This window comes from Chrysemys picta, chromosome 20 (assembly GCF_011386835.1).
Source record: "Chrysemys picta bellii isolate R12L10 chromosome 20, ASM1138683v2, whole genome shotgun sequence".
Taxonomy (NCBI): domain Eukaryota; kingdom Metazoa; phylum Chordata; order Testudines; family Emydidae; genus Chrysemys; species Chrysemys picta.
In genome coordinates, this window is record NC_088810.1 from 12675999 (window position 1) to 12736946 (window position 60948).

At 48.0% G+C, this 60948-nt stretch overlaps 2 protein-coding genes and 1 long non-coding RNA gene across 7 annotated transcripts; 1 reads left to right on the top strand and 2 right to left on the bottom strand.

The window, feature by feature from the left end:
• Nucleotides 1-2819: 2819 nt before the first annotated feature.
• On the bottom strand, nucleotides 2820-3634 carry LOC101951716 (dual specificity protein phosphatase 23-like). Its single transcript, XM_042853940.1, has 2 exons — nucleotides 3503-3634; nucleotides 2820-3305 (listed from the first exon to the last, which is right to left on the bottom strand). Exons 1-2 carry the CDS (start codon nucleotides 3632-3634, stop codon nucleotides 2820-2822), a joined length of 618 nt encoding a protein of 205 aa, XP_042709874.1.
• A 28-nt stretch (nucleotides 3635-3662) lies between these two features.
• LOC101941125 (uncharacterized) lies at nucleotides 3663-57816 on the top strand. Of its 5 annotated transcripts, XR_010594110.1 has the most exons (8): nucleotides 4426-4620; nucleotides 8658-8779; nucleotides 10595-10696; nucleotides 16848-28332; nucleotides 40599-40670; nucleotides 42214-42365; nucleotides 50563-50664; nucleotides 54332-55941. XR_010594110.1 is itself a non-coding variant. In XM_065574405.1 (3 exons), the coding sequence occupies exon 1, from the start codon at nucleotides 38410-38412 to the stop codon at nucleotides 39667-39669; it is 1260 nt and encodes a 419-aa protein (XP_065430477.1). In that variant the 5' UTR covers nucleotides 37938-38409; the 3' UTR covers nucleotides 39670-40670; nucleotides 42214-42365; nucleotides 50563-50828. The 5 variants fall into 5 exon arrangements, 1 of the variants encoding a protein (XP_065430477.1); XR_010594109.1 differs by lacking the exon at nucleotides 8658-8779 and having other exon boundaries at nucleotides 4427-5879; nucleotides 54332-55940; XR_010594108.1 differs by lacking the exon at nucleotides 8658-8779 and having other exon boundaries at nucleotides 4427-4620; nucleotides 54332-55939.
• LOC135976811 (uncharacterized) lies at nucleotides 39841-44906 on the bottom strand. The gene is made up of 2 exons (XR_010594112.1): nucleotides 43246-44906; nucleotides 39841-40457 (listed from the first exon to the last, which is right to left on the bottom strand). It is a non-coding gene; the product is annotated as an uncharacterized LOC135976811 (long non-coding RNA).
• Nucleotides 57817-60948: the final 3132 nt, after the last annotated feature.

Consider the following 60948-nt stretch of genomic DNA (forward strand, 5'->3'; position numbering starts at 1 on the left):
TGGGACTGCCACCTGATGTGCTTTGACTACCTCTGAGCCTGTTTTCCCTGCCAGCTTAGGACTTCAGTGCCCTGCCTGGTTTGAGCCAGACATGCTAGCCTGCTACAAACGCAGACCTAGGTCTGAACTATGTCCCCTAAAAGCTGCAGGCTTAACTGAAAACAGCTTAACAAGTGTTCCTGTCTCCAACACCCAGGTACCCAGCTCCCAAACCCTGTATAAAGCTTATACAGGGTAAACTCATAAATTGTTTGCCCTCTATGACACTGATAGAGAGGTATGCACAGCTGTTTGTCTCTCCCCCCCCCCCCCCCGGTATTAATACATACTCTGGGTTAATTAAGTAAAAAGTGATTTTATTAAATACAAAAAGTAGGATTTAATTGGTTCCAAGTAATAACAGACAGAACAAAGTGAATTACCAAGCAAAATAAAATAAAACACGCAAGTCTAAACCTAATACAGTAAGAAAACTGAATACAGATAAAATCTCACTCTCAGAGATGTTTCAATAAGCTTCTATCACAAACTGGATGCCTTCCTAGTCTGGGCACAATTCTTTCCCCTGGTACAGCCCTTCTTCCAGCTCAGGTGGTAGCTAGGGGATTTCTCATTACTGCAGCCCCCTTTGTTCTGTTCCACCCCCTTATATAGCTTTGTACAAGGTGGGAATCCTTTGTCCCTCTCTGGGTTCCCACCCCTCCTTCTAAATGGAAAAGCACCAGGTAAAGATGGATCACATGTCACTGTAAGACTCCAAGCCCTTATTCCTCTCAGCCTGACTCACAGGAAGGCCTGCAAGCAAACAGGGCCATCCACAGTCAATTGTCCTGGTTGATGGGAGCCATCAAGATTCCAAACCACCATTAATGGCCCACACTTTGCATAATTAAAATAGGCCCTCAGTTATATTTCATATTTCTAGTTTCAGATACAAGAGTGATACATTTATACAAATAGGATGACCACACTCAGTAGATTATAAGCTTTGTAACAATACCTTACAAGAGACCTTTTGCATGAAGCATATTCCAGTTACTTTATATTCACACTCATTAGCATATTTTCATAAAATCATATAAAGTGAAATGTCACAATGGGACTGTCCCTTTAAAAATGGGACATCTGGTCACCCTACCCTGCACTGTCTTGGAGCAGTGGTGTCTGCTGTCCGTGCACATGGTGCCTGGAGCCTGCTGCGCTAGTTGTGCCCTGTCCAAAGAGGTGCTGCAAGGGAAGTGAAGTGGGAGCATAGGAAGGTAGATGGTCAGTGGTCAGTCTCCTGAGGTCTGTATTTTTTTTTCAACGCCAGCTTCTTTTATTCAGGGCGGGGGGCGGACACGTTTGCAGCAACTCAGAAGAATAAACCCCTCAACACCTCCAGCCTCATCTACAGCCCTTGGCTGGACAGGCTCCAGCCCAAACACCCTGCAGGCATGCATAGCCTCCCTGAAGGGCAAAGCCCCACTCCGTCTAGGGGCCTGGCTCTCCCAAGGCAAGGATCATAGGGGACTGGAGGAGACGCTGCCCTACGGGGCTCCCCCTTCCATGTAGCTGCCCCTTGCCCCTTCCCGATTCAGAGCTCATCCTCTCTGCGTCGAGTAAAGGGGGCTGGGGCAACCCCTGCCCAGTGCAGGCAGATGCTGCCAAGAATGGGGTCTGGCCCCAGTCTCTGAGCCCATCCCCTGCTCCCCTCAGCAGCCAGGCATTCCCTGCTGATAGGAGTTGGGAAGGTCCCCTCCATGGGTCCAGAAACACCCAGCCACAGGCCTAGTAAGGGCCTCCTGCAGGTGCCTATGTAGCTAGGGTTACCATATGTCCGTTTTTTCCCGAACATGTCCGTTTTTTTGGTAATCAAACCCCCGTCCGGGGGGAATTGCCAAAAAGCTGAACATGTCCGTGAAAAATACCGGCCGGGCACTTCCTCCCGGGCTCCAGCTGCTGTGCTCCTCCCCTGACTCTTCAGCTCTGTTTAAGAGCCGAGCTGCCTGAGCGCTCTGGCTTCCGGCAGCCCCCTTGCCTCCGGACCCTGCGCCGCCGGCCAGGCACTTCCCCTCCCAGGCTCCAGCTGCTCTGCTCTGGCGGCGCAGGGTCCGGAGGCAAGGGGGCTGCCCGAAGCCGGTAGCGCTCGGGCAGCTCGGCTCTTAAACAGAGCCGAAGAGTCAGGGGAGGAGCACAGCAGCTGGCCCGGGAGGGGAAGTGCCCGGGGGGAGGAGGGATAGCTCAGTGGTTTGAGCATTGGCCTGCTAAACCCAGGGTTGTGAGTTCAATCCTTGAGGGGGCCACTTAGGGATCTAGGGCAAAATCAGTACTTGGTCCTGCTAGTGAAGGCAGGGGGCTGGACTCGATGACCTTTCAAGGTCCCTTCCAGTTCTAGGAGATGGGATGGGCTGCCCGAAGCCCGAGCGCTACCAGCTTCATGGTTTGCCGGGCAGCCTCCAGACCCTGCGCCCCCGGCTGGGCGCTTCCCCTCCCGGGCTCCAGCTGCGCTGGGGAAGCACCGGCCGGGGGCGCAGGGTCTGGGGGCTGCCCGGCAAACCATGAAGCCAGTAGCGCTGGGGCAGCCCTTTTCGCATGGCTGGGAGGGAGGAGGGGGAGTTAGGGCGGGAACTTTGGGGAAGGGGCGGGGAATGGGCGGAGTTGGGGTGGGGAAGGGGCGGCGTTGGGGCGGGGCTGGGGGTGGGAAAGGGGCAGGGGCAGGGCCCCGTGGAGTGTCCTCTTTTTTTATTTTTTAAATATGGTAACCCTACTGTGTAGCTGAGCAGTCCTCTCCCTCTGCCCCCCCCCACGCAGGGAGAGGGGGGCGCCACCGGCTGTGGCTATTTGATGTGGTGGTGGAACTGGATCACGGCTTTCTCCTGGTCATGCGTCTCGATGGGTCCGGGCCGGATTCTCTGGATCTCATGGATGGCGTCGACCCCAGTGAGTCTCTGGGCCTTCACCAAGTAACAGGCCAGCATGGTTCCTGTCCTGCCAAATCCCATCATGCAGTGCACCAGCACGGCCTCGCCCTTGGTGCTGGCATCCTCCACGATCTGCAGGAAGTGCTTGATCTGCTCCAGCAATGGGGCACAGAAGTCCTGGATGCGGAGGCGATGGAGCTTGATGCCAGGGCAGGTGTTGTGGTAGGGTGGGCTGCGCTTGGTCAGCGACACCAGGTGCCGAATGCCATGCTCATGCATGTACTGGTAGTGTGTGGGCTGCTGTGGCATGGCCAGTCCTGCCAGCTTGCCGGGCACCACCCAGGAGAAGTTTGGAGGGACGGCTGATGCCACCGGTGCTGAAGCCGGCCAGGCTGGTGCATACTGTGCACGCGTTATCCGCAGCCCGCTGGCAGGAGTGCAGGGAGCCCTGGCTGCGTGGTGCCTGGGCCTGGCCAGAGCTGGGGCCGCGGGGGCCTCAGTCCGTCCCCGGCTGCCACCAACGTGTGGCCTGGGGCTGTGCGGTGGGAGCTGCGGGTTTCTGGCTCCCAGGAGCCGGAGGAGGCGTCAGGGGTTCTTACATGTGTCTTTGTGACAATGTTGTCAGTTGGAGGGAGCTTCTTCTGACTGAGATTATTGTTTGGCGTGGCCACCAGTGTTTGTGGGGGTCTTCCTTGCACCCCATTCAGGTTGCTGGTTTCTGTGAATTCCATTCCTAGACCTTGTCTACACTGGCAGCGACATGTAGAATATGTGTAGCTACCTGCCACAGTGAAAAGCAGGTTGTGTCTACACTCACAGCAGTGTGTAGCTACATGCGGCAATGACAGGCTCCAGCAGGAAGGAGGCAATGGGGAAAGGCTCCACTGGCGGGGAGGCAGTGGACACTATGCTGTTAAAAATACATTTGTGTGTATTTACATTATTACGAAAAATATGGGATTTGTATAAACACACCCACCCCCTCCCTCTGAAATGGGTTGGGCTTGTTTTGAAAGGCAGTGCCATTTTTTTTTGCATCTGACGAAGTGGGTATTCACCCACGAAAGCTTATGCTCCAATATGTCTGTTAGTCCATAAGGTGCCACAGGACTCTGTTGCTTTTTGTGTGTGTGAGACTAGGCCACATTCTAGCTGTGGGAAGGCAGTGAGGACATTATGCTGCTAAAAAAGCAGTGTGGACCTGGGAGAATAGTTTTAGAACTCTGTTACTTTAGGCTCTGTGGGGAAATGACCAAAAGCAAGGATTTGGAATAGAAAATTAGTTGAAAATAGCATGAGAATAAGCTAGACAATTCAGCCTTGTCCTCTGCACTGAACTGGTATAAGTTTGGGGAGGACCAGAGGGTATTTAAACTTAAGGTTTAAGGTATTTAAACTTCATTTAAATATAAAATTGAACAAAACCCGGAAGCCACTAGGACGCCTTCTGAATCTAAGTACGCTGTCCAAGCCCTCCCCCTCCCCCCAGCACACAGAAAAGTCAGTCCCTTTGTGCCTGTTAGGTTTAGTTTCAGTTTCCTTTATGTTTGTTGGAGAGAGGAGAAAGGAGTCAAAGGACAGTACCAGTCTGCAGGGAAGAAGGACCACATGCCCCGGGAGCGAGTGCGTGGGGCCAGAGTCTAGAAGGAGAACTGAGGAATGACTTGGTTATTTTAGCGGTTTGTGATTTTTAATGTGATGGAATGAAAACTGGAAGGTGAGGTTCTTGTGTGAAGTTGCAATTGAATGCACAGTCTGCATTTCCTTTGTGCAATGACATTTTGGAAGGAGAATTCCAGGGGCATTTTGAACAAAAACGTGTTTTAAGGAAAGGAGCATTTACTGGAGGTGTCTAATAGTGAAGAAAGTGAGACACTAAGAGGTTTCGTTATTCATGTTCCCTGTCGTTTTTTTTTCTTTCGTTTTCTCCTTAGTTCTGCATTTTAAACCTTATTTTTCTCTGAATTTCCCATTCCTTTTCCTGGCACTTTGCTTTGGGAAAATCTGTTTTTTCTGTTTAACTTGTAAAAAATGTATAATCAGTAATTGAATTTCTGCAGCTACGTTTTGCATGTCTGTCTGTGTTCTATGTTCACATGTGTGTTTGACATGCATGATGCTGCTGTGATTTGTCAGAGAGGAGACTGGTTTGTTGACGCAGAGCAGGTCCATGAGACCAAGGGCAGATCAGATCAGATCTTCTAGGACCAGGGAGCAAGGTGAATTTAAGGGGCTGGTTTAGATTCTCTTTGTTAGAGCTGGCCAGAAAACAGAATTTCTGTCCTGTGGAAAATTGAAAGGTTTTGGAAGTATTTCATCCCAATTCAGGACAAAGAATAGAATCTCACAATATTTTTTGTGGGAGAGAAATTGAAAAAATAATCTGTTTTTGAAGAATGAAAATGGATTTTTTGTCTTGCTGGCAAAGTGACAGAATGACCATATCCTGCAATATCCTGAACAAACTTTATGGAATTCACATAAACTCAATTGAATTAAGTTAAACCTTTTTGAATTAGGGTTAATACCTTTCAGGTACATTGTGGGTGTGTTGTTGTGGCATTGTATGTACCTTCTCTGGTAGGGAAGGTGGCTGTTAATGAACCTTCTCCATTATCAGCTTTGGAAGCTGGCCCTTCTCCAGAGAGAGACGCATATACTGGTTCAAACTGGGTTCTCCAGAGACCAACAGACAAAGAAAAGATTGTTGAATAAAGAGACAGAGTTTAAAATGACTCTGGGCCTTCTTCCTGATCCAGCAAATGGACAGGACACCTGGTCCACAGAGGGTCCCAATCCTTAGTGTAGGATCAGGGGAACTTGGCCTACTGACGCCTCATAAGACAGACCGGAAAGAAAAGACAGCTTGTTCTGAGCTGAAGTGCTGATAAACTTGTAGCCACAAGGTAGCCTCTGTGATGAGGGTATTGAAAGACTGCTCCTGCGACAGCCCCTGTTAGAGGTCTCCGATCTCCGGTAAGCTTATTAGCATTAGGTTATTTTATTGTTTTTAATGTTTTCTCTGTAATGCTCTTTACCTTAAGAAGAAAGTAGGCTGGCTTAGAAAGAGCTGTGTGGTGACTTATATCTATACCAATTAAATCTGTTATCAGTCTCTGAAGAGAAAGCAAGCAGGTCTGCTGAGGCAGCCTGTGTGTGCTGGGACGTACACAGTAAATGCAAGAAACTGTGAAGCCTGGGAAAAAAACTGGTCAGAAGGCAACAGCTGGCGATCTGGAAATCTGACAGTGAATGCCCTTGTTACTCCTGGGGGAATTCTGTGCCACTGCACACATGCAGAATTTATGTCCCCTACAGATTTCTTTGCATCCCTACAGAAAAATGACTTCTGATGGGGAAACAAAAGGAAGCTGCAAAAGTGGCCACCCACCCCTCTCAAGCAGTGCTGGTGCATCATCTTGGGCACCCAGAGCAGCCGGTGGTGAGGTAAAACACTGCGGGAGGGGGAGGCCAGGGCTGAGGATGCCCTGGCTGGTTGCTCCAACCCTTCGCTGGGCTCAGCTGCTAGTCCTGGCTGGGCTGGGGCAGGGGAGGATGGGACTTCCTCTTCCCCTGAAGGATCGTCTGGGGCTGGGTCAGATCCACCCCCAGAAACCTCCCCTGGCTTCAGGAAGCTCCGCACTCCTGTCCCCCCATTTCCTGCCCCTATCGCTCCTCAGCCATGGGGGGGAGGAATCACTGTACAGGGAGCTGCTCCCCAATGCCAAACCCCCATTCATCTGGACCCCCCGTACCCAACACTTCTGCCGAGCCTCACTCCCCCACACCCAGAACATCCCCACCGAGCCACCTGCATCCAAACACACAGCCTGCCGAGCCTCACCCTCCGCACCCAACTCCCCCCCACCAAGCCCTACCCCCTCTTCATCTGGACCCCCGTTAAGCCTTTCCCCCCTGCATCCAGACAAACCCCTACACCCAAACAACCCCCTACTGGGCTCCCACACTCAAAACCCCACCCTGATGAGCCCCACCCCCCTGCACCTGGACCACCCTGATGTGCCCTCCGCACCCAGCCCCTCCTGCTAAGCCCTGACCACCATCACCTGGATCCCCCTGCAGTCTCCCATTCCCCCTGCACCTGGAACCTCCCCAACAAGGCCAGAATCCTCCAGCACCCAGACCCACCACCAAGCCACCCACACCTAGATTGCCCCACACAGAATTCTCTCACCCCACTCCTGGATCCCCCCACATTAAGCCCCTCAACACTTGGATCCTGTTAGGTTGAGCTAGCATACCTGTACCTACACGTGCATGCAAGACTCTGTGCCTCTTGCTCACTATACTGGTGTGCCTGGCGCAGAGGGTCAGGGCCCCTGGGTGTTTCTGTGATAGGCTGGGCCCTTGTGCTGTGTCAGGGTTGAGTGCAGCCTCACTGCTGAGTCCATGGCCTGGGGGTGTGTGGGCTGTACGGTGATCTCCCAACTGTGTGCAGCCAGTGGCCTGTGCTCCCCACTGCTACGCTGGAGCTTCCACATTTATTTATTGACAAATAAAATATGCAGAATTTTAAAATATTGTGTGCAGAATTTTTAATTTTTTGGTGCAGAATTCCCTCAGGAGTACCTTGCTGAACCACTCAGGGAAATACAGATGCAGTTGCCCTGAACTGTGCCTGGAAATTGACAATAGCCTTCCAAGTGGACTGCCAGATGCTGAGCTCTCCACCTTCCTCCCTCTCAACCTCCCACCCAGCCCAGCTGTGGCTCCCCAGCTGCCTGGAAGGCTCCTGTCAATTTCACTTTCTCCCTGCCGTGGGGCAGCCAGGGTTTGGCCATTCCAATTTTCTTGATGAAAAACCTTTTTTTTTCTTTCAACAAAATTGAAATTTTCCTCCAGAAAATTTTGATGTTGTGAAAAGACCATTTTCATTTGGAAAATCATTCTGATGGACAATTCCCAGCCAGCTCTGATCTGTATGGGCTGCCTGTCCAGCTAGCCAGTCTCCTGTAGTGTGTCTGAGAAAGGGTTGGGAGGATGGCAGGCAGGATGGTATGGGCTGGGGAACAGGATTCCTTCTCTGCCCCTCTATGAAGGTGTTGGGGGGCAGGCAGGCTAGGTGGTCACCCTCAAAGGCGATAGGAGTGGGAATGCCCAATCTCCCCCCACAAGAAACTCCATGGGTGAGTTCTTAGAGATGGGAGGTGTTATTGGTGAGGGGATATGAACAAAATGAGGGATGGATCACAGGGACAGGCGGGTGTATGACATGATGACTGGATGTTTGTGTTGAGAGAATGGGCTTCATTTGCTATGAGGCAAGAGGGGCAGTTGCCCCCCCCGACCTTGGTTTGCCCCCACTACTTTTCCTGGGTCTATATGCTCTATGCCCCCTCCCAACTTCTCAAAGATATAATCACTTGTCTTGTTTTGTACGCGGACACACCTTTGTCCCCTCCAGAACAGTTCTGAAATGACATCGCTGTAGCACTTCCCTACGCCAAGGGGAGAACATAGGTACTCCACCTCCGTGAGAGGCAGTAGTTATGTTGATGGGAGAACATAGCTCCCTTGACACAGCGCTGTCTGCACAGGGGGTTAGGTCAGTATAATTACGTTGCTCAGGGGGGTGGATGTTATACCGATGTCAGTTTATAGTTGAGACCTGGTGTTAGGGGGGGAAAAACGGCCTTGCTTTCTTTGAGCCCCATAAACCAACAAAAAAGGGCATGAGTCCAATTTTTATAATCCTTTGAAGATCGTTTTTGAATATCATATAACTGCTTACAGGTATATGAATGGTACAGATTGAAAAGGATTATGCAGAGTGGTACAAGAGGGGATGGAGAACCGAGGGATTACACCAAGCAAAGAAACATTTAGGCTTAATTTCAGGAGAAGTCTATTCAATTGTGAGTAATTTTCTAGTGGAAGCGCTGGGAACCCCTCACAAATTAGTCTGGAGAGAGCACAGCGAGGGACAAGTCTGCTTTGCATCTCTAGCTTCTGAGATTTTTAGAAGAGGCTTTAATTATATGAAGGCAGGAGGTGTTAAGAATCTGTGGCCACCGCATGCCACTCATGACGTGGGCTGGAGATCCTCTCCTTCCCTGTCTGCCTGGTTCATCCCTCAGCCCTCAAAAGGTCTCCTTGTCCAATCTCACTGTATTCTTCAGAAATATGAATGAAAACCCCAAGGAACTGTCTGCATTTCTCAGGTGGCCAGGACACAGGACTCTAGTAAATAGATACATAAGAGATAGCTGTCAATAGCTCTATGTTCAGAGCAATAATCAGCAGTCTTGTGCAATTTCTGTTCCAATATGAACTTGGCTGAGTTCCCAGCTCTACAGCATGCAGCCTTGTAGGGCCCCACCACCTGAAACATGGAGCTGATTTTGTCCAAAGGTGTGTAGAGCTGAGATAAAGATTTCAGAAGGGGTGAATTTTACTAGCAGCATTGAATGAGTATAATCTGGCCCCTTCTTACTCCACATCACTACCCTGTGCAGCCTTTACACTGCATCCTCTACTAACTTCCTCGGCTGAAAGATAGTGCAGACCTCTGACTGCTCTTAACACTCATTTCCCCTGCCTCCCATGTTTACAATCAAAAATTGCTAGACCTTCCCTTTCATCCCTCTTCACTTGTGCACAGCTTTCCCTAACTATCCCCACACCTTGCTCGATTCTGACCTTGCACCATCCCCAACACCCTATGACCCACTCCACTTCCTGAGCCTGCAGTGTCCTCGTTAACCCTAACATACCAAGGCGTCACACCTCCATGTCCTGATCCTTTTCTGATTTTTCTCCTCATCTTTTCCCATTGGGTTGATCTCCATGCTTCCAGATCAGCTTGCACCTGCTGGCCTTATACTGATGGTGCTTATCTCCATGCTTTGCCCCAGGTTCTGATTCTATACATAGACTTTTGTTAACTCCATAAACTCCTCAATACATCACAGAGGATTACAAGGGTGTGTGTCTCATGAGCAATGACAGAGGGAAAGTAAAAGTCCCTTCTCTATTGATTATGTTGTTCATGCACACCACTGTGCTTTGTTGGACAAACATCAGGGATAGGGTGTGGGGGGGGGGCAGGGGGAAGGATGTTTACATCATTGACTTGTACAATATGAAAAATGCCAGACATTGGATAGGTTTCCAGTGTTGCTGTATCTGTGTTGGCCCCAGGATATTAGAGAAATAAGGTGGGTGAGGTCATATTATTGATTGAACCATCTTTTATTTTTCTATAGCTCTTGACCATGGTGTTATAACCTGTTCATATGTGTATATGTGCCATATATGCCCTTTACTGAATCACTTGTGTTTGTGTGACTGAGTCACACTAGAAGCAGGAGGATACTGATATGTGATAGAAATTCCCATTGATCTCAGGTAAAGGTCTGTATTTTGGGAAAGTTTTATAGCTGCAAGCGTGCATAGCAGAAGACTGCAGGGTATATGTCTGTAGCCATTCAATATAAGATTCTACTCAAGGGTCTAGTTTTTAGGAAAAAACAGAACATCGGCTATGACCACTTGAATCTATTAAAAATAGATCTATTGAATCTATTAAAATCTTTTTTTGCTCAAGAAGTGGTGTTAACTGATGTCCCCACAGGATAGTACCTTGGATAACTATATTTTTTCTACCTAAAATTCCTCTTGTAATAACAATTGTTGTTTTTCATTTTTACTTCCTGAAATTTTATGGGAAGTTGGAATTCTACAAGACTTGGCCATGGATGCAGATACAGAACTCTTGGAAAAGATTAGTCTGAACGAATCTGCCTCCGAGATGGGGGAGGAAAAAGAAAAAGGTCAGTAATTCCAAAGGGGCTGTAATCTCCAGAGACTTTTCCTACTGAAGAGCCACAGACCAGTGACTAGCAAAGGGACACCATTTGAGATGAAACTAATAGGACAAGAAAGAGATCTTGGAGTCATTGTGGATAGTTCTCTGAAAACATCCACTGAATGTGCAGTGGCAGTCAAAAAAGCAAATAGAATGTTGGGAATCATTAAGAAAGGGATAGATAATAAGACTCAAAATATCATATTGCCTCTATATAAATCCATGGTATGCCCACATCTCGAATACTACGTGCAGATATGGTCTCCCCATCTCAAACAAGATATATTGGAATTGGAAAAGGTTCAGAAAAGGGCAAAAAAAATGATATGGGGGTATGGAACAGAAACCTGTATGAGGAGAGATTAATAAAACTGGGACTTTTCATATTGGAAAAGAGACAACTAAGGGGGGATATGACCAAGGTCTATAAAATCATGACTGGTGTGGAGAAAGTAAACAAGGAAGTGTTATTTACTCCTTCCCATAACACAAGAACTAGGGGTCACCAAATGAAATTAATAGGCAGCAGGTTTAAAACAAACAAAAGGAAGTATTTCTTCACACAACACACAGTTAACCTGTGGGACTCTTTGCCAGAAGTTGTTGTGAAGTTCAAGACTATAACAGGGTTCAAAAAAGAACTAGATACGTTCACGGAGGATAGGTCCATCAATGGCTATTAGCCAGGATGGGCAGGGATGGTGCCCCCCGCCTCTGTTTGCCAGAAGCTGGGAATGGGCGACGGGATGGATCACCTGTTCTGTTCATTCCCTCTGAGGTACCTGGCATTGGCCACTTTCAGAAGACAGGATACTGGGCTAGATGGACCTTTGGTCTGACCCAGTATGGCCGTTCTTATGTTATTATGTTCTGACGTAAAATTTGGTGTTTCTGGGGTGTGGTGGACAGAAACACGAACCCAGGAACCAATCCCTGTAGCAAACCTCGTTGCCTACTCTGTCCCCATATCTACTCTGGCGACACCATCAGAGGACCCAACCACATCAGCCACACCATCAAGTGCTCATTCACCTGCACATCCACTAATGTTATATATGCCATCATGTGCCAGCAATGCCCCTCTGCCATGTACATTGGCCAAACCGGACAGTCCCTCCGCAAAAGAATAAATGGACACAAATCGGACATCAGGAATGGTAACATACATAAGCCAGTAAGTGAACACTTCCGTCTCCCTGGTCATTCTATTACAGATTTAAAAGTCACTATCATTGAACAAAAAAACTTCAGAAACAGACTTCAAAGAGAAACAACAGAACTAAAATTCATTTGCAAATTTAACACCATTAATCTGGGCTTGAATAGGGACTGGGAGTGGCTGGCTCATTACAGAAGCAGCTTTTCCTCTCCTGGAATTGACACCTCCTCATCTATTATTGGGAGTGGACAACATCCACCCTGATTGAATTGGCCCTGTCAACACTGGTTCTCCACTTGCGAAGTAACTCCCTGCTCTCCAAAAAACAAACAAACAAACAAAAAACCACAGGAGTACTTGTGGCACCTTAGAGACTAATGCCTGCATCTGTAACTTTCACTCTATGCATCTGAAGAAGTGAGGTTTTTACCCATGAAAGCTTATGCCCAAGTAAATCTGTTAGTCTTTAAGGTGCCACCAGACTCCTTGTTGTTTTTGTAGTTACAGTCTAACACGGCTACCCCCGATACATGTACAAATTCACTTTCTTATTCAACAGATCATTTCCTCCCTGTGTGTGTGTCAGATCAGGCTTCCCATATGTGTCAGTTTGATCATACACACAAAAACACGCCCTGTGTGCATCATAAGATTGGCTCACGTGTATGTATCAGGGCTTGTCTATACAAACTCTTAGTTCACAGCAAACTGGGGTATAAATCTACTCCACGCATTAACTGGTTGTGTGGAACCTGCTGCTGGACATTAACAATTCCATATTGTGTTTTCATCTACCCTGCTTTGAAACAGGAGTAGATCAAAGCACACCACTGAACAGTTAGTGCCCATCAGCAGAGTCCTCACGGGCACTTAATGTGTGGCAGGCTAGTGTGGGGTAGATTCACACCCCAGTTTGCTGTGAATGAAGTGTATAGATAAGCCCTGGCTCCCATGTGTGTATCAGTCTGGTGACCACCCATTTGTGTCAGAGTCAAATTCCCTGCACCCCTCTGTATGTGTCAGAATCAGACTGGCTCAGTTTCTGAAGTAACTTTCACATCTTTGTACTTCTCTATAAACAACAGAGCCAAAATAGCTATGGGAGAGTGAGCTGGATTCATTTCTAGGCCATGCAATGTCAAAAGAATTGTTAACTAAGAGTTAGACTATGCCCTTAGGCACAGCCCTGAGCTAGGTGTGGGGCACAGCCTGGGGAGGCATTCTGCTTCAGAGACACTCCCTGCTTCCTCTCTGCTCCATGGGAGTAGCAATTTACTGCTGGCTTATATCAGCAGCAAATTATGACTAATAGACTCATGGACTTTAAGGCCAGAAGGAACCATCATGATCATCTAGTCTGACCTTCTGCACATTGCAGGTCCCAGAACCTCGTCCATCCCCTGCTGTAATAGGCCCCTAGCCTCTGGCTGAGTTACTGAAATCCTCAAATCATGAGTTGAAGACTTCAAGTTACAGAGCATCCACCTTTTATTCCAGTTTAAATCTGCAAGTGACCCATGGCCCATGTTGCAGAGGAAAACGGAAACCTACCAAGGTCTCTGCCAATTTCACCTGGGGGAAAATTCCTTTCCGGCTCTTAAGTGTGGTGATCAGTTGGACCCTGAGAATGTTGGCAAGACCCTCCAGACAGACACCTGGGAAAGAATTCTCTGTAGTAACTCAGTCGTAGAGTGCCACATGCCATTGTAGGCAGTCCCATCACACCATCCACTCCATAAACTTATCAAGCACAGTACTGAAGCCAGTTAGGTTTTTTGCCCCCCACTGCTCCCCTTGGAACGCTATTCCAGAACTTCATTCATTTCATGTTTAGATATCTTCATCTAATTTCAGGTCTAAACTTGTTGATTGCCAGTTTATATCCCTTTGTTCTTGTGTCAACATTGGCACTTAAATAACTCCTCTCCCTCCCTCTGACATAGTTATAGAGAGCAAGCATATCTCCCTCAGCCTTCTTTTGGTTAGGCTAAACAAGACAAGCTCTTTGAGTCTCCCCTCATAAGGTAGGTTTTCCATTCTTCTTATCATCCTAGTAGCCCATCGCTACACCTGTTCCAGTTTGAATTCATTTTTCTTAAACATGGGAGACCAGAATTGCATATGGTATTCCAGGTGAGGTCTCGCAAATACCTTGAACAATGGTAACTAACATTTCCCTATCTTTACTGGAAGTGCCTCACCTAATGCATCGTAGGACTGCATTAGCCTTTTTCACAGCTGCATCACATTAGCAGCTCATAGTCATCCTGTGATCAATCAATACACCCAGGTCTTTCTCCTCCTCTATTGCTTCCAGCTAAGAAGTCCCCAGTGTAGAGAAATTTTTTTGTAGTTAGTCCCTAACTGCATGGCCTCACACTTTGCACTCTTAAATGTCATCCCATTTCTATTACTCCAGTTTTCAAGGTAGTCCATATCGGCAGTACCTTCCAACTTTGTTTCATCCACAGATTTTATTAGCACACTCCCACTTTTTGTGTCAAGGTCATTAATTAAAATATTAAATAAGATTGGTCCCAAAACCAATCCCGGAGGAAATCCCCTAGTAATCTCCCTCCAACCTGACAGTTCACCTTTTAGTATGACCTGTTGTAGACTCCCCTTTAGACAGTTCCTTATCTACTTTTCAATTCTCATGTTAATCCCCATCCTCTCCAATTTATCTAATAATTTCCCATGTGGGACTGTATCAAATGCCTTATTGAAATCCAGGTAGATTAGATCTACTGCATTTCTTTTGTCCAAAAAAATCAGTTATCTTCTCAAAGGAAGAGATCAGGATGGTCTGGAACAATTTACCTTTTGTAAAACCATTTTGTATTTTATCCCAGTTACAGTTCACCTCTGTGTCCTTAAGTACTTATTCTTTCCGAATTTATTCCAAGACCTTGCATACAATTGAGGTCAAACTAACAGGCCTGTAGTTTCCCGGATCACTTTTCCCCCTTTCTTAACAGTAGGTACTATATTAGAAATTCTCTAGTCTTGGAATCACTTTTTCCTCTTTCATAAAAATAGGGACTATTTTAGCAGTTGTCTACTCATAGGGTATGTCCCCCAAGTTTACAGATACATTAAAAAATCCCTTGCTGTTGAACTTGCAATTTCATGTGCCAGTTCCTGTAATATTTTTGGATGTAGATTAGCCAGGACCTCCAGTTTGCTCCAATTAAGTTGTTTGAATTTGATTTCCACCTCGGATGTGCTATTTCCACTTCCATATCCTCATTTCCATTAGCCTCCCTGCTACTAACACTAAGCCCCTCATTACCCTTATTAAAAACTGAGGCAAAGTATCCATTTAGTTGTTGGGTCATGTCTAGATTATCTTCAATCTCCACCCCATCCTCAGTGCTTAGCGGTCCCTCTTCTTCTTTCCTTTTTGTCTTTTCATTTATGTGGCTATAGAATCTTTTACTGTGGGTTTTAATTTCCTTTGCATGGTCCAACTCTGCTTGGTTTTGGGCAGTTCTCACTTTCCCCCTACACTTTCTGACCTCCTATGCTAGCTCAGGGTGTGGAGCGAGTGGAGCCAAGTCTGTTCCCCTCCCTGCTCACTCCCCACGATCTGCTCGCTTGCATTAGGGGAAAGGCTCAAAGTAAACATGCCCAAGGATTCTAGGTAGCCTGTGCAGGGGCAGTAGGGGGGTTCTTTCAGAGGGATTTGGGCACCTAACTCCCTAGGCACCTTTGAAAATCCCAATCTAAATTCCACCTACAGACTCTATATTACTGATGAGCATGAGCATGCCCGAAAGAACCCAGCTTGATCTCAGGTCCCAGGTTGAATTTACAGGGCAGGCAACTGGAAAAAAACACCTTTTTCTTCTGTGACCATCAATTAACTGAGACAATAAAGAGGGAAGCCCACAGTGCCATTTTACAGTGATTTTTCTGACTCTCACCACACTTCTAAATCAGTTTAATCAGTATTCTATACACATCATACAGAATGTAACACTTTGCAAATGTTGGAAAACTGATGTGTGGCATTCAGGTGATACCAGGGCTATCAACAATCTATGGTTACAAGAGCAGTAGGAAGTCAGGCCAGAATTTAGTGCAATAAATCTGTTTGGGCATGATCAAAAGCTCACTGAAGTCAGTGGGAACCTTTCCATTCACTTCAGTGGGCCTTTGTATATCTTGTATTGTATTGATCAGGTCCTTTGTATATCTTGTATTGTATTGTTCCTTATAAATAAAATAGCATGAAGACATGCAGCTAGTGTGCCCTATATGTACAGTGTGGTTTCATTATACAAGGGTAGGTGCTTAAGTCCTAAAGAGTTTGTTAAAATATCATTTTAGTGTCTCAAATACCTATAATACTAAATAGTGGTTTTCTATCTTTGTTCAGTGTGCTAATGGAACAGCAGTGTCTCTCTGTGTATTAAGTAAATCTTCAGATTGTAAGGACGCAATATAAAAAAATAGGTGCTTTCCCCTGTAAAGTGAATATTTCTTAAGGATTGGAACTAGGGTCCATTTTTAAGCAGAGAACAGGGGTGAAATCAATAGGAATCTTTCCAGTGACTTTATGGGGACAGGATTTCATGACAGAAGAGTATGTGGGAAGAGAAATGAGGATATCAGTAGGTGTGTAGTCCACCAGCCTTCCATTAGATTTTGTGCAGTACATCACTCTGTCTGGTGCTCATAGAGAAAGCGGTAATAGGAACCTTTTGGAAACTGAGATTTTCCATATAAGCTTGGATGATTAGTGTAATTTGTGAAAGGTTACCACCAAAGTAACCAGCAACCCTACCAAAATACTGATCATTTCTATACCAGCAAATCTTCTGACCACAGTAGGAAATTCATCCCTGCATTGATTACCCAACTAAACAGAGAACACACACAGAGAGAGAGAGAGAGAGAGAGAGACTGGAAATGTGAAATTCCACTCATATGCTTTACATTTTTTTCATTTTAGACTTGGGAAACAACAGCAACCATGCTGCACCATCCCTGATCTCCAGCCTCCAGGAAGGGGCCTCTGCACTGAATACTTACACAGCAGAGGAGGAGAAGAGCAAAACACCTCCAGAGAACAAGGGCCAGATCATTTTTGATGACCACATACACCTGAAATGGGTTGAGTGGGAAGGGTCAGTTCCAAGGGGGGCAGTTTCCATCTGGAATGAGGAGGCATCTCGCACAGACTATGTCTGTGCAGAGGCAGGATGTTCTGTTGGGTTTTTCAATGAAAGTAAAGGTCCATATTGTTACTATTCCAATGCTGATCAAGAACATCGCACCTCAAACTTCAGAATGTTGGTAAATGAGGATAACGTTGAAGTGCTAGAGTGGAAGGAAGGATCATTTGGTTCTGTTCCACCAAAGTCAGTTCCAAGCTATCCAGGAGTTAATGTTTTTGTTGGTAGGAATCGTTATGGCTTAGGGAAAGTAGTCCCTAGGTTTGAAGCTTTCTTCTTACCTCAGAATGGCAAAGAGAAGTGTTACAAAGAATACGAAGTTCTGACTGTTAACACATCCAAGAAATAGCAAAAGTTCAGTATTTAATAAATAAGGCAAAATTTTCTTACCAATCAATTCCAATCTTAACATTGTCCAAAATCCTTAACAATTTTCAAAATATAAAAGAAACCACAACTGATGAGCAATATTGAAAAATTGGTCACCCCACTTGAAATGGAGTGGTTTCCACTATCAGCACAAAAGTTCCCATTTTCAATGGGACATCAGTACGTTTTTCATCAGAGATAACTTTTCCATCGTATTGGTGCCAGTCGTACCAAGTTGCGAAAACATCTGTCTACCTGTGAAATGAATAACCACCATTCATGAATGTGAGGTGGTCATGATGGGTACAGAGATGAGGGCTCATATACCCTAACCAGCCACACTCATCCGTACTTATCAAAACAGAGAAACTCTTGGCAACACCATTCGGGAAACAGGCACCAACATCCACATCTCAGATGTGAACGCTGAGTTGAGACCGTGCCAGCCCATAAGAAATGCTGAACTATGTCCAAAGGAGTCTGTAGTCCCAGTATCAGCAGTATGGAAAACGGTTGCTCTACTTCAGGCTTTTTCTTTTCCCAGATTTTAATCTTGCCATGGAATTAGTATAACAACTTTATTGTTATACTAATTAACAACATAATTTTATTTAGGGTTATTGTTTTCTTTTGATACTGAAGGTTGGGACCAAGACCAGCATACAACCCCCTGCCAGCGCCCAAGGAACACCTCGTTATCCACTATCCACTTTATTCTCTGTTCTTATGCCCTCAACTGCCATGTATAATGCTGAACAGCCACAGGAGAGTAAAAAGAAGATAAATGTTGTGCATTAGATTTATTTTTCTATTGTTCAGATGGTTTTTAGCGTGCCCATCATTGTAGTATCTAAGTGCTGCATAGCTGAATTAATTCTGCATTGTGAGGTCCATTGTCATGGATCCACAGGACAAGCTGGCCCCTGACCTTTTGTCACGGATCCACAGGATCACTGCTATGGCCCTGCTTTGGAACAGTCTCTAGGAGGATGCCCTTCAGTGTGCCAGGCTCCCTCAGGGTCTCTTCCACCAGGGTCAGCTACGCAGCTTCACCACCTCCTTAGACTGGACCTCTGGGCCTTCAGCACCCCTGCTTCACACCCTGAGTTCTGTTCATTGCCTGAGGTAGACTTGTCCACTCTTCAGGGATCAATACAACTCACCCAGCATTTTCAGTGACACTAACACAGCATTGTCCAAACAGAAGGGTTTATTAGTCATCTGGAACACAGCGTAGGAAGCCCTTGGGTTTGCGTAGAGAAATGAAGGCATAGCCCAGAGCCCAACCAAGCTGTAATGAAGCCCTTGGTTCAATCTCTGTCTCTTTCTTTGTCTGACCTCCTTGGCCAGACTCCAGGTGAGAGCACCCTGACAGGCTCCAGCAGCCAGCTTTTATCTCACACCTCTCCAGTCTTTTGTTCCCGAGCTGGGGAAAAGCTGCTTGGCTTCCTGCAGAGAGGTGGGGCAATCCATGGTCATTGGTCGCTGGGTTTCAATGTTCTAGTGATTGGATTTGCATTGTCTTCATGGATTCTCCACTGATATGGGGTTTCCAGCCAGTCCCTTTCCAATGACCTATTTAGTCCCAGGCTGCTAGGTGCCTTCAAACCTGTGTCTTAGCCTGCTCCAAGAGAAAACAGTCTCTTTCCAGCCACTAGGTAAAAAGGGGAAAGTGAGGCACACACAGGACTCATAAAAATAGTACAAAAAAAGTCCCACTTGGTCACATCTTTATACCATCTCTCTAGGAGTGTGCCCCTATCATACTGCTTGTTGTGGGACATGGCTAAGAGCACCAGTCTCAGGTCAGATTGCCAGAAAACAGGGTGTGTACCCCAAACTGCTGGGGTACGTAAGATTTCACCAAGCCAGTAACAAATATGTGCTTCCAAAATACTCTGCCAGTTATTTTGAAGCCACAGACAGTTCCCTTCAGGTGCTCTAGTCCCTCATGCACCACCCAGACAAACCGGACTTTATGATGAAAGGCCATTAAAACCAAAATTCATCAGAGATTAGCTTCTTCTAAGCCTGAAGAACCAGCCACTTGCCCCAGGATCTGGTAGCCAATCCTTTAGTAATCTAAAACCTAAAGGTTTATTAACATAAAAAATGATTAGGGTGCTGGGGCACATGACTTACGAGGAGAGGCTGAGGGAACTGGGTTTATTTAGTCTGCAGAAGAGAAGAGTGAGGGGGGAAATTTTATAGCAGCTTTCAACTACCTGAAGGGGGGGGGGTTCCAAAGAGGATGCAGCTCGCTGTTTTCGGTGGTGGCAGATGACAGAACAAGGAGCAATGGTCTCAAGTTGCAGTGGGGGAAGTCTAGGTTGGATATTAGGAAACACCATTTCACTAGGAGGGTGGTGAAACACTGGAATGGGTTACCTAGGGAGGTGGTGGAATCTTCATCCTTAGAGGTTTTTAAGGCCAAGCTTGACAAAGCCCTGGCTGGGATTATTTAGTTGGGTGGGGTGACGACGCAGGAAAGGAAACAGAACACCAGGTCTGTGGTAGCCGAAAAGCCCCTCTACCTCCAGGAACTTTTCCTGGGGCTTTTATTCTTTACTTACTTTGTTTACAACACTTCTTAGTGGTTACATTCCTGCGCATAAAAAGGCCAGGCAGTATACATGCACATAAGATAACAAACCCATCTCTTGAGGGCGTGAATGCCAGCTGCGAGGAAACAATCAAATCAGCCAAATAAGTTTCCCAAACAGGCGCTAGAACAAGGTCACTCCTGCCTCATTGCCAAGGGAACAGTTTGCCGTTCTTCAAGGCTTGTGATTAGGGAGCAACACATTCCTACATCCCCCCCTATTTTATTTTATAGATGCAGTGTTTAAACAAAGCGCTCTCGCAGGGTAGCATACACAATGCCACTAGATTGGGTATACGCTAAACAAAACAGCAAAGCAAAACGCCAATCCCATATGGCTTGACCAGTTGCCAAACACCCCCCATGGGGTTTGTAAGTAAAACAATTAACTACTTTGGCACAAGTATTATTAGCATAATTTGCTACAAAGGGGGTATAAAGCTGTACCTAATCAATACTCTATTATTGCAAATTGAATGGTTTGCAAACAGGAACAAGGCAGGTACTTAACAAACTTTGCATTTATACCTTTCATTACAAAAATAATAATGAGGGACAGCTGCATTTCGTTATACATAGGCCATCTTGATATCTTAATTCCTTACTTGTTTTGACTCTTGCCAACATACAATATTTTCTAGACCTTATCTACACAAGGTTTTCTACACCTTATCTATACAAGGTCACAATAACTTCTCACACAGTACTTTCTCACCCGCCTCACACAATCCTCGCTTCTACAAATCTCGCGTTATCAGGGTTACAGTTAGCCTGACTCTTGCTAACAAACTGTCATGCATAGCAGTTCTTTTCTGACAGTTCTTTCTCTGCTTCCACGACCCCCCCCTTTTTGTACTTCTAGTACAACAAATATTCTTAAATCTCTATTTGCATTAAGCCCTGGACTTCAAATTCTACATCAGATGCTTCAATCTTAGGGGTTCTGATTGGATGTAATGACAATGCATGATTAGCATAAACATGAAAGGTATTACTATTATTACGTCTTTTACAACAATGATAACATAATCCTAAGCTAACTAATAGCAACACAAGCAATAACATTCCCATAGCAATAATATAATGGGGCTGTTGTACAATCTTAATCATAAAGCACAATACATCCTACTTAGTACATAAAATGGATACTCTATAAGCTGTCTGGAAAGCATACTTTTCAACTTAATATATATTTTAAAGCATGTGAATTTGCCCTTGTACTTCAGAGATTTTCTGAATCTCTGGTAACAGTGAAAACAAATTCTGAAATCTATCAGGTACTAAACTAGTCCAATTAAAGGGTACCTGGAACCTAAGGGCTACTTGAAAAACTCTATCTGCAGGCCAGTAAATAATATGATTGCCTGCAGTGGTAATGAGATTAAAATGTATGTCTTGCAATGTGGAGGCTTTAACATACACACAGCTATCATTAGCTTAAAAGAGTAAGTGTCCTGTCAGGTGTAATCCCAGGAGCACTGACTAAAATTAACTGGGCATACCAGGTAGTTTAATTTCCCAGATGTTTTGGTGAATTACTCAATCCCACATGCATCCTCCCCATGGACCCGGCAGGATTTGGTATGTGGGAGGCCACACCCCCTTTACCGGTCCATATGCTTGGAAGGAGCATTGAGAACGTCTACACTTCCACCCAGAAAGTCTCCAAGTATGTCTCCATGGCCACAGATCAGATGGTACTCCTGATGTGTCTGTAAGGGCAGTGGGCCAAGCCTGAACATGCTAGATCCCACTGCAATGCCTTCCCAGCCTCAGTGATATTCAATACCATCTCTGTCAGCAACTTCTGGGTCATTGTCTGTATTTTGATGTGTTACTGGGGTAATAGTGTAATAGAGGAGATGGCAGGGGCAATGGCAACAAGGTGCCTTTGGTACTTATCATTTAAAATCCAATTAGGGAAGGCAATACATACTGAAGGACTTATCCAAAACACAGGGCGCAGCCTGTAGAATAAACCCCAAAATCCAATCAATACCACGTTCCCAAGCATGGGTCCCACAAGTTTCTTTTTTTCCAGGTTATAATTCTTTGTTTCTTTACCAGGGTCAGTTCTTAATGTCTCTTGTAGTCAGGAATTCCTGGACTTTGTGGTTTCAAGGAAGCAAGTGTTCCTTCTTCTCTTTTCCTGAAACAGTGTGGTTTAGCATCATACAGGGGAGAGGTTACTAGCACATCACCCTGTAATGGTTTTGTGTCTTTTAGAAAAATTCAAAGCAACAGTAGGTCTGTCAGTGGACAAGGGAGAGGTTACTAGCACTTCACCTTGTCTTTTTTTCCTTTTTCCTTTCTTTCTTTTTCCTGCTGTCCAGAAGACACAGCAGAGCTAGAAGGAGAAATAGGCTTATCAGCAACTGGAGAATCCTCTCCAGGTGGAGGGGTCTTTTTGCAGTGAGAAGCATGGGTCCAGGTGGGCAGTCCTTGGCACTTCACAGCAGTGTTGGTGGTTAACAGGACTTGGAAAGGGCCTTTCCAGTGTGGAGCCAAAGCAGTCTTTCGTTGATGGACTTTACATAGACTCAATTTCCTTGTTTCAATAAATGGCAGGGCTGCTAGGGTCTTTGGGTAGCACTTCTTTTATCTGTGAAAAAAAAAACCTAACACATTTCATTAGTGCCTGGCAGTGTTTTGCAGATCTCAGTTGCTTGGGCACATTCAGGCCCCCCCTTTTCGTGGCTGTCAGCCAGGTCTTATCTTTGGACTGAGCTTGCTAGCTATTTTTTCCTCAGTTAACTCATTCCGTGCTTTTTCCTCTTCTCCCTTTCTCGGCTTCTTTTAACCTACAAAGGAAACTTTCACTCTTCACTTATACACTTTTTTCCAACAATGAACGCATACACATTGCCATTATACAGTACATTAGTCTTATTATTCAATGTATGCCATGTACACTCTTCCAGTAAAATAACTTTATTACAGAGCTTTGGAGCAACAAACCGAGACAAGCACACCCACTTTTGAGGAGTCCACTTGGTACAACCTCTGGTGTCCAATCGCTTTCCTCCCTCCCCAGCCCTCTGGCTGGAAATCTGAGGTAGCCAGAAGGATCCCATGGGCAATATGGGGAGTGGGTTAACCTTCCATGTCCTTGTTTCCAAAGACTGTTGATATGCAAATTTTAACAACAATTTTTCAATTAAAAAATCTGGCCAATGAAGTTTCTTTTTCTTACTTAAGCAAATATATCAGACTTTAGTATATCACATTTTCCTGATTTATCCAAACACTTTGTATTCCAAGTTGAATAAAACAAGTATCTGCTTTTTCATTTAACCCTTCTATTTAAATTTGAGCTAGACTGTCCTATGAAAATATTAAATCCAACAATTCTGGCCACAAGACAAACATCACAAGACAGGACAAAGAACACAAAAATAATTCCTATTGTACCAGTAAATGCATGGTACATCGAATGCTATTCAGCTGGCATCCGTTTTCTCTGATGATCTGAAAGACAAAAGAACCGAGGTCTACCCCTTCTGGGCAGTCAGTCATTACTTAAAATATTTACTTTATTACACATACTCTTGTTGATTTTAGGCAAAACAGAGGAATTACCACATATTTCCTTGTATTTGTTTCATATGCAGCCCAGGTTTCAGTGGCTACTACCTTATTAGTTAGAAAATTGCATTAATACAGATGCTTTCTGGCTTGCTTCCAGATCCAAAGCTATCCACGGCTTAAAGATTCTTACTTAAAAAGGGACACAATTAACTTTCCCGGACTTTTGATTGCCTTTTACTTCTAACTCCTGCTTTCAAACACACAGTGATCTGAACAAGACAACACAACCTATATTGGTAGGTTTGCATTTCTTATACCTCTACTACAATATATACTGCACATGTTCTCCACAATTCAATTTCCACAACACTAGCCACATCAATTTCTACACAAGGTGTAACTATTTCTTTTTGAACACCGGGTAAAGGCCATTTACTTAACATATAATTCAAAGAGCTATCCTTAGAGGGTTTTACCAGAGAGTGTCTCCTTATCCTATTAGGACTCACCTTATCAGAGCACGAACCCCAGGGGCTGTGGTGAAGCAGAGAAAAGGGGCGAAACACCCCGTTGGCGCCGTTCCCAGTTTGCCGCAGCCGTCTGGAGTCCAATGTCCGAGCCAGGAGAGTCCCGGCGGAGTCACCAGAAACTGTTACCAAAATATCGGGTCCACCTAGCTGAGAGCCAATAACAGCCAGACAGGGATAAGGAGGAGTTGCTTTATTCTGCAGAATAAAGGAGAGCTTTGCACCTTGGTACAAAAACTCTGTCTCATACACATTTTACCATTCCAATTATCATCCTGGGGATTTGAAATCCCCATGCCTATAATTACTTACTCCTTTCCTTCCTCTATGCCCTCAAAGTTTCCAACCTGTTTTCCAGTCAAGAAGCCATACCGACCCGCAGTCCGGATACCAGGGGCACTGGCGATCTATTTCCCTTAGGGGGTCCTCAATATGAGCAACCGGGACAACGATGCATGATCGCTGCCGTGTAATCTTGAACTCTCTTGTGTGCTCCTTCTGGGCACTGGAAAGTTCGCCCCCCATACTCACGAATAAGGGGCGGCAAACAGCCGCGGGCGCGCTCGGCATATCCAGCCGGTGAGTAGGGGGTTATCACGTCGGGGTCACCAGCTGGGGTGACAACGCAGGAAAGGAAACAGAACACCAGGTCTGTGGTAGCCGAAAAGCCCCTCTACCTCCAGGAACTTTTCCTGGGGCTTTTATTCTTTACTTACTTTGTTTACAACACTTCTTAGTGGTTACATTCCTGCGCATAAAAAGGCCAGGCAGTATACATGCACATAAGATAACAAACCCATCTCTTGAGCGCGTGAATGCCAGCTGCGAGGAAACAATCAAATCAGCCAAATAAGTTTCCCAAACAGGCGCTAGAACAAGGTCACTCCTGCCTCATTGCCAAGGGAACAGTTTGCCGTTCTTCAAGGCTTGTGATTAGGGAGCAACACATTCCTACAGTTGGGGTTGGTCCTGCTTTGAATCATAGAATATCAGGGTTGGAAGGGACCTCAGGAGGTCATCAAGTCCAACCCCCTGCTCAAAGCAGGACCAATTCCCAACTAAATCATCCCAGCCAGGGCTTTGTCAAGCCTGACCTTAAAAACCTCTGAGGAAGGAGAGCAGGGGGTTGGACTAGATGACCTCCTGAGATCTCTTCCAACCCTAATCTTCTATGATTCTAAAAGAGAAGAGAGTTGTTAAAATGAATCCTATGCATTACAATTGATTTCAGAGTCTGTAGATCAGGATAATGGCAGTGAAGTTAAATCTGCTAGCTTGCAATAAATCTCTCTGGTTCACCCAAATATTGGTGTTCTCAGTCCATTGTTCAAAGCTCCCGTTTGTTAGAAATCACAGTCCAGAGATGTGGAGCAGGATGAGGCAAGGGGCTGATGTCACCATCTCCAATTTATACCCCAGTCAATGTGCATGGAAAAATATTGGCTCAAACATGGAGCTATGCATCACATGTTCTACGTGCCCTGCTAAGTCACTGAGCCTCCATTCTCTATATGGGCATCCTCAGGAGGGGCCCACTGGAAGAGCTAATTCTCCTTAATGGCCCAGCAGCACATGGCTGGCCAGTGTTGATGTAAATCTGTCTTGTGGTTGTTACCCAGGAACACAACATGTTTAATAACAAGGATACAGTAAAATTTCATAACGTAGTCCACAGTGGTGAGACACACATTTAAACAGGCTAATAATACTTAGCAGATTATAACGTTTCCAATGATAGCTTACAAGGTGACCTTTGTACAACATTTATCACAATTATTGAACAGTGGTACTAACATTAGCAGACAATCTCCTTCTTTTTTATAATAATAATATATGGAGATATACCTATCTCATAGAACTGGAAGGGATTCCAAGAGGTCATTGAGTCCAGCCCCCTGCCTTCATTAGCAGGACCAAGTGCTGATTTTGCCCCAGATCCCTAAATGGCCCCCCTCAAGGATTGAACTCACAACCCTGGGTTTAGTAGGCTAATGCGCAAACCACTGAGCTATCCCTTCCCCAGCATCACAGCCCTGTTCAGTGGCCCCCACTTTTTATAAGGATGAGGCACAAAGGCCATTACTCCAAAACGGAGTCATTAGCTTCAAAGCCACTGTTTCTCACCATGGCTCTTTCAACAAATCCAAAAGAACTTGAACCCTTGTAAAAAGACTTTACCCCTTTGGGAATGATGCACCCAGCAGATGTTTTGCAGCAGCACAAGATGGCTGTTTCAGAACAAGTCAGCATTTATGAGCCAACTGGAATTCAGTGTTTTAGAATTCTTAGGTTAAAATGGAAAAGCCAAGTTTACGTGCATGTCCTGGCTGGCAGAACATCTTGCCTCTGTAGTCCAGTGTATCCAGGATTCCATTTCTCTGCCACCGCACTGCCCAGGAGTTCTGAACACCATGTCCTGACACCTCCAGTCTTTCTGGCAAGCTGCAGTCACACTGCTTTCATGTGTGCTGCTCCTCTTGGTTGCCAGTCCTTAAAAGTTAATGTCCTGACCTTGGTCTACCAACGTATTTCCATTCATAAGTTAGAGAGAGACACAGGGTGAGTGGGGTAATATCTTGTACTGGTCCAATTTCTGGTGGTGAGAGAGACAAGGCTTTGAGCTTATACAGAGCTCTTCACGTCTGTGTAAGCTTGAAAGCTTGTCTCTCTCACTGACAGAAGTTGGACCAATAAAAATATCACCTCATCCATCTCATCTCTCTATTATCTTGGGACTAACACAACCACACCAACACTGCAAATATTCATATGGTGACAGTCCTTGATAGTTCCCAGCCATGGCCCTATTTCAGGAAAGAAATTAACCCTTTCAGATTCAGTGGTAACAATACAAAGTGAGTGGGTAAACCGAGTCACATATTTTTCATAAAAATACTACAGAAATTCCACATGGGCACTCTCAGCACCGTACCCAGGGCAGGTGGAGCGTTTGAGCCTCCCCACAGCAGCCCAGGCTCCCTGGGCGGCTCTTACCAGGGCTCAGCTCCAGTTTCTGGCCTGACCAGGGGCGTGGGGCCTTGGTGGGAAGAGGAGCAGGAGCAGAGGCATGGAGAGGGGTTCTTGCATGTGTCCCACTTTTATCATTTGAAAAGGTTGTTGCCCCATGTTCCACGGGGTGTGTGTGTGACAGGACGAGTGGGATAGGGTGAACACACGAGGGCACAGGAGGAGGGTGAAGGTGAAGAATCTGGGAAGGGTGGAAAGGCTTGATGGCTGGGCCAGGCTCCATTTGTGAATAGGTAGGGGCCTGGGATTCGTGATGTAGTTGGTCCTTGGCAGAACCAAGCAGAGGGCCCAGAGACCATGCTGGCACAAGTTGCCCACTGGGAAGAAGGCATGGGTCCTGATTCTGGGTAGCCATTAGCTTAACTGCATTGGCTATTCAAATCAAAACTACAATGCCACCTGTCCAGCCTGATATTCTGGGCGGACATGGCAGTTGCACCCCAACTTGGAAGCAAGTGTTCCTGTGCACCTCCTACATCAGTAGGTCCAAACGCACCAGCACCTGTTGCAGGCATCTCGAATGCTCCCTTCTTACCCCTGCTATTTCCCCCATCATGGCCTCTAGTTCTTGAAAGTCACTGTCAGTTGATGATGATAGCTGCTGTCCCTTTCAGATAGGGGTCGATTCTGAGACTCAGCTGCCCACTCACTGGTCAGTGTACTTGCCCATGAAAGTTAATTTCTACTTTTTCCTGCAGGGAAAGATTTGTGCTGCAATGTCACTATGTTGCCCACCCCCATTCGTGTCCTCCAGCAATCCCCTTGCTCTTGGTTGTGGAATTGCCATGGTGCTGGGGCACAGACCACACTGGGGACATAGCATGGCCTTTATATGATGTCTGAAAGTGGTGCTGCCTGTGGTGACCAGCTGGACATGAGAGGGGACCTCAGCAGCCAGTGCACATAAAGCTCTGCTTCCCCATAGCCCTCTAACTCCATCCCCCTTTGTATCTGTGAATCCTGAGCAGAGGAGGCACATGCGTCTCATCACTCAGCACAGTGAGTTAGACACCTATTTCTAAGGTCATGCTGGCCGTTCAGCATGACCACATGCCAGTTTTCAGTGGGTTATCTAGCAGGCACTGCTGGGAGCTGGAACGGCTGGCGGGGGGGCAGCCACAGCTGGGATCCCCTGACAGTGATCAGCGACCACACCCTCCCTTGTGCCTGTGATGATGGAGCTGGTAGGCCCAGTCTCAGACAGGGTGGGTATGTGGCAGTGTCTTTTCCTGGGTCTGCTTTGCTTGCCTTTCTGCCTAGGGAACTGTTAAGTGTTGCAGATGCTTTCCCTTATTTCTGGGGAGCTGTGTGCTGGGAAAGGAAGTGGGGTGTGGGAATGACTAGGAGAGGTGCATTCGTTGCCTTTGTGAGCAGGGCTGCCCCGTAGCCTGGAAGCTGCCTGTATGTCAGCAAAGGAAACTGTTGATAGCTGAGCAGATTCTTCTCCATTGGACTGCAGTCCCCCTTGCCTATTTGTCCATCACCGTATGTTCGAGGCTTAAAAACACTTCAATGGGCAATTCTACCCTGTTCCTGCCCCCACAGTATGAGATGGCACCTTGCCATAATTGGATGAGCTCCACATCCACTATTTGCTTGAAGATTTTTAGGGCATAGACCCATGGGCATCAGCCTGCCATGAGATGCAGAGGATGCTGGGTCATGACTGAGGGTGACCTCTGGGAGTATATTGCTTGCAGCGTGCGGAGCCCGGAGAAGAGGGATGGAGCATTGGTGTATGTTTTGGGGGGGGGGGGTATTTGTGAAGTTAAAGCTCTGCTCTCTGCATCCCAGGAGGGGGCTCTGGAATGGGGCAGGGGCTTGGGGTGGGGAAGGTGGTGAGGGCTCTGGCTGGGGGTCTGGGCTCTGGGGTGGGCCGGGAATGAGGGGCTTGGGGTTCAGGAGGGGATTCAGGGCTGAGGTAGGGAGTTGGGGTGCAGGAGAAGTTGCAGGGTCCGGGCTCCAGGAGGGAGTTTGCATGTAGGAGGGGGCTCAGGGCTAGGGACGGGGGTTGGGGTGCGGGGTCTGGGGCCAGGGGTTGGGTGCAGGAGGGGGTTTGGTGTGTGGACTTCAGCTGGGTGGCTCTTACCTCAGGTGGCTTCCGGTGGGCGGCACAGCTCCCTGCCTGCCCTGGCTCTGTGTGGCTCCTGGAAGTGGCTGGCATGTCCGGCCTCGCTCCTAGGCGCAGGAGCAGCTGTGCAGGCGCTGCCGCCGCAATGCCCATTGACTGCAGTTCCTGGCCAATGGGAGCTGCAGACCTGATGCTTGGGAGGGGGCGACACTTGGAGCTTCCCTGATCGCTCCTGCACCAAGGGGCCGGATGTGCCGGCTGCTTCCAGGAGCTGCGCAGAGCCAGGGCAGGCAGGGAGCCTGCCTTAGCCCCGCTGCACCGTGGACCAGACTTTTAACGACCCCCAATGGTGCTCACTGGAGCCACCAGAGTTCCTTTTTGACTGGGCATTTGGTCACCCTAGGAGGCAGTGAAATCCAGCTGGCCAGGGGGAGCCACAGCTTCCCCAGAGTGGGATGCTGCAGCAGGGAAATAGTGCGTGGAAGCCCACTGAGCTCCTTGCAGGGTGGGTGGGGAGAAGATGCTGCATGCAAGTCCCACTCCCCTACCCATAGGCATAGTTTGACTTCTATATTTGGGCATGCGTGAGAGGGGGCAAATTCTATGCCTGCCCAGGGGCGCCACTTCAGATATTTTTGGGGGAGGAGGGGCACTACTTTAACAATGATTCCAGGGGCTACCTAGGCAACTCAAAACTCTAGGTTTTTTTTTTTTTTTTAAAGATAATAACTTAGAAATTATTTCAGAGGAGGATTGTATCTAATTCCTAGATCAAGAGAGAAAATTAAATACTACACACACTCAGCTCTAATATGAACAAGTTCTGACATCTTTTGGCAAATCATTTAAGGGACACTGGCTAGGTTTAAAATTGTAATGTCTATTCGTACTCAGATACGCTTACTGAAGTCAGAAGTGACCATCATCATCATCTACTCTGACCTCTGTACCTCGCAGGCCAAAGAACCTCACCCACTCACTCCTGGAATAGACCCCTAAGCTCTGACTGAGTTACTTATGTCTTCAAATTATGGTTTAAAGACTGCAAGTTACAAAGAATTCATTATTTACACTAGTTTAAATTTGCAAGTGACCCATGCCCCATACTGCAGAGGAAGTAAAAAAACCCAAACAAACAGGCTCTCTGCCAATCTGCCAATAGGAAGAGAGCAAAGAAAGAAGAAGTGGGACCGCTGAAGTCTATTGCCGGAGAGGAGATTAAAGACAATCTAGGCATGGCGCAATATCTTAATGAATATTTTGCATCGGTGTTTAATGAGGCCAATGAAGTATTAGGGATACTAGCACCACTATAGAGCGGCATTCGGGATGGGGGATTACCGTATCCGAGGTGGAAACAAAACTTGAACGCCTTAATGGGGCTAAGTCGGGAGGACCGGACGATCTACATCCGAGAATATTGAAGGAATTGGCGCGGGAAATAGCAGGCCCGTTAGCGATAATATTTAATGAATCTGTAAACTCGGGGGTGGTCCCGTTAGACTGGAGAATAGCTAATGTGGTTCCTATTTTCAAGAAAGGGAAAAAAAGTGATCCGGGTAACTACAGGCCTGTTAGTCTAACATCTGTAGTGTGCAAGGTGTTAGAGAAAATTCTGAAAGAGAAACTAGTTGAGGACCTGGAGGGTAGTGGCAATTGCGATAAATTACAACATGGTTTTACGAAGGGCAGATCGTGCCAAACGAATCTGATCTCCTTCTTTGAGAAAGTAACGGATTTATTAGATAAGGGAAATGCGGTGGACCTAATATACCTGGATTTCAGTAAAGCGTTTGATACTGTACCCCATGAGGAATTATTGGTTAAACTGAAAAACATGGGGATCGATATGAAAATCCAGAAGTGGATAAGGAATTGGTTACTGGGGAGAAAGCAGCGGGTTGTATTAAAGGGTGAACTGTCGGGTTGGAGGGAGGTTACTAGTGGAGTGCCTCAAGGTTCGGTTTTGGGACCCATTTTATTTAATCTATTTATAACTGACCTCGGAACCGATTGCAGGAGTGGGCTGATAAAATTTGCGGATGATACGAAGGTGGGAGGCGTTGTAAATTCGGAGGAGGACAGGGATATCCTGCAGGGAGACTTGAATGAGCTTGTGAATTGGAGTATCAGAAATAAGATGAAATTTAATAGTGAAAAGTGTAAGGTGATGCATTTGGGGATGACTAATAACAATTTTAGTTACAAGATGGGGATGCATTGGTTAGAAGTAACGGAAGAGGAGAAGGACCTAGGGGTTCTTGTAGACCGCAGGATGACTATGAGTCGACAATGTGACGTGGCGGTGAAAAAAGCCAATGCGGTCTTGGGATGCATTAGGCGAGGTATATCTAGTAGGGATAAGGAGGTCCTGCTTCCGTTGTACAAGGCGCTGGTGAGACCTCATTTGGAGTACTGTGTGCAGTTCTGGTCTCCCATGTTTAAAAAAGATGAACTCAAACTGGAACGGGTGCAGAGAAGGGCCACTAGGATGATCAGAGGAATGGAAAAGCTGTCGTACGAAAGGAGACTAGAGGAGCTTGGGTTGTTTAGTCTGACAAAGCGAAGGCTGAGAGGGGATATGATTGCTATCTTTAAATATATTAGAGGGATTAATACAAGGGAGGGAGAAGAATTATTCCAGCTTAGTACTAACGTGGATACCAGAACGAATGGATACAAACTGGCCATGGGGAAGTTCAGACTTGAAATTAGACGAAGGTTTCTGACCGTCAGAGGGGTGAAATATTGGAACGGCCTACCGAGGGAAACGGTGGGGGCGACGGACCTGTCTGGTTTTAAGATAAAGTTAGATAAGTTTATGGAGGGAATGGTTTAATGGTAAAACATAGTAGTCAAGGAAAGCCAAGCAATGGTGGGTAAATAGTATAATGGCTAACGGGGTCGGGCTGGAGACTCTTGCCTATATGCTCGGGGTCTTACTGATCGCCACATTTGGGGTCGGGAAGGAATTTTCCTCCAGGGCAGATTGGCTGAGCCTCTGGAGGTTTTTCGCCTTCCTCCGCAGCATGGGGCAGGGATCTCTAGCAGGAGGGTCTCTGCCGATTGCAGTCACTAAAAACAGGATTGGGGACTTCAACAGCAGAGTCCAGGGAAGGGGTAGGGACGGTTTTATGGCCTGCAGCATGCAGGGGGTCAGACCAGATGATCATAATGGTCCCTTCTGACCTTAAAGTCTATGAGTCTATGAATCTGACCTGGGGGGAATTTCCTTCCCAATCCCAAATATGGTGATCAGTGAGATCCTGAGCAAGTGGGCAAGAGTCACCAGGAAGCTACCTGGGAAAGCATTCTCTGTAATAACTCAGAGCCCTCCCTATAGAATCATAGAATATCAGGGTTGGAAGGGACCTCAGGAGGTCCTCTAGACCAACCCCCTACTCAAAGCAGGACCAATCCCCAACTAAATCATCCCAGCCAGGGCTTTGTCTAGCCTGACCTTAAAAACCTCTAAGGAAGGAGCTTCCACCACCTCCCTAGGTAACCCATTCCAGTGCTTCACCACCCTCCTAGTGAAAAAGCTTTTCCTAATGTAACGCCCCCTCTCTACCTGGTTACCTTCTTTAATGCCAATCTGTTTACAGGTCATTCTTCTCTTCTGCAGACTCAATAATCCCAGTTCCCTCAGCCGCTCCTCATAGGTCATGTGGTCCAGCCCCCTAATAATTTTTATTGCCCTCTGCTGGACTCTTTCCAATTTTTCCACATCCTTCTTGTAGTGTGGGGCCCAAAACTGGACACAGTACTCCAGATGAGTACAATGCCGAATAGAGGGGAATGATCACGTCCCTTGATCTGCTGGCAATGCTCCTACTTATACAGCCCAAAATGCTGTTAGCCTTCTTGGCAACAAGGGCACACTGTTGACTTGTATCCAGCTTCTTATCCACTGTAACTCCTAGGTCTTTTTCTGCAGAACTTCTGCCTAGTCACTCGGTCCCTAGTCTGTAGCAATGCATGGGACTCTTCTGTCCTAAGTGCAGGACTCTGCACTTGTCCTTTTGAACCTCATCAGATTTTTTTGGAGCCAATCCTCTAATTTGTCTAGGTCCCTCTGTATCCTATCTCTACCCTCCAGTGTACCTACTACTCCTCCAAGTTTAGTGTCATGTGGAAACTTGCTGAGGGTGCAATCCACGCCATCCTCCAGATCATTAATGAAGATATTGAACAACACCGGCCCCAGGACTGACCCTTGGGGCACTCTGCTTGATGCCTGCTGCCAACTAGACATGGAGCCATTGATCACTACCCGTTGAGCCCTATGATCTAGCCAGCTTTCTATCCACCTTATAGTCCATTCATCCAGCCCATACTTCTTTAACTTGTTGGCAAGAATACTGTGGGAGACCGTATCAAAAGCTTTGCTAAAGTCAAGGAATAACACATCCACTGCTTTCCCCTCATCCACAGACCCAGTTATCTCCTCATAGAAGGCAATTAGGTTAGTCAGGCATGACTTGGGTTAGGGTTAGGGTTAGGGTTAGGGTTAGGTTTAGGGTGAATTCTTGGTGAATCCATGCTGACTGTTCCTGATCACTTTCCTTTCCTCTAAGTGCTTCAAAATTGATTCCATGAGGACCTGCTGCATGATTTTTCTAGGGACTGGGTGAGGCTGACTAGCTTGTAGTTCCCCGGATCCTCCTTCTTCCCTCTTTTGAAGATGGGCACTACATTAGCCTTCTTCCAGTCATCTGGGAGCTCCGCCGATCACCATGAGTTTTCAAAGGTAATGGCCAATGGCTCTGCAATCACATCTGCTAACTCATTTGGGCTACTTACTTTTTGCGGTTCACCAAGCTTGGAACAGATCATTTAACTTTAGAAAACATCCTAACAGGCCTGTCTTATCTTAATCGCCTGTAATCACTCTCTTTATAAACCAAATTTTGACTCCCTGCCTCAGGGGCTCAAACTGGGAGCAGTCTCCTGTCTCCTCTGCAGAACTCCTTATATTGCAAACTAAGGGCTGGTCCCCACTTAGTCCGGACTTCGGACTAAGGTACGCAAATTCAGCTACGTTAATAACGTAGCTGAATTCGAAGTACCTTAGTCCGGACTTACCGGGGTCCAGACGCGGCCGGAAGTCTCCCCCCGTCGACGCTGCGTACTCCTCTCGGAGAGCTGGAGTACCGGCGCCGATTGTGGGCACTTCCGGGATCGATCACAGAACATCGATTGCGTGCCTCCGGACCAGCCGGTAAGTGAAGACTAGCCCTAAGGCTGCCTGTCTGAGGCTTGCCTTTTTTGGGGTGTGTGTGGGGGGGATGCCCATCCATACCCCACCCCAAATCTGCCCCTGCCCCTTTTTTATGTCTGAAATCTAGTTTTGCTGCATACAACATTAAGTTACACAATAAAATTATTACAATAAGACAGTATTATGTGTATTTATATTATTACTTAAATTATGGGATTTGTATAAACATACCCACCCTCTCCCTCTGAAATGGGTTGGGCTTATTTTGAAAGGCAGTGCAACTTTTTGTGTGTATGAGACTTGGCCTCATTCCAGCTGTGGGGAGACAGTCAGGACACTATGCTGCTAAAAAAGCAGTGTGGACCTGGGAGAACAGTTTTAGCACTCGGAGTACTTGTGGCACCTTAGAGACTAATAATTTATTTGGGCATAAGCTTTCATGGGCTAAAACCCACTTCATCAGATGCATGGAGTGGAAAATACAGTAGGAAGATATATACATATATATATACACACAGAGAACATGAAAAAATGGGGGTTGCCATATCAACTCTAACGAGACCAATTAAGCGGGAGAAAAAAACTTTTGTAGTGATAGGCCCATTTCGAATAGTTGACAAGAAGGTTTGAGTAACAGTAGAGGAAATATTAGCATGGGGAAATAGTTTTTAGTTTGTGTAATGACCCATCCACTCCCAGTCTTTATTCAAGTCTAATTTAATGGTGTCCAGTATGCAAATTAATTCCAGTTCTGCAGTTTCTCATTGGAGTCTGTTTTTGAAGGTTTTTTGTTGAAGAATTGTGACTTTTAGGTCTGTAATTGAGTGTCCAGGAAGGTTGAAGTTTTTGAATGTTTTATAATTCTTGACAGCTGATTTGTGTCCATTTATTCTTTTGCGTAGAGACTGTCCAGTTTGGCCAATGTACATGGCAGAGGGGCATTGCTGGCGCATGATGGCATATATCACATTGGTAGACGTGCAGGTGAACGAGCCCCTGATGGGTTTCAGAGTGGTAGCCATGTTAGTCTGTATCAGCAAAAACAACGAGGCACCCTTGTGGCACCTTAGCGACTAACAAATTTATTTGGGCATAAACTTTCGTGGGCTAGAACCCACTTCATCGGATGCACGATGTGAAAAAACACAGGATCAGGTATAAATACATGAAAGGATGGGACTTGCTTTACCAAGTGTGAGGTCAGTCTAATGAGATAAATCAATTAACAGCAGGATACCAAGGGAGGAAAAATAACTTTTGAAGTGGTAAGAGAGTGGCCCATTACAGACAGTTGACAAGAAGGTGTGAGTAACAGTAGGGAGAAATTAGTATTGGGGAAATTAAGTTTAGGTTTTGTAATGACCCATCCACTCCCAGTCTTTATTCAGGCCTAATCTGATGGTATCCAGTTTGCAAATTAATTCCAGTTCTGCAGCTTCATGTTGGAGTCTGTTTTTCAAGTTTTTTGTTGAAGAATTGCCACTTTTAGGTCTGTTATTGAGTGACCAGGGAGGTTGAAGTGTTCTGCTACTGGTTTTTGAATGTTATGATTCCTGATGTCAGATTTGTGTCCATTTATTCTTTTGCATAGAGACTGTCCAGTTTGGCCAATGTACATGGCAGAGGGGCATTGCTGGCACATGATGGCATATATCACATTGGTAGATGTGCAGGTGAACGAGCCCTGGATGGTGTGGCTGATGGAGTTAGGTCCTATGATAGTGTCCCTTGAATAGGTATGTGGACAGAGTTGGCACCAGGATTTGTAGCAGGGTTTGGTTCCTGGGTTGGTGTTTTTGTTGTGTGGTGTGTAGGTGCTGGTGAGTATTTGCTTCAGGTTGGGGGGCTGTCTGTAGGCGAGGACTGGCCTGTCTCCCAAGGTCTGGGAGATTGAGGGATTATCCTTCAGGATAGGTTTTAGATCCTTGATGATGCGCTGGAGAGGTTTTAGTTGGGGGCTGTAGGTGACGGCTAGTGGCATTCTGTTACTTTCTTTGTTGGGCCTGTCTTCTCGGTACCCTTTTGGCTTTGTCAATCTGTTTCTTCACTTGACCAGGTGGGTATTGCAGTTTTAAGAACACTTGATAGAGATTCTGTAGGTGTTTGTCTGAGGGATCGGAGCAAATGCGGTTGTATCTTAGAGCTTGGCTGTAGACAATGGATCGTGTGATGTGGTCTGGATGAAAGCTGGAGGCATGTAGGTAAGTATAGCAGTCAGTAGATTTCTGGTATAGGGTGGTGTTTATGTGACCATCGCTTATTAGCACCGTAGTGTCTAGGACTGATCCAGGCTGAGGTTGATGGTAGGGTGGAAAGCATTGAAATCTTGGTTGAATTCCCCAAGGGCCTCCTTCCCACGGGTCCAGATGATGATGTCATCAATTTAGTGCAAGTAGAGTAGGGGCATTAGGGGACAAGAGCTGAGGAAGCGTTGTTCTAAGTCAGCCATAAAAATGTTGGTATACTGAGGGGCCATGCGGGTACCCATAGCAGTCCCACTGACTTGAAGGTATAAATTGTCCCCAAATATGAAATAGTCGTAGGTGAGGACAAAGTCACAAAGTTCAGCCACCAGGTTTGCCGTGATGGTATCGGGGATGCTATTCCTGATGGCTTGTAGTCCATCTTTGTGTGGAATGTTGGCATAGAGAGCTTCTCCATCCATAGTGGCTAAGATGGTGTGGCTGATGTGATTAGGTCCTATGATGGTGTCCCTTGAATAGATATGTGGACAGAGTTGGTGTCAGGGTTCCTTCCCCACTTTGAACTCTGGGGTACAGATGTGGGGACCCGCATGAAAGACCCCCTAAATTTATTTCTACCAGCTTAGGTTAGAAACTTCCCCAAAGAACAAATTCTTCCTTGTCCTTGGACGGTATCGCTGCCACCACCAAGTGAGTTAGGGTATGTCTACACTACGAAATTAGGTCGAATTTATAGAAGCCGGTTTTATAGAAATCGGTTGTATACAGCCGATTGTGTGTGTCCCCACATAAAATGCTCTAAGTGCATTAGGTCGGTGGACCGCGTCCACAGTACCGAGGCTAGCGTCGACTTCTGGAGTGTTGCACTGTGGGTAGCTAACCCACAGTTCCCACAGTCTCCGCCGCCCATTGGAATTCTGGGTTGAGATCCCAATGCCTGAATGATGCAAAATGGTGTCGCGGGGGGTTCTGGGTACATGTCGTCAGGCACCTCCCCCTCCGTCAGAGCGACGGCAGACAATCGATTCGCGCCTTTTTACCTGGGTTACCTGTGCAGACAACATACCATGCCAAGCATGGAGCCCGCTCAGCTCAGCTCAGCTCACCGTCACCATATGTCCTCTGGGTGCCGGCAGACACGGTGCTGCATTGCTACACAGCAGCAGCTAATTGCCTTTTGGCAGTAGATGGTGCAGTATGACTGGTAGCCTTCATCGGCGATCTGGGTGCTGGCAGACGTGGGGCTGGCAGATGTGGGGCTGCATTGCACACAGCAGCAGCCCCTTGCCTTTTGGTAGAAGATGGTATATTACGACTGATATCTGTCATCATTGTACTGCAGTGGCTGTCAATCATGGGCACCTGAGCAGACATGCTCAGTCCTATCGAACAGTCTCGACGATGATGGCTATCAGTCGTAGTATGCTATTTTCTGCCAAGTGCCCAGTATTTTCTGCCAAGCACCCAGAAGATGCCGAGGGCTATCAGTCATGCTGCACCGTCGTCTGCCAGCTTAAGATGTAAAAAATAGATTTGTTCTGTATTTATTTGCTTCCCCCTCCCTCCGTGAAATCAACGGCCTGCTAAACCTAGGGTTTTGAGTTCAATCTTTGGGGGGGCCATTCTGTGTGACAGTTGTTTGTGTTTCTCCCTGATGCACAGCCATCTTTGTTGATTTTAATTCCCTGTACCTGTACGCCATGTCGTCACTCGCCCCTCCCTCCCTCCCTCCGTCCGTCCGATACTAGTTTCGCGCCTTTTTTCAGACCAGACGCCATAGCACTGGGATCATGGAGCCCGCTCAGATCACCGCGGCAATTATGAGCACTATGAACACCACACGCATTGTCCTAGAGTATATGCAGAGCCAGGACATGCCAAAGCAAAACCAGGACCAGCCGAGGAGGCGATTGCAGCGCGGCGACGAGAGTGATGAGGAAATTGACATGGACATAGACCTCTCACAAGGCACAGGCCTCAGCAATATGCAAATCATGGCGTTACTGGGGCAGGTTCATGCCGTGGAATGCCGATTCTGGGCCCGGGAAACAAGCACAGACTGGTGGGACAGCCTCGTGCTGCAGGTGTGGGACGATTCCCAGTGGCTGCAAAACTTTCGCATGCATAAGGGCACTTTCATGGAACTTTGTGACTTGCTTTCCCCTGCCCTGAATTGCCAGAATACCAGGATGAGAGCAGCCCTCACAGTTGAGAAGCGAGTGGCGATAACCCTGTGGAAGCTTGCAACGCCAGACAGCTACCGGTCAGTTGGGAATCAATTTGGAGTGGGCAAATCTACTGTGGGAGCTGCTGTGATCCAAATTGCCAGGGCAATCAAAGACCTGGTGATATCAAGGGTAGTGACTCTGGGAAACGTGCAGGCCATAGTGGATGGCTTTGCTGCAATGGGATTCCCAAACTCTGGTGGGGCGATAGACGGAACCCATATCCCTATCTTGTCACCAGAGCACCAAGCCACTGAGTACATAAACTGCAAGGGGTACTTTTCAATGCTGCTGCAAGCCCTGGTGGATCACAAGGGACGTTTCACCAACATCAACGTGGGATGGCCAGGAAAGGTACATGATGCTCGCATCTTCAGGCACTCTGGTCTGTTTCGAAAGCTGGAGGAAGGGACTTTCTTCCCGGACCAGAAAATAACCGTTGGGGATGTTGAAATGCCTATCATGATCCTTGGGGACCCAGCCTACCCCTTAATGCCATGGCTCATGAAGCCGTACAAAGGCAGCCTGGACAGTAGTCAGGACCTGTTCAACTACAGGCTGAGCAAGTGCCGAATGGTGGTGGAATGTGCATTTGGATGTTTAAAAGCACGCTGGCGCAGCTTACTGACTCGCTCAGACCTCAGCGAAAAGAATATCCCCATTGTTATTGCTGCTTGCTGTGCGCTCCACAATATCTGTGAGAGTAAGGGGGAGACATTTATGGAGGGGTGGGAGTTTGAGGCACATCGCCTGGCTGCTGATTATGCGCAGCCAGACACCAGGGTGGTTAGAAGAGCACAGCAGGGCACATCAGAGAAACTTTGAAAATGAGTTTTGTGACTGGCCCAGCTACAGTGTGAAACTTCTGTTTGTTTCTCCTTGATGAACCCTCCACCCCCCCCCCCCCCCGGTTCACTCTACTTCCCTGTAAACCAACCACCCTCCCCCTTCCCTCCCCTCCCCCCTTGAGCACCGCTTGCAGAGGCAATAAAGTCATTGTTACTTCACATTCATGCATTCTTTATTAATTCATCACACAACTAGGGGGATAATTGCCAAGGTAGCCTGGGATGGGTGGGGGAGAAGGGAAGGAAAAGGACACACTGCAGTTTAAAACTTTAACTCTTATTGAAGGCCAGCCTTCTGATGCTCGGGCAATCATCTGGGGTGGAGTGACTGGGTGGCTGGAGGCCCCCACACCGTGTTCTTGGGTGTCTGGGTTATGGAACTTGGGGAGGAGGGCTGTTGGTAACACAGGGGCTGTAGCAGCGGTCTCTGCTCCTGCTGCCTTTCTTGCAGCTGAACCATACGCTGGAGCATATCAGTTTGATGCTCCAGCAGCTGGAGCATCGACTCTTGCCTTCTGTCAGCAAGCTGACGCCACCTATCATCTTCAGCCCGCCACTTGCTCTGTTCATCCCGCGATTCAGCCCGCCACCTCTCCTCTCGTTCATACTGTGCTTTTCTGTAGTCTGACATTGACTGCCTCCACGCATTCTGCTGTGTTCTTTCAGCATGGGAGGATATCTGGAGCTCCAAGAACATAGCATCCCGAGTCTGCTGTTTTCTCCTTCTAATCGTCACTAGCCTCTGTGAAGGAGAAACATTTGCAGCTGGTGGAGGAGAAGGGAGAGGTGGTTAAAAAAGACATTTTAGAGAACAATGGGTACACTCTTTCACGTTAAATTTTGCGGTTCACATTACACAGCACATGTGCTTTTGTTACAAGGTTGCATTTTTCCTCTTATATTGAGGGCCTGCCGGTTTGGTGTGAAAGATCACTCACGCAGTGCCAGGCAACAGATTTCGGCTTGCAGGCAGCCATGGTAAGCCACAGTCTTTTGGCTTTTTTAACCTTCTTAACATGTGGGAATGGTTTCAAACAGTAGCGCCCTCATTTCCCATACCAAGCACCCGTTGGGTTGGCCATTTAAAATGGGTTTGCAATGTAAAAGGAGGGGCTGCGGTTTCCGGGTTAACATGCATCACAAACCAAACTAACCCCCTTTCCCCCCACACCCAATGATTGGGGATGATCACTTCACCCCTCCCCCCCACCGCGTGGCTAACAGCGGGGAACATTTCTGTTCAGCAGAGCAGGAAGGGGCACCTCTGAATTAGGGTTACCATCCGTCCGGGTTTCCCCGGACATGTCTGGCTTTTTCAGTGTTAAATGGCCGTCCAGGGGGGATTTCTAGTCAAGTAGAAATGTCCGGGATTTTCCCCTTTCCCTCATGCGGAGTGCGGCGCGGCTGATTGGACGCCTGGCCTGATTGAAAGCCACTCACAGCCACTAGGGCCTCTAGCAGCCAGAGTCCCTCCCCCTCCCCCGCTCCCTCCTCCCTCACAGAGGAGCGTGGCTGTGTTTGATTCCACGTGGAGCCTGCATTTCTCCCTCTGCCGGGTGAGCGGGGGGAGCAGGGCAGGCGGCGGGGTGTGTGTGTGTGTGTGTGTGTGTGTGTGTGTGTGTGTATAGAGGCTGCAGGGGCAGGGGGCGCAGAGGCTGCAGGGCGAGTGGGAGCAGGGGGCACAGAGGCTGCAGAGGCGGGGGGGTGCAGAGGTTGCAGGGCGAGTAGGGAGCAGGGGGTGCAGAGGCTGCAGGGGCGAGGGGGTGCAGAGGCTGCAGGGGCAGAGGGGGTGCAGAGGCGAGTGGGGAGCAGGGAAGCACTTAGCAACCCCCAACCAAGATCAGAGCAGGAGGGAGGAGGGGGAATGCGGGGTGCTCAGAGGAGGGGGCAGAGTTGGGGCAGGGACTTTGGGGAAGGGGTTGGAATGGGGGCGGAGAAGGGGTGGGGTTGGGGTGGGGCCGGGGGTAGGGAAGGGGCGGAGTTGGGGCGGGGGCGGGGCCCTGGCCCCGTGGAGTGTCCTCTTTTTTAAATGTTTGAATATGGTAACCCTACTCTGAATGTCCCCTTAATAAAATCACCCCATTTCAACCAAGTGACCATGAATGATATCACTCTCCTGAGGATAACAAAGAGCGATAAGGAATGGATGTTGTCTGCATGCTGTATGTTTATGACAGTTGGCAATGGGCTTTGTTGCAAGGATAGGTTCCTGGGTTAGTGTTTTTGTGGGGAAATGACCAAAAGCAAGGATTTGGAATAGAAAACTAGTTGAAAATTGCATGAGAATAAGCTAGACAATTCAGCTTTGTCCTCTGCATTGAACTGTACAAGTTTGGGGAGGACCAGAGGGAAATCTGATGTTAATTTAAGTATTTAAACTTCATTTAAATGTAAAATTGAACAAAACCTGGAAGCCACTAGGACGCCTTCTGAATCTACTGTCCAAGCCCTCCCCCACTTCCTAGCACAGAGAAGAGTCCAGCCCTTTGACTTTTACTTTCATCTTTCTGTATACTTCTAGGAAAGAGGAGAAAGGAGTCAAAGGACAGTACCAGTTTGCAGGGAAGAAGGACCACATGGCCCAGGAGCGAGAGTCTAGAAGGAGAACTGAGGAATGACTTGGTTATTTTAGTGGGTTTGTGATCTTTAATGTGATGGAATGAAAACTGGAAGGTGAGGTTCCTGTGTGAAGTTGCAACTGAATGCACAATCTGCACTTCCTCTGTGTGCAATGAAATTTTGGAAGGAGAATCCCTGGGGCATTTCGAATAGAAACGTGTTTTAAGGAAAGGAGCATTTACTGGAGGTGTCTAACAGTGAAGAAAGTGAGATACTAAGAAGTTTTGTTATGTTCCCTGCAGTTTTTTTCTTTCATTTTCTCCTTAGTTCTGCATTTTAAACCTTATTTTTCTCTGAATTTCCCATTCCTTTGCCTGGCACTTTGCTTTGGGAAAATCTGTTTTTTCTGTTTAACTTGTAAAAAATGTATAATCAGTAATTGAATTTCTGCGACTATGTTTTGCATGTCTGTCTGTGTTCTATGTTCTATGTTCACATGTATGTTTGACATGCAAGATGCTGCTGTGATTTGTCAGAGAGGAGACTGGTTTGTTGAAGCAGACCATGAGACTAAGGGCAAATCAGATCAGATCTTCTAGACCCACCCCCAGAAACCTCCTGTCCCCCAATTTCCTGTCCCTATCACTCCTCAGTCATGAGGGGAGGAGTCACTGTACAGGGAGCTGCTCCCCAATGCCAAACCCCCATGGGTCTGGACCCCCCATACCCAACACTCCTGCCAAGCCTAACTCCCCCACACTCAGAACACCCCCACCGAGCCCTCTGCACCCAAATCCACACCCAGCCGAGCCTCACCCTCGCATCCAGACCCCCCCCCACCACCAAGCCCCACCCCCTCTTCAGCTGGACTCCCATTGAGCCCCTCCCCCCTGCATCCAGATTCACCCCTGTACTCAGACCACCCCCTGCACCTGGACCACCCTGATGAGCCCCCCGCACCCAGACCCTCCTGCTAAGCCCCAACCACCATCACCTGGACCCCCCTGTAACGGGGTTGGGATTCACCACCGTGGCACCTCCTACTGGTTGTTCCGGGAATTAGCTCAGTCCAGTTGAGCGCCCCCTCCTGGTGGTGTCCCGACCGTCGTCTCGCCCTCGGTTGGCGTGCCTGAGCCCACATCGCTCACCAACTCGTGGCGTCCTCTTCAGGACCACTGCCCTCCGGCAGTGCCCCTCTGTCTTTCCACACCCCCTTCCGGGGGGGTGGGGAGGAGGCTGGGGTCAATCAGCAGTCTCCTTGTCCAGCCACCGTAGTCAACCACACACCCCAAAGTCTAATCCCTCCCAACAGGGATCTGGCGTGGTCTGTACTGGCCGTTCCCTACGGCCAATGGCTAGATGTACTGCATGGCAGTGGGGGGGGGACCCAGGCCCGCCCTCTACTCTGGGTCCCGACCCAGGGACCCTCTGGCGGCAGCCTCGCTGTCCTCCTACTCTCCCCTCGTCTGTCCGCTTCCCTGGGCCGCTTCCCCTACTGCCCCTTGCACCTGCTAGGCCCTTCCACTCAGGGCCTGCAGCCTGGCAGGCCTCAGGCTAGAGCTCCCCTCTGCTCCCTGAGCCTGGCCAGCACTGCATTGTCTACGGTGCTAATCTCCCAGTTTGTAGATAGACCTTCCCCCCTCAAAGGTCTGGGACAGACTGACTGCTCTCTCTCTGTGCAGTCTTTTATAGGGCTGAGCCTGGCCCTGATTGGCTGTTTCCAACCTGGGCCCTGATTGGCTCCCCGTAAGTCCTTATCTGATTGGCTGTGCATCTGCGCAGGCCCACTGGCCTGCCGCAGCCCATAATCTCAGGGAGTGGGGCAGCTGCCCCACTATACACCCTCCCCCTTAAGAGCCCTCTCGGGGGGGGGGGAGGGGAATTCCCTATCGCCCCTGTGCTCCTCGTAGCTGGGCCCTCAGGGAATCTCTCTCATAGCGCAGGCCCTCCACTAACTGGAGCAACCTGCCTCCTTCTTCTATGGTCTGGGTCCCCACCGTAGACCTCCCTGGTCCTACGTGGGTTCCCACCTCCATTTGAGTTCCCACATCAACCCTCCCAGCCCCTATGTGGGTTCCCTGGTTAAGGTGGGGCCTCTCTACCCCAGCCCCCTTCTCTTTGGGGGCCTCGACCTGGACTACCACCCCCTGTTGGCTAGCCCCAGACCAAGCCTCTTTCTCAGGCACTCCCCCTTTTTGCCTCAGAGGGCAATGCCTTCTTATGTGGCCCTTGGTGTGGCAGTGGAAGCACCCTTGGCGCCTTCCCCCTGCCACGGCCTTAGTCCTGCTTGTCTGGGCCCCAGCCCCTCCTTCTGGGCTGGCCCAGGCTGTGGGAGCCTTGTAGGGGCACTCCCTCCTTAGGTGTCCCTGCTCCCCACAGACCCAACAAGCCAGAGGCCCCCCTGTTACTGTCACAGGGGGCACCTTGTCTGGGTGAGGCTTCTCTGCCCTTTCCCAGTAGGGACACTCCCTCCTGAAGTGGCCCTTTCACCCACAGGCGTAACAATTCCTGAGCCCAGGCCCTGGCCTCTTGCCCTTGGTGCCCGGTCCCCTATACGGTCTGGGTGCCCACCAGGGCCGGCTTTAGGCCGATTCAGCCGATTCGGCTGAATTGGGCCCTGCGCCAAGAGGGCCCCGCGCTGCAGCTGTCCGCCCCGCCCCCAGCTCACTTCCCCCTCCTCCCCTCCCCTGCATGCCCCGCCCCCTCCCCTGCTTCCCGCGAATCAGAGATTCGCGGGAAGTCTGAGACGAAGCAGGGGTGGGCCGGCAGCACGAGGTAAGCTGGGGTGGGGGCGGGAGAAGGGCTCCGGGGAGGCGCGGCCCGTTCCCGCAGGCCCCAGCGGCTCTGGCCCGGCCCGGCTCCGTCCCGGTCCCCGCGGCGCGGCTCCATCCCCCTCCCCCCCCCCGCAGCGCGGCTCGGGTCCCCCCGTAACCCGTCCCGTCCCCCCCCCCGCGGCGCGGCTCGGGTCCCCCCGTAACCCGTCCCCCCCCCCCCCCCGCGGCGTGGCTCGGGTCCCCCCCGTAACCCGTCTCCCCCCCCCCCTCCGCGGCGCGGCTCGGGTCCCCCCGTAACCCGTCCCCCCCCCCCGCGGCGCGGCTCGGGTCCCCCCGTAACCCGTCCCCCCCCCCCCCGCGGCGCGGCTCGGGTCCCCCCGTAACCCGTCCGTCCCCCCTCCGCGGCGCGGCTCGGGTCCCCCCGTAACCCGTCCCCCCCCCCCCGCGGCGCGGCTCGGGTCCCCCCGTAACCCGTTCCCCCCCCCCCCGCAGCGCAGCTCGGGTCCCCCCGTAACCCGTTCCCCCCCCCCCCGCAGCGCAGCTCGGGTCCTGGGGGCGGGGCTTGCTGCAAGCCCCCCCCCAGGAATCGGGCCCCGCTCTTGCTAAAGCCGGCCCTGGTGCCCACCCCCCGCAGCAGCCAGAGCACCTCTCTGCTGCTCGGCAAGCCGAGCCACCCAGGCCCTCCAGTAAAAGTCTTTCTTCTCCATCATTCTGTCTCAGTCTCTTAGTCTCTCAATGTGGCACAATCTGCCTAGTCCTCGCTCTGCCCCTTGTGTCAGGGGTGGACTGCTATGCCCACATTCTCCACCACATGTAACGGGGTTGGGACTCACCACCATGGCGCCTCCTACTGGTTGTTCCGGGAATTAGCTCAGTCCAGTGGAGCGCCCCCTCCTGGTGGTATCCCAACCATCGTCTCGCCCTCGGTTGGCGTGCCTGAGCCCACGTCGTTTACCAACTCACGGCATCCTCTTCAGGGGGGATATCACTACTGCCCTCTGTCCTCCGGCAGTGCCCCTCTGTCTTTCCACACCCCCTTCCGGGGGAGGGGGGGGCTGGGGTCAATCAGCAGTCTCGTTGTCCAGCCACCGTAGTCAACCACACACCCCAAAGTATAATCCCTCCCGTCAGGGATCTGGCGTGGTCTGTACTGGCCGCTCCCTACGGCCAATGGCTAGATGTACTGCACGGCGGTGGGCGGGGGGGGGGGGGGGGAACCCAGGCCTGCCCTCTACTCTGGGTCCCGACCCAGGGACCCTCTGGCAGCAGCCTCGCTGTCCTCCTACTCTCCCCTCGTCTGTCCGCTTCCCTGGGCCGCTTCCCCTACGGCCCCTTGCACCTGCTAGGCCCTTCCACTCAGGGCCTGCAGCCTGGCAGGCCTCAGGCTAGAGCTCCCCTCTGCTCCCTGAGCCTGGCCAGCACTGCATTGGCCGCGGTACTAGTCTCCCAGCTTGGAGATAGACCTTCCCCTTTCAAAGGCCTGGGACAGACTGACTGCTCTCTCTCTGTGCAGTCTTTTATAGGGCTGAGCCTGGCCCTGATTGGCTGTTTCCAACCTGGGCCCTGATTGGCTCCCAGTAAGCCCTTCTCTGATTGGCTGTGCATCTGCGCAGGCCCACTGGCCTGCCACAGCCCATAATCTCAGGGAGTGGGGCAGCTGCCCCACTACACCCCCCAACAAATCCACTGGCTCCCTTGAAGCCTTTGAGGAGCAGTGGGCGCTGTCCGGGGTTCTCTGCTCGGTGTCCCCGTCTGGTTCTCTTCTTTTGACCCTTTGACCACACTCCTGTCCCTGTTTTTACATTAGTTGTCCCCCGTAATTATTTGAGTTCCAGGCCCTGTGGATCCTCCCCTTAGGCTGGGGGGGGGGATCCTTTAGCAGTGGGCGGGCTTACGCCCGCCCACTTCCCGGAACCCAATAGGTACACCCCCCAACAAATCCACTGGCTCCCTTGAAGCCTTTGAGGAGCAGTGGGCGCTGTCCGGGGTTCTCTGCTCGGTGTCCCCGTCTGGTTCTCTTCTTTTGACCCTTTGACCACACTCCTGTCCCTGTTTTTACATTAGTTGTCCCCCGTAATTTTTTGAGTTCCAGGCCCTGTGGATCCTCCCCTTAGGCTGGGGGGGGGGATCCTTTAGCAGTGGGCGGGCTTACGCCCGCCCACTTCCCGGAACCCAATAGGTACACCCCCCAACAAATCCACTGGCTCCCTTGAAGCCTTTGAGGAGCAGTGGGCGCTGTCCGGGGTTCTCTGCTCGGTGTCCCCGTCTGGTTCTCTTCTTTTGACCCTTTGACCACACTCCTGTCCCTGTTTTTACATTAGTTGTCCCCCGTAATTATTTGAGTTCCAGGCCCTGTGGATCCTCCCCTTAGGCTGGGGGGGGATCCTTTAGCAGTGGGCGGGCTTACGCCCGCCCACTTCCCGGAACCCAATAGGTACACCCCCCAACAAATCCACTGGCTCCCTTGAAGCCTTTGAGGAGCAGTGGGCGCTGTCCGGGGTTCTCTGCTCGGTGTCCCCGTCTGGTTCTCTTCTTTTGACCCTTTGACAACACTCCTGTTCCTGTTTTTGCATTAGTTGTCCCCCGTAATTATTTGAGTTCCAGGCCCTGTGGATCCTCCCCTTAGGCTGGGGGGGGATCCTTTAGCAGTGGGCGGGCTTACGCCCGCCCACTTCCCGGAACCCAATAGGTACACCCCCCAACAAGCCCCTGTGTATCCAGATTCCTCCTGCACCAGACCTGCCACCAAGCCAACCACACCTAGATTGCCCCACACAGAATCCAGAATGCCACATCTGGATACCCCCACATTATGCCCCTCAACACTTGGATCCTGTTAGGGACCGAGTCGCACATGTCACAGAGGGGCAGGGCCCCTGGGGGTTTCTGTGGCAGGCCCGGCCCCTGTGCTGTGTCAGGGTTGGGTGCAGCCTCACTGCTGAGTCCATGTTCTGGGGGGTGGGGGCTGTACAGTGATCTCCCAACTCCGTGCAGCCAGTGGCCTGTGCTCCCCACTGCCATGCTGGAGCTTCCACATTTATTTATTGACAAAATATGCAGAATTTTAAAATATTGTGTGCAGAATTTTTAATTTTTTTGGTGCAGAAGTCCCTCAGGAGTACCTTGTTGAACCTCTCAGGGAAATACAGATGCAGTTGCCCTGAACTGTACCATGCACTTTCCTGGAAATTGACAATAGACTTACAAGTGGACTGCCAGATGCTGAGCTCCCCGACTCTCTACCTTCCTCCCTCTCAACTTCCCTCCCAGCCCAGCTGTGGCTCCCCAGCTGCCTCCTGGAAGGATCTTGTCAATTTCACTTTCTCCCTGCAGTGGGGCAGCCAGGGTTTGGCCTTTTCAATTTTCTTGACAAAAAAACCTTTTTTCTTTCAACAAAATTGAATTTTTCCTCCAGAAAATTTTGATGTTGTGAAAAGACCATTTTCATTTGGAAAATCATTCTGATGGACAATTCCCAGCCAGCTCTGATCTGTATGGGCACCCTGTCCAGCTAGCCAGTCTCCTGTAGCATGTCTGAGAAAGGGTTGGGAGGATGGCAGACAGGATGGTATGGGCTGGGGAACAGGATTCCTTCTCTGCCCCTCTATGAAGGTATTGGGGGGCAGGCAGGCTAGTTGGTCACCCTCAGAGGTGATAGGAGCAGAAGAAACTCCAAGAGTGAGTTCTTAGAGGTGGGAGGTGTTATTGGTGAGGGGATATGAGGAAAATAGGGAATGGATCATAGGGACAGGCAGGTGTATGACATGATGGCTGGATGTTTGTGTTGGGAGAAAGAACAGGAGTTCTTGTGGCACCTTAGAGACTAACAAATTTATTTGAGCATAAGCTTTCGTGCCCACTTCATTGGATGCATAGAATGGAGATATAGTAAGGAGATATATATACACACACAGAGAACATGAAAAGGTGGGAGTTGTCTTACCAACTCTAAGAGGCTAATTAATTAAGATGAGCTATTATCAGCAGGAGAAAAAAACATTTGTAGTGATAATCAAGATGGCCCATTTCAGACAGTTTGACAAGAAGGTGTGAGGATACTTAACATGGGGAAATGTGTGTGTAATGGCTCAGCCATTCCCAGTCTCTATTCAAGCCTAAATTGATGGTATCTAGTTTGCATATTAATTCAAGTTCAGCAGTTTCTCGTTGGAGTCCATTTTTGAAGCTTTTCTGTTGCAAAATTGCCACCTTTAAGTCTGTTACTGAGTGACCAGAGAGGTTGAAGTGTTCTCCTACTGGTTTTTGAATGTTATGATTCCTGATGTCAGATTTGTGTCCATTTATTCTTTTGCGTAGAGACTGTCCAGTTTGACCAATGTACATGGCAGAGGGGCATTGCTGGCACATGATGGCATATATCACATTGGTAGATGTGCAGGTGAATGAGCCCCTGATGGGGTGGCTGATGTGATTAGGTCCTATGATGATGTCACTTGAATAGATATGTGGACAGAGTTGGCATCATGCTTCGTTGTAAGGATAGGTTCCTGGGTTAGTGTTTTTTTCTGTGGTGTGTGGTTGCTGGTGAGTATTTGCTTCAGGTTGGGGGGCTGTCTGTAAGCGAGGACAGGTCAGTCTCCCAAGATCTGTGAAAGTGAGGGATCATCTTTCAGGATAGGTTGTAGATCTTTGATAATGCGCTGGAGAGGTTTTAGCTGGGGGCTGAAGGTGACGGCTAGTGGCATTCTGTTATTTTCTTTGTTGGGCCTGTACTGTAGTAGGTGACTTCTGGGTACTCTTCTGGCTCTGTCAATCTGTTTTTTCACTTCAGCAGGTGGGTATTGTAATTTTAAGAATGCTTGATAGAGATCTTGTCGGTGCTTGTCTCTGACTGAGGGATTGGAGCAAATGCGGTTGTATCTTAGACAAACATCAGGGGTAGGGAGTGTGTGTGGGGGGGGATGTTTACATCATTGACTTGTACAATATGAGAAATGCCAGACATTGGATAGGTTTCCAGTGTTGCTGTATCTGTGTTGGCCCCAGGATATTAGAGAAATAAGGTGGGTGAGGTCATATTATTGATTGAACCATCTTTTATTTTTCTATAGCTCTTGACCATGGTGTTATAACCTGTTCATATGTGTATATGTGCCATATATGCCCTTTACTGAATCACTTGTGTTTGTGTGACTGAGTCACACTAGAAGCAGGAGGATACTGATATGTGATAGAAATTCCCATTGATCTCAGGTAAAGGTCTGTATTTTGGGAAAGTTTTATAGCTGCAAGCGTGCATAGCAGAAGACTGCAGGGTATATGTCTGTAGCCATTCAATATAAGATTCTACTCAAGGGTCTAGTTTTTAGGAAAAAACAGAACATCGGCTATGACCACTTGAATCTATTAAAAATAGATCTATTGAATCTATTAAAATATTTTTTTGCTCAAGAAGTGGTGTTAACTGATGCCCTCACAGGATAATACCTTGGATAATTATATTTTTTCTATCTAAAATTCCTCTTGCAATAACAATTGTTGTTTTTCACTTTTCCTCCCTGAAATTTTATGGGAAGTTGGAATTCTACAAGACATGGCCATGGATGCAGACACAGAACTCTTGGAAAAGATTAGTCTGAACGAATCTGCCTCCGAGATGGGGGAGGAAGAAGGAAAAGGTCAGTAATTCCAAAGGGGCTGTAATCTCCAGAGACTTTTCCTACTGAAGAGCCACAGACCAGTGACTAGCAAAGGGACACCATTTGAGATGAAACTAATAGGACAAGAAAGAGATCTTGGAGTCATTGTGGATAGTTCTCTGAAAACATCCACTGAATGTGCAGCGGCAGTCAAAAAGGTGAATAGAATGTTGGGAAGCATTAAGAAAGGGAGAGATAATAAGACAGAACGTAGCATATTGCCTCTATATAATATAAATCCATGGTACGCCCACATCTTGACTACTGCGTACAGATGTGGTTGACCCATCTCAAAAAAGATATATTGAAATTGGAAAAGGTTCAGAAAAGGGCAAAAATAATGATATGGGGGTATGGAATGGTTTCTGTATGAGGAGAGATTAATAAGACTGAGACATTTCATCTTGGAAAAGAGACGACTAAGGGGGGATATGACAGAGTTCTATAAAATCATGACTGGTGCGGAGAAAGTGAACAAGGAAGTGTTATTTACTTCTTCCCATAACACAAAAACTAGGGGTCACAAAATGAAATTAATAGGCAGCTAGGTGTGGGGCATAGCCTGGGGAGGCTTCAGAGACACTCCTCTGAGACACATTTCCTCCTTGATTCCGCTCTCTCCATGGAAGTAACAATATACTGCTGGCCTATATCAGCAGCAAATTATGACTAATAGACAAATGGACTTTAAGGCCAAAAGGAACCATCATGATCATCTAGTCTGACCTCCTGCACATTGCAGGTCCCAGAACCTCACCCATCCCCTGCTGTAATAGGCCCCTAGCCTCTGGCTGAGTTACTGAAATCCTCAAATCATGAGTTGAAGACTTCAAGTTACCTTTTATTCCAGTTTAAATCTGCAAGTGACCCATGACCCATGCCGCAGAGGAAGGCAGAAACCCACCAGGGTCTCTGGGGGGAAATTCCTTCCCAGGACCAAGTGTGGTGATAAGTTGGACCCTGCGAATGTTGGCAAGACCCTCCAGCCAGACACCTGGGGAATAATTCTCTGTAGTAACTCAGAGCCCTCCCCATCGAGTGTTCCGTCTCTAGCCACTGGGGATATTTGCTGCTAGCAGTTGCAGATGGGCCACATGTCACTGTAGGCAGTCCCATCACACCATCCACTCCATAAACTTATCAAGCACAGTCTTGAAGCCAGTTAGGTTTTTTGCCCCCTCTGCTCCCCTTGGAACGCTGTTCCAGAACTTCATTCCTCTGATGGTTATATATCTTCATCTGATTTCAGGCCTAAACTTGTCTAAAAAAATCTGTTATCTTCTCAAAGGAAAAGATCAGCTTGGTCTGCCACAATTTACCTTTTGTAAAACCATGTTGTATTTTATCCCAATTTACCTCTATGTCCTTAAGTATTTAATCTTTCAGAATTTGTTCCAAGACCTTCATAAAATTAAGGTCAAACTAACAGGCCTGTAGTTTCCCAGATCACTTTTTTCCCTTTCTTAAAAGTAGGTACTATATTAGCAATTCTCTACATATAGGGTACATCCCCCAAGTTTACAGATTCATTAAAAATCCCTTGCTGTTGAGCTTGCAATTTCATGTGCCAGTTCCTTTAATATTCTTGGATGCAGATTATCCGGGACCCACGATTTGGTCCAATTAAGCTGTTTGAGTTTGACTTTCACCTCGTACAGGGCCGGCTCTAGGCACCAGCAAAACAAGCTGGTGCTTGGGGCGGCACATTTTTAGGGGCGGCATGGCTTGCGCCAGAATGCCGCCCCTAAAAATGTGCCCCGGCCGCCCTAGCTCACCTCCGCTGCTGCTGCCACGGCGCGCGAAACAGCTGATTCGCGCGCCGCTACTCGCCCTCCCTCCCAGGCTTGAGAGCCTGGGAGGGAGGGGGAGCAGCGGCGCGCGAATCAGCTGTTTCGCGCGCCGCTGCTCCCCCTCCCTCCCAGGCTTGGGAGCCTGGGAGGGAGGGGGAGAAGCGGTGCCCGCGCCGCGGCCACTCAGAGTCTCCCCCTCCCTCCCAGGCTCTCAAACCTGGGAGGGAGGGGGAGATCCCGAGCGGCCGCGGCGCGCAAAACAGCTGTTTCGCGCGCCGCTGCTCCCCCTCCCTCCCTCCTAGGCTTGAGAGCCTGGGGGGAGGAGGCAGGGCTGGGGATTTGGGGAAGGGGCGAAGTTGAGGTGGGGCCAGGGGTGGGGTAATTGAAGAACCGGAGCGGCCAAAATGGTTTTTGCTTTGGGCAGCAAAAATCCTAGAGCCGGCCCTGACCTCGTATGTGCTATTTCTTCTTCTATAGCCTCATTTCCATTTGCCTCCCTACCACTAACACTAAGCCCCTCATTACCCTTATTAAAAACTGAGGCAAAGTATTCATTTAGTTGCTGGATCATGTCTAGATTCTCTTTAATCTCCACCCCATCCTCAGTGCTTAGCGGTCCCTCTTCTTCTTTCCTTTTTGTCTTTTTATTTATATGGCTACAGAACCTTTTAACTGTGGGTTTTAATTTCCTTTGCATGGTCCAACTCTGCTTGGTTTTGGGCAGTTCTCACTTTCCCCCTACACTTTCTGACCTCCTATGCTAGCTCAGGGTGTGGAGCGAGTGGAGCCAAGTCTGTTCCCCTCCCTGCTCACTCCCCACGATCTGCTCGCTTGCATTAGGGGAAAGGCTCAAAGTAAACATGCCCAAGGATTCTAGGTAGCCTGTGCAGGGGCAGTAGGGGGGTTCTTTCAGAGGGATTTGGGCACCTAACTCCCTAGGCACCTTTGAAAATCCCAATCTAAATTCCACCTACAGACTCTATATTACTGATGAGCATGAGCATGCCCGAAAGAACCCAGCTTGATCTCAGGTCCCAGGTTGAGCTTACAGGGCAGGCAACTGGAAAAAAACACCTTTTTCTTCTGTGACCAGGGCAAATTGAGCATCAATTAACTGAGACATTAAAGAAGGAAGCCCACAGTGAATATTTTTTAAGGATTGGCACTAAGGTCCATTTTTAAGCAGAGAACAGGGGTGAAATCAATAGGAATCTTTCCAGTGACTTTATGGGGACAGGATTTCATGACAGAAATGTATGTGGGAAGAGTAATGAGGATATCAGTGGGTGTGTAGTCCACCAGCCTTCCATTAGATTTTGTACAGTACATCACACTATCTGGTGCTCATAGACAAGGTGGCAACAGGAACCTTTTGGAAACTGAGATTTTCCTTATAGGCTTGGATGATTAGTGTCATTTGTGAAAGGTTACCACCAAAGTAACTATCAACCCTACTAAAATACTAATCATTTCTACACTGGCATATCTTCTGATCACAGTAGAAAATCCATCCCTGCATTGATTACTCTATTAAACAGAAAAAAGAAGAACAGGAGTACTTGTGGCACCTTAGAGACTAACAAATTTATTAGAGCATAAGCTTTCGTGGACTACAGCCCACTTCTTCGGATGCATATAGTAGTGGGCTGTAGTCCACGAAAGCTTATGCTCTAATAAATTTGTTAGTCTCTAAGGTGCCACAAGTACTCCTGTTCTTCTTTTTGCGGATACAGACTAACACGGCTGCTACTCTGAAACCTGTCTATTAAACAGAGAACACCCCGACCTTCCCCCCCCCAAAAAAGAATGGAAATGTGAAATTCCACTCATATGCTTTATATTTTTTTTCATTTTAGTCTTGGGAAACAACAGTAACCATGCTGCACCATCCCTGATCTCCAGCCTCCAGGAAGGGGCCTCTGCACTGAATACTTACACAGCAGAGGAGGAGAAGAGCAAAACACCTCCAAAGAACAAGGGCCAGATCATTTTTCATGACCACATATATCTGAAATGGGTTGAATGGGAAGGGTCAGTTCCAAGGGGGGCAGTTTCCATCTGGAATGAGGAGGCATCTCGCACAGACTATTTCTGTGCAGAGGCAGGATGTTCTGTTGGGTTTTTCAATGAAAGTAAAGGTCCATATTGTTACTACCCCTATGCTGATCAAGAACATCACACCTCAAACATCAGAATGTTGGTAAATGAGGATAACGTTGAAGTGCTAGAGTGGAAGGAAGAATCATATGGCTCCGTTCCACCAAAGTCAGTTCCAAGCTACCCAGGAGTTAACGTTTTTGTTGGTAAGAATTGTTATGGCTTAGGGAAAGTAGTCCCTAGATGTGAAGCTTTCTTCTTACCTCATAATGGCAAAGAGAAGTGTTACAAAGAATATAAAGTTCTGACTGCTAACACTCCCAGGAGATAGCAAAAGTTCAGTATTTAATAAATAAGGCAAAATTTTCTTACTGGCCAATTCCAATCTTAACAATGTCCAAAATCCTTAACAATTTTCAAAATATAAAAGAAACCATGACTAATGAGCAACATTGTAACATTGGTCACCCAACTTGTGACAGGTTCAGTCAGAGAGACCCCTCTGTGACTGTCATTTGATATGCTGAAACTACCTCTGAGCTCATTTACCCTGTAGGTTTCAGGTGTAATCTGCAACTGCTTCAAAACAAGTTCCTTAAATTTACCATAGTTTGAAGCATCAGCAATAGGCATCTTATTAAATATGTCCAGAGCTCTCCCAGTCAATTTTGCAACCAAAGTGGTCATTTTTTGATCTTCAGGAATCTCATGGAGAGTACATAGTCTCTCAAAGGTGATGAAATATTCGGCAATATAACTGGATTCATCATACTGTGAGCATAATCGTTCCCATTTGTGGATTTTTGTGGAATTAGAGCCAGCTGCTGAAGGGTTTTGTCTCTTCCACTCTATTACAGCCAGTTCATGTTTCTGTGTCTCAATTTGGGCCTGTATTTCTGTCTTTTAATTCCAGGGCAGCTTTTTGTGCTTCAATTTCTTTATCTTTTAAGTCCAGGGCTTGCTGGTGGGCAGCTTTTTGTGCTCCAGTTTGAGCCTGTTTCTGGGCCTCCATGGTTTCCCTGGCTGCAGCTGCTTCTTTGAGCCTCAGTTCTGCCTGCCACATTTGAAACTCATGGTCCTTTGCCTTTTCTTCCGCTTCCAGTCTGGCCAGCTCTAGTTTTGTAGCTGCCTTACTGGTAGTCATTTTCCTGCTTTCTTGTACTTATTTCCCTCACCCGAAATAAACAAACAGAAAATAACAAACCAGTAACCACTTTATCTGTTCTCCAGCCACCAAACACAAAACTCACGTAAAATCACTACCAGTATCTCAAAGCAATCAGCTGTGCACAGATCCTGCTAACTACACCACTGTGATGGGTTCAGTCACAGAGATCCCCTTGGGACTGTCACCTGACGTGCTGAAACTACCTCTGAGTCCGTTTTCCCTGCCAGCTTGGGACTCCAGAACCCTGCCTTTAACTGAAAAGCACTCAGCAGGTATTTCTGTCTCCAACACCCACACACCCAGCTCCCAGTGGGATCTAAACCCCAAATAAATCTGTTATACTCTGTATAAAGCTTATACAGGGTAAACTCATAAATTGTCCACCCTCTATAACACCTATAGAGAGATATGCACAGCTGTTTGCTCCCCCAGGTGTCAATCACTTACTCTGGGTTTACTAATAAAAAAAGTGATTTTATTAAGTATAAAAAAGTAGGATTTAAGTGGTTTCAAGTAATAACCAACAGAACAAAATAAGTTACCAAGCAAAATAAAACAAAACACGCAAGTCTAAGCCTAATACATTAAGAAACTGAATACAGGTAAATCTCACGCTTCTTTCACAGAGTAGACTCCTTCCTAGTCTGGGCCCAATCCTTTCCCCGGTACAGTTCTTGTTAGTTCCAGCTCAGGTGGTAACTAGGGAATTTCTCATGACTGGCAGCCCCCTTTGTTCTGTTCCACCCCCATTTATGGCTTTGGCACAAGGCGGGACTCTTTTGTCTTTCTGGGTCCCCACGCCTCCTTCTAAATGGAAAAGCACGAGGTTTAAGATGAATTACAGTACCAGGTGACATGGTCACATGTCCTGTGAGACCCCAAGCCTCCGTTCTTTCTAGCCTGACTCACATGAAAACAGGAAGGCTTACAAGTAAACAGAGCCATTTACAACCAATTGTCCAGGTTAATCGGAGCCATTAAGATTCTAAACCACCATTAATGGCCCACACTTTGCATAATTACAATAGGACTTCAGAGTAATACTTCATATTTCTAGCTTTAGATACAAGAATGATACATTCATACAAATAGGATGAACACACTCAGTAGATTATAAGCTTTGTAATGATACCTTACAAGAGACCTTTTGCATGAACCATATTCCAGTTACATCATATTCACACTTATAAACTCATTTCCATAAAACATATGGAGTGCAACGTCACACCACAATCAGCACAAAAGTTCCGATTTTCAATGGGACATCAGTACATTTTTCATCAGTGTGACAGACCCAGACCAGTGGGGTACAGGAGTCTGGTAGAGGGCAAATATACTGGTCATTGGATGAGTAGTTTTCTGTTCCCTGAGTGACAAGAGCAGGGCTGCACTAGAGTAATCAGGAACCTGCTAGAACCAGTTAAGGCAGGCAAGCTAATTAGGACACCTGGAGCCAATTAAGAAGAAGCTGCTAGAATCAATTAAGGCAGGCTAATCAGGGCACCTGGGTTTTAAAAAGGAGCTCACTTCAGTTTGTGGTGTGAGTGTGAGGAGCTGGGAGCAAGAGGCACAAGGAGCTGAGAGTGAGAGGGTGTGCTGCTGGAGGACTGAGGAGCACAAGCATTATCAGACACCAGGAGGAAGGTCCTGTGGTGAGAATAAGGAAGGTGTTTGGAGGAGGCCATGGGGAAGTAGCCCAGGGAGTTGTAGCTGTCATGCAGCTGTTACAGGAGGCACTATAGACACCTGCAGTCCACAGGGCCCTGGGCTGGAACCCAGAGTAGAGGGCGGGCCCGGGTTCCCCCCAAACTTCCCAATTGACCTGGACTGTGGGTTCTCCAAGAGGGGAAGGTCTCTGGGCTGTTCCCCAACCCACATGGTGAATCTCTGAGGCAAGAAAATCCGCCAATAAGTGCAGGACCCACCAAGATAGAGGAGGAACTTTGTCACATAAGAGATAACTTTTCTGTCGTATAAGTGCCAGTTGTACCAAGCTGCAAAAACATCTGTTTACCTGTGAAATGAAAGTCCCCACCATTCACGAATGTGAGGTGGTCATGATAGGAACAGAGATGAGGGCTCATATACCCTAAACAACCACACTCATCCATACTTATCAAAACGGAGAAACTCTCAACAACACCATTCGGGAAACATGCACCAACATCCACATCTCAGATGTGAACGCTGAGTTGAGACCGTGCCAGCCCATAAGAAATGCTGAACTGTGTCCAAAAGAGTCTGTAGTTCCAGTATCAGCAATATGGAAAATAGTAGCTCTACTTTAAGCTTTTTCTTTTCCCAGATTTTAATCTTTCCATGGAATTAGTATAATAACTTTATTGTTTAACATTTTATTTAGGGTTGTTTTCTTTAGATAGTGAAGGTTGGGACCAAGACCAGCATACAACCCCCAAGGAACACCTCCTTATCCACTATCCACTTTATTCTCTGTTCTTATGCTCCCAGCTGCCATGCCACAGGAGAGTAAAAAGAAGATAAATATTGTGCATCAGATTTATTTTTCTGTTGTTCAGATGGTTTTTAGTGTGCCCATCGTTGTCGTATCTAAGTGCTGCATAACTGAATTAATTTCTGTCCATGGTAAGGTTCTGGCATGGATCCACAAGTCAAGTTGGCCTCTGACCTTTTGTCACGGATCCACAGGATCACTTCTATGCCCTGATTTGGAACAGTCTCTACGAGGATGCCCTTCAGTGTGCCAGACCCCCGCAGGGTCTCACTCTTCCGCCAGGATCAGCCATGCAGCTTCACCACCTCCTTAGACTGGACCTCTGGGCCTTCAGCACCCCTGCTTCACACCCTGAGTTCTGTTCAGTGAGTAAACTGAGACAGATGCCTGACAGAGACTTCTCCACTATTCAGGCACCTCAAGGTTTATTAGTCATCTGGAACACAGTGTAGGAAGTTGTCATAGGTTTCACCCCCACTCTGGACTTTAGAGTACAGATATGGGAACCTGCATGTGAACTCCTAAACTGAATTACCAGTTTAGATCTGGTTTTGCTGCCACCACTCCCAAGTTCTAACTCCTTTCCCTGGGTAGCCTTGAGAGACTTCTTCACCAATTTCCTGGTGAATAGCGATCCAAACCCTTGGATCTTAACACAAGGAGAATTTAACCATCCCCCCTCCTTTCCCCCACCAATTCCTGGTGAGTCCAGTTCCAACCTCCTTGGATCTTAAAACAAGGGAAAAAATCAATCTGGTTCTTAAAAAGAAGACTTTTAATTAAAGAAAAGAAAGGTAAAAGAAAACCCTCTGGGAGATAGCATACCAGCTGATCTCACAGACAACAGATTCAAAACACAGAGGATGTTCCCCTGGGCAAAAACTTAGTTACACAAAAAATACCCACTTTGATTATTCCCTAATGCCCAAGACAAGTTACAAAGAAATAAACATAAACCTATTTATTTCCTTCAGTAATACTCACTACTTGATAAGAGTCTGAATTCTGGAGCTTTCCCGCTCCGGTCAAAACTTAAACTGAAACTAAACAAAGGAAACTTCCCTCCTTCCTTTGGAACCATCTTATCCCCCCATTGGTTCCTCTGGTCAGGTGTCAGCTAGGCTAGGTGAACTTCTTAACTCTTTACAGGTAAAAGAGGCATTAACCCTTAACTATCTGTTTATGACAGAAGTCCTTGGGTTTGTATAGAGAAATGAAGATGAAAGCATAGTCCAGAGCCTACCCAAGCTGTAATGAAGCCCTTGGTTCAATCTCTGTTTCTTTCTTTCTCTGTCTGAACTCTTTGGCCAGACTCCAGGTGAGAGCCCCCTTACTGCCTCCAGGAGCCAGCTCTTATCACCCACCTCAGACCTCTCCAGTCCTTTGTTCCTGAGCTGGGAAAAAGCTGCTTGGCTTCCTGCAGAGAGGTGGGGCAATCCATGGTCATTGGTTGCTTGGTTTAAATGTCCTAGTGATTGGATTTGTCATTGTCTTCATGGATTCTCCACTGATATGGGGTTGCCAGCCAGTCCCTTTCCAATGACCAATTAGTCCCAGGCCGCTAGGTGCCTTCAAACCTGTGTCTTAGCCTGCCCCAAGAGCAAACAGTCCCTTTCCAGCCACTAGGTAAAAAGGGGAAAGTGAGGCACACACAGAACTCATAAAAATAGTATAAAAAAATCCCTTTTGGTCACAACTTTTTCATCTCTCTAGGAGTGTGCCCCTGTCATGCTGCTTGTTGTGGGACATGGCTAAGAGCACCAGTCTCAGGTCAGACTGCCAGAAAACAAGGTGTGTACCCCAAACTGCTGGGGTACGTAAGATTTCACCAAGCCAGTAACAAATATGTGCTTCCAAAATACTATGCCATTTATTTTGAAGCCACAGACAGTTCCCTTCAGGTGCTCTAGCCCCTCATGCACCACCCAGACAAACTGGACTTTATGATTGTGAGTGGGGCAGATTTGACCTGGGAATGTTGCAGGGAAGTTACATTGGGGATGGGGGACTTCCCTTGAAGGAAGCTACCTGAGCTGTAACCTGAGCCAGGAGGGGGGTTGGGAGAAGTGACACCTTCTGCCTGGGAGACTGAACTAAGGAGAGGAGGAGCAGAGGGGAGGGAGAAGAAAGCTGCTGGAGGAGTTTTGGTTTGGTTTTAGTTTGGGCTGGGTGGTGCAACGCAGGGAACCCCAAGCTGGGGTCTAAGCTCCCTAAACCCCCCAGAAGGACTTGATTGAGGGGTTCTGGTTGTACCTACACGCTCTGCTTGGGACTGTGTTCCTGTCATCTAATAAACCTTCTGTTTTATTGGCTGGCTGAGAATCACGGTGAATCCCAGGAAGAGGGGTGCAGGGTCCTGACTCCCCCACACTCTGTGACAACTGGTGGCAGAGGTGGGATCTACTGCACCCCCTGGACGGCGCTTCCCGCAGTAAGTGACTGGGGAGCAGTAAAACAAAGGGTGATTGATGGGGACCAGGCGTGCTGAAGAGTCAGAGAGAGACGGTTATCACCCCTGGGAGTGTGTGACCAGCGAGAAGGACTTTTGCAGTAACAGGGTCCCCCGGGGGATCGCAGCGAGTGGTCCCAGGGGCAGAGGAGTCTGCAGCTCGACCCTGGCAGAGAGGTGGTGACCTTGAGAAGAGCTGGCACATTAAGGGTTTCCTTGGAAACTGTGGGGAGCGGTGAGCACACAGGCCTGTGAGTGGCCAGCAGGAAGATGTATGCCAAGCGGC

Coding starts and splice junctions, on each gene's coding strand:
- LOC101951716 (XM_042853940.1), bottom strand. CDS start 3,634: ATGGAATTCACAGAAACCAGCAACCTGAATGGGGTGCAAGGAAGACCC. Junction 3,306..3,502: donor ACATTGTCACAAAGACACAT/GTAAGAACCCCT, acceptor ACGCGTGCACAG/TATGCACCAGCCTGGCCGGC.
- LOC101941125 (XM_065574405.1), top strand. CDS start 38,410: ATGGAGCCCGCTCAGATCACCGCGGCAATTATGAGCACTATGAACACC.